This window comes from Pseudonaja textilis, chromosome 2, assembly GCF_049901715.1.
Source record: "Pseudonaja textilis isolate UNSWEBS1 chromosome 2, rPseTex1.2, whole genome shotgun sequence".
NCBI lineage: Eukaryota > Metazoa > Chordata > Lepidosauria > Squamata > Elapidae > Pseudonaja > Pseudonaja textilis.
Window position 1 is genome coordinate 163,536,398 of NC_141991.1, and position 72,089 is coordinate 163,608,486.

Consider the following 72,089-nt stretch of genomic DNA (forward strand, 5'->3'; position numbering starts at 1 on the left):
CACACCATGTCCACCATACCACACTACACCCACCAAGCCCCGCCCACAGAACCGGTAGTAAAAATATTTGAATACCACCACTGATGTAAGTGAAATATACTGAATGTTCCTATAATTTTGCATTTCTTTCTATCCCAGAAGAGACACTCCGAATTGCATGTTATAGAAGAGATACACAAAAGATTTAGTTATTTAATATAAATCATTTAAGAAAACCATTAAAATTCCTCTCCCTAAACAGATGTACATTTTTACATGCCATTTTACATAGGATCAGAACAGTGCATAAGGCTGGCACTATCCTGTTGAATGTGGTTTGTAACTTCACCCCAAAAAAGTTTTTTTTTTCGCTTTTACTTTCCTTTCTCCCCTCTCTTTGCTTTTATGGTGTATCACTGCTGAAGTGGTGGTCATTCTTACTATTACAAACTATAATGAGAAGTTGTCTCATGATAACCCAAAGTTGGAAACGTATGCTTTTGCTGCTTGGTGCAGGACACCCATTGCTTCATAAAAGTAGCAAGCACACGGTGCTGTAAAACAAAATTGTTGTTGTTCAGTCACTAAGTTGTCTCTGACTCTTTGCGCCCCCATGGCACATCAGAAACCCAGGGGCGGGATTCAAATTTTTTAACAACTGGTTCTGTGGGTGTGGCTAGGTGGGTGTGCCCATGACTGGGTGGGTGTGGCTTCTTCTTTTTTGCAGCACAGCCCCCCCCCACCAGTTTTTTTTTTGCCCCCTGGACCTCAGGGAGCTCCTGGGGGGCATTTTTGTTCCCAGAAGGCTTCCCTGGGACCCAGAAAGGCAAGAAATGGAGCATGGGGCGGCGCACAGCACCCCCCCTGCGCTCCATTTTTGGGCCTCCTGGGCTTCTGAGAAGCCTTCTGGGGGATGTTTTTGCTCCCAGGAAGTTTTCCTGGGACCCAAGGAGGCCAAAAACAGAGCACGGGGGGCACACAGCACTCCCCCTGTACGCCTCTTTTTGCCTCCTGACCCTCAGGGAAACCTCCTGGGCAAAGCAGTAAGACAGCGAGGAGGATCCCGGCACAGCTGATCATTGGAACAGCTGATCATCAGGAGTGGGGTGGAAAGAAATACCTGAAGGAGTGACTGGGCGGAGTAGAACACAGTTAGCAATGTCAGGCATGCACACGATGTCACACATATGTGATAAGGACTGACTGAGAAGGGAGGGGTGGGCGGAGAGGGGCAGGGCCAGCCAGGGGTACAATTTGCCAGTTCTCCAAACTGCACAGAATCATAACAACCGGTTCTATAGAACCGGTCCAAACCAGTAGAGTCCCACCGCTGCAGAAACCTCCCCAACCTCCATTGTTCCTCGGACTTTGTCCCAATTCATGTTCAGTGTTGATGACATTGTCTAACCATCTTACCCTAGGCCCTCACACTCTCCTTTTGCCTTCAATCAAACCAGGATAGGGCTGGAGAAATCCCCTTTTGGAAACCTTGCATTGGAGTATATGCAGCTTGCACTCCTCGTGTTTTTGTTGTTGATGATGTTGTTTTACACTGAGCTATGTACATTCCCAAAAGATTTCTGTCCTGGAGCCTAGCTGGATAAAATGAAAAAAAAAATTGCTGTTCCATACTCATTAGATGAAGACGTGTTCTGAGAACAGGATCAGGGAACCTTCAGGCCATGGGCCTGAGTCCTTCCCATCCGGCCTGCTCTGGGAAGGGAGGAAAGCAGAAGAAAATGGCTTGTTTGGGGAAGCATGATCTCAGGCCATCGGAGAAACCTAAAACAATGTTCCCAAAGAAATCTTTCCCTTCAGCGCTGCTCAGCTGGGAAACCACCAAGGAGCTGCGAGAGGAAAGGAGATTGGCAGCGGGGAAAGAGCTGAAACCCTTTCTTTGCAGCACTTTCTCCTGGGCTCCACCCTGACTGTTGCTCAACCAACTTGAAACAGGATGGAAGCAAAGCAGATCCAGACCACTGATTACGCTGGCAAAGCCGGGGGCCCTTGTCCTTCCCAAAGGGATCTCTCAGTTCTGGGTCTGGGAGAGGGGAAAAAATGAACACAGCACTGGGCTGTTTTATTTTCTCACCAAATGGGCCATGGAAGGGGGCTCCTTTGTACCATTCTGCTTTTATTCTCCCTAAAGGCAGCCTAGAAACCTTTAAACAAATAAACCAAGTATTGAGCCATCTTGAAGACTTATACAGGTAGTCGTCGACTTACCGAGCACAGTTCCAGCTCAAAATGTACGTTGCTAAGTGAGTCTTGCCCCATTTTACTACTTTCCCTATCACATTTGTTAACTGAATCACTACAGTTATTAAATGAGTAACACGGTCGTTACTTTGCTTGTCAGAAGGTTGCAAAGGATGACCACGTGACCCCAGGACACTGCCACTGTCATAAACACGAATCCATTGTCAAGCATCCATGTGGCCATGGTGTGCTTCATAATTGTGAAAAATAGCCATAAGTCACTTTTTCAGTGCTGTTTTCTTTCTGATTGAGTAAACATTAGTTAGTAGGTGACTGTCATGCCCTTGTTAGAGTCGGACTCTGAGGGAGAGGAGGAACAGCCAACAGGGAGTGGAGGTGTGGCTCCAGAAGTTGTGGAGGAGGCTGGGGAAAGGCAGAGGTTGGCTGGGCAGTCAGCGGAAGAACCAGGCTCACCCCCTCTTCATCCTAGGACACACAGGGAGGAATGGAGAAGGAAGCAACTTGGCTTATGAGAGAGGAAGCGGCCATGATCCCTCTCATTGGTTGCAACTGGGGAGAAGAGTATATAAGAGAGACGGTTAAAGCACAGCATACAAAGCGTGTTTTATTTTGGGCTGAAGTTATCTTGGTTGGCATCCTTCCAACAGACTGTGCCTTATTATCTCCTTGAAGTTGGTAATTACTTATCCTGGCCCATTGTGGAATTTCCTTCATTGTAGTTTGTTTTGGGTTTTTTATTTCACCTCTATCTGCTCATTAAGTTCGGACTGCATTGCTTTCTTTTGAAGACTATTTTTGAATGAGTTTTATCTCCAGCTGAGTATTATTGAACAGTGGGGCCAAGTTGGAGGCATTAAAGGACATTTATTTACGTTTTGTATTTTGTTAAGTTTGTGTTACACTACGGATCATCACAGTGAATGAATGACTATAACTCCATCCGTTTTAGACTCTGACTCTTCCCACTTTGGGCTTCGGCCATATCCTCGTATGCAGGGGTGGGATTCTCCCGGTTCAGGTGAACTCCTTGCTCCAAAGATCAGCTGTCTCAAAACCAGGTCACTGCAATGAGCATGTGGGCCCACCCGCCCCGGTCTTTCCTGAAATGTACAACAGGGTGCTTGTCATTGCTGATCTTTTCGCATAAAATATAAATCTACAGTTATTATCTACAGTTTTTCCCCCCAAACAATTGGTTTTTACATTTGCTAATCTGATTTTGAGGTATACATTTCAAAATGAAATTATCTTAAGATCACTTATTCCAAGTATGTTGATTTTTCTGGATTTTTCAGTAGTATAATTCTAGAGCAGGGGTGTCAAACTCACGCTGTCACAGCATCGTCACGTGACATATTGCTAAACTGGTTTGGGGCGTGGCCAGCATGTGACACATCCAGCCCACAGGATCAAACCAAGATAGCATTGTTGAGCTGTTTTGAGGTCATTCAATGAAAGTGTCTGAAACAAAATTGGAAGGTTTATACCATATTGCCCTTCCCATGCTGTTGAAAATCTACCTGGAACCAGGTAAATTTGTATTTTTCCTTAGAATATCACCAATATACGTAAAAAAAAAAAAGTCCTGCTAATATGCATAGATGTTATTCCCAGGTTTTCAGTGATAAGACTTTATCTTATACAGTATTTCAAGAGGTAGAATAAGTTTTTCAAATGGTTTTTTTTATATTTTAAATGTTTCCTTTGATAATACATCAAATGTTGGGAATAAAATCTATATTTAATGCCATTGTTGTTTTTATTTTTTCTGCAGTGCCTCTAGTGACCCCCGTTTATTAATGTCCATAGTAGGTATATGACAACCAGCTGTGGCTCTTATTTCCATATTTAATAATGACTAGACAACCTGTGACCCACTGAGTCATTGTTTTAGAGTTACTTCCTTATCCAAACAGAGAAAGAGAATGTCCAAGGGTAAAAAAAAAAAAAAAAGCAGTGGGAGCAACTTCCGGCTTCGTGCCAACTTGATCACAGATGACTGTCCTTCAGCAGCTGATGGTAGGATTGATCTATCCAGCCTCCATCCAGTTGCCCAACATGATTGGGAGTGGATAGTCCATTGAAGAAATATTCACTCCCTTAACAAAGTGTTAATCAGCTCCATGATCCAACTAATAATCCTATTCCCACCAAGACTCATAGGTCTCTACCCTGTGATCTCCGTAATGTCAAACCTGAAATTGACATATGTATAGCCATTTTAGTTAGGCTTATTATTATTTTTTCTCTTTACTTTCTCTTTGGTGGCTATGGGGGAAGGGTTCTGGGTGTGCCACATTCCTAAGGAGGAAAGAGTGGAGATAGAGAGAGTTGTTTAGGCTAGGTGATTCTTCTTCCTGTGGGAACACGAGCTGACCATGCTGAGGCCCCTTGAGGTGGAGATTTATGACATCTAGCAACGATGGATTACTTCTATTGGTGAATATGACTTTGGGGGTTGTTTCTAACTTCTAATATTGTGGAGTAATTCCGGGTTGTGTCAGATCCGGAATTACCACGGACTTTGCCAATTTGATGCTTTCCTAAATAAAATAAATTGTTTTGGAAGATGGGACTTTGCTCTTTTCTTTTTTAAATGGATTTCATCACTTGAAAACCTGACATGTAGATTTTCCCCATGAAAAGACTTAACACAATTTTATCAGTGAAATGTTAGTCCAGATTCTCACAGCAGCCTGTGGGCAGGTTTTGCCAATTCTCATATATACAGTAGGTAGTCCTCACCTTATGACCTGAATTTCCATTACTAAACAAGGCAGTTATTAAATGAGTCCCGGCCAATTTTACATTTTAGCCCTGGCTGATAAGAAAATCGCTGCAGACTTTAAGCATATCCAGCTTTCCACACTGACCATGCTTGTCAGATGTCGGCTGGGAAGGTGGTAAATGGCAATCCCGTCACCCCAGGATGTTGCCACTATCACAAATACATGCCGGTTACCAAGCACCCTAATATTGATGACGTGTAGCATTGCGAACTACCCAAAATTTCCGCTACCAGTTTTCCAGAAGTGGTCAGAACCTGCTGAATACCACCTCTGCGGTCCCTCCTATATTAAGGAAAGTGGTTGGTAATGATTCCATCAGCAGCTGAAAAGGGCAGCAAAGCCAGGAAATTCCAACAGTTTCCTTAACTTGTTCTGATTGGAAACAGAAAAGACACATTAACACACCAACCTTTTTTCTGAGGCAGAATAAGACATGACAGAGCAGTGCCATTGAAACTCATCGTTTTTTTCCCCCCCTAGTTTTAAGATCGGTGGGTGGATTGTCCTTTGACACAGCAATAGATTTGCACCCAAAATAGGACCAGGATGAATCTGGGCAAAACCACAAGTGAAAAAGAAAGGAAAAAAGAGGCAGCGGATATGACTGCAAAGGAGAAGGGGAAAGGCGGGGGGAGAGGGAAGAGAAAGGAAAAAATTGAAGAGGGAGGCAATAGAAAGTTACACTAAAGAAATCTGGAGGAGAGAGTACTTCCCCCATGAGTGGGACAACAGTAAGCATTGTAATGGGTGAAAAAGTGAAAACAAGACTATACAGGTACTCAACTTACAATCATTTGTATAGTGACCGTTTGAAGTTACAGTAGCACTGGAAAAAGTGGTTTATGACCATTTTTCACGTTTACATCCACTGTAGCACCCTTCTGGTCACGTGATCAAAACCCAGACACTTGACAATTTTCATGTATTTATGACAGTTGCAGTGTCTCCTGGTCATGTGATCACCTTTTGTGACCGTCTAACCAGCAAAGTCAATGGAGAAGCCAGATTCATGGCCGTGGTTTCACGTGAAGTGAATCTGGAACCGTCAAGTGAATAACTGCGTTACTCCTTTAAAAACAGCGGCAATTCACTTAACAAGAAAGGTTACAAAATGGGGGCCAAAGTCACTTAACAAATGTGTCACAAAGCAAGGAACAAATGGGGCTCAATTGTGGGCCTAAGTCAGGGGTCCTCAAACTTGGCAACTTTAAGACTTGTGGACTTCAACTCCCAGAATTCCTATGCCAATTGGCGGCAGCGGATCCTGGTGCACCTGAGGCCAGCTATGCAGGCTGAGGGATTCTGGGAGTTGAAGTCCACAAGTCTTAACGTTGCCCATTTGGAGGCCTCTGGCCTAAGTGGAGGACTACCTCTACTGTTAAAGCTGTGATTCTCAAACTCAGTTCCTTGAAGACACGTGGACTTTAACTCCCAGAATTCCCTAGCATGGGGAATTCACTGTTTCCCTAGCATGGGGAATTCTGGGAATTTGAGAACCTGTGCTTTATTTGAAAGAAACAACCGGTCATGGTGCAAAACCGTCCTTAAAACGATCACCGAGAAACCTGGAGGCGACGGGGACGGCTTTCTACCCCTGCCACGAGGGATGCCACTCTCCTGAGTTACCAGCTAACCAGGTGCTTCGCAGGGAAAGCCCAGGCGTGCTTCCTCCGGTGCCGAAGGAGGAGGAGGCGGGGCGGGCAATTGGGGGGGTGGGGGTGGAAGGAGATGGAGGATTCCTTTGGTGCTGCTGCAGCAGGAGGAGGAGCTGCTGGCCAATCTTCCGTGGCTGAGGCGCACAAGCGTACACAGCGCCCCAGGTTGTCCCGCTTCCTAGCCGCTTGCCCGCCGGCAGGGCGCTTGGGGAGGAAGGAAGCCCCGCTTGCCTAGCCGGGCGCCTTGGCTTATGGCGCTGCAGCCGAAGGTCTGGGACGGTAAGTTTTCCTCGGCGCTCTCTCTTCTTCCTAAAGCTGGCCGCGGGTGCACCGGGATCCGCCGCTGCTCGGCAGTGCGAGGAAGGCGAAGTTTCTCCTGCCTGGGTTGGCAAGAGGCAGCTTCCCCCAAATGACGTTTGCGAAGGCAGAGAGACAGGCGCTCATTCATTCTCGGCAGGTCCGGGCAGCCGCCTCGGGTGCCTTCCTTTTCGGAGCGAGATCTTGCTGCAGGAGAGGGCACCGGACCAAACTTCGCGGCCGGAAAGGAGAGCGCCCGCTCGGAGTCCTCGTGGCAGCAACGGTCGAGGGAGCTTGCGTTTTGCACCGCGGGAGAAGCGGGGAAGTGCAGAAGGCGACTTTCCGAAAGATTCTCGTAAGGGGAAGAAGGAAGGCTCTGACCCCGGTCTGGCTTTTGTTTGGGGGCCGGGCTCTTGCTCGGAGCCCTTGCACGTGCGGCGTTGCCTTTCCCCGCTTTGGGGGGAACCGAGGCTTGAAAAGAGCCCAAGGTGTGTGTGTGTGCGGGGGGGGGGGGTTCCGTTTCCAAGGGTTTGCCCCTGCACAGAAAGGAAAGCAATGCTTTTTTGCCCTGCGTTAAAAGACGCCCGCCGGACTGGGCACAAAGTGACAGGGGTCAGCTGTTTCCCTTCGGAATCCTTGCGATGCCTTCGATGAGTTGAGAGATAAGCGCCGTTCCCCCCCCCCCGCCTCCCCCCAAGGCTTCTTATAAAGCCAAAGAAACAGGGCTTAAACGGTGGTCTTTCTAGGGTGTCCTGAGCTTTTAAACCCAGGTTTTCATTAGATGCCCAAATTGAAAAATGGAGAGGAAACATTACTAAAAGCTGTACAGCAAGAAACTGTGGTGGGAACTGGTACTGTAGAACAGGGGCCTCCAACCTTGTCAACTTTAAGCCTGGAGGACTTCAACTCCCAGAATCCCCCAGCCAGCTGGCTGGGGATTCTGGGAGTTGAAGTCCTCCAGGCTTAAAGTTGACAAGGTTGGAGAGCCCTGCTGTAGAACAATCTTCCCCACTCCCCTCTATTTCAAACTCAGCAAACTTGAAACTCTTTTTTTCCCCCCTGAGTATTTCTGGAATGCAGGATTTACAGTCTTTGTTTGGTTTCTTACCTCTGTATTGCTCAACTGTTTTAAAGTTGCCAATTTCCTTTAAAGCTTGCTGGTATTTAAAATACCTTTTAAACTGTCTTTTCAGTTTAGCTGAACCCTCTGACCATTTTTTATTATCTTTAATAGGCCTCTTCACTGACTCATTTCCATGTACTCTCATTTTGGGTTGATCACTTCCCTTTTCTTGAACATCTCTGACATAAAATGTTTCAGAGGGAAATTTTTATTGAAGACATTCTTTTCTGACCATGCCATACAGAAGCAAGCAAATAAGCTAATAATTATTTATTTAGTGTATGGCAGAATAATCTAATAAAAATATTGAATATTGAAATGTAATAATTTGTGTTGACTGATTTGCAAATCAGCCCTAAATTTGCCTTAATTAAGGATTTTTTTCTTCTGTGCAGTTGCCCACTAAAGTGGACTTTTTCAATTTGTGGTTTATAAACTAGAGCAGAGATTTTTTGAATATCAAATCTGAGCAGTGCTTCTCAACCACATCAACATGCTTGGCTGGGGAATTCTGGGAGTTGAAGTCTGCACAGTCCATATAGCTTGAAGTTGCCTAGGTTGTGATAAACACTGTGCTAGAGGCTTGATAAAGCTAATTCTGTTGCCTGCTTGTAACTGCTAAAGGTAGTACAAAGTGTCAAAACACCGGACAGGCGACAGAGCATGGTTAGTCTGGGCTCCTTGTAATATTTTTAGTCACATGCTACAATTTCATTTTTCTCACATTCTGGGGTACTTTCATCTCAGTGAATTTTAAGAACAGTAAATTAGACACATTTATACCTGCACCCAATTTTATCTTTTACCGGTGGGGATGATCCTCTCAAATTTTAGCTCATTTTAGTTCCATTGATTTATTGGGTTTAAATCTCTTCTGCTAAAGTAAATGGAACTCTATTTTGTTTGTTAGTTTGCATTTTCTGTCTTTAGAATTTAGCAGTTTGATTCTGGGGATTAATTATTCCACTAAAATAGGCCTGACATATACTGTATAAGGGGCCATGTGTGGTCTATTCTTGACCTATTATTTTTATTACGTTTTTATCCATTTTAAATCTGTGCTATTCCACGTTTTTATGCTTTTATGATGCTAACTGCATTTGTGGCAAACCGGTAAATTGCAACCATCCTCATTCCTTCCAGAAACCCACTAATCTCTTTGTGCATGAAATTGTCCCTCTTTCGTTGTAGCTGTTGGGCACCCCAAAATAAAACGTGGGTCCCCTGGGCACCAAAATTATGCCAGTCCTTAATACACAGAATCAATAAATTATTTATAGTGACTAAAGCCCAAGCCATTTTTGCTGAATGATCTGCCATAACCGTGAATTATGCCAGATGGCCTGTCATTTTGTAATCACTCTTATATTTCACTGATAGTTATGTGACTTTTCTTACCGCAAGGCTATATAAGTCTTGAATGCAATCTCCTGGGATTTTTGAGTGGGGTCTCATTTGATATGCATAGGAAAGCTCTATAAAAAATGAATGCATCTGTGCATATCCTGTTGATTTGCCATTCCTGTGATAGTTAATGCACCAGCTGATCAGAATAGTAATATTATTGATCCAGCAATGAAGAATGAAGAGACTGAGCTGCCAGTCTAATATCCAGCATTTTCTTTATGCCTCCAAACCTAATACATGTGTACCTACCTCTCAAGCTGTTCCCTTTTAGAAATAGAAGATAGTTCACAGCATTGAAAAAGAGTGAAATAAATTAGAGGCAGAGGATCTCTCTCTCTCTCTCTCTCTCCATATCTTTTTAGTCTTTGCCAAACCATGTTTTCAACGCTTCTGCATTCTGCTTCATGCATCACTTTTTTATTTTGATTTATTATGTCCATCTTTGAGAGGATTGCATTAACTGTATCAGCTATGCCATCCTTGGTTTTTTTTCCCTTTCCTTTCAACCCATTCACTCTTCCCTCATACATTCGTTTTAACATTTGTTCCTCGTTCATTCTTTCTGTATGGCTGGATCATGTCAGCCTTCTTTTATACTGGTCACTCAGTTTGGTTCCTTATCCACATTCCTTCAGCATTTCTTCATTCTTGATCTGAATTCTTCTTTTTTTTATTTGACACATTTCCCTTAGTAACCAACGAAAGGTAAAGTTTTCTTCTTTCCTGTCTTGCCCAACTCTAGGGAGCAGTGCTCATCTCCATTTCTTAGCCAAGGGAACCAGTTATTGTCTGAAAATATTTCCACAGTTATGTGGATAGCATGACTGTACACTGAGGAGCACGGAACCTTCCCATCAAAGTGGTACCTATTTATCTATTCGAAGTTGCATGCTTTTGAACTGTTAGGTGGGGAGGAGCTGCGGCAAGCAACAGGAGCTCACCTTGTTACGCGGCACTCAGTCTTGAATCCGGCCTGTCAGCTTTCCAACTGACAAGCTCAGCATCTTTGACCACTGAGCCATTGGGCCCATCCCTCCACCCACTTTTATGTTTCTCCTTAAGTACTCAAATCTCATTTTCATATAACGAAACCAATAGAAACCCACTATTATACACAGGAAGTTTTGCTTTTTCAGCAGACATTCACACCTGGTTCTTAGCTGATAAAATGTAAGAAAGTTTATGAAAGGATTTAATAAGTACATTTATGAAAAAATAATGATAATAAATTGTATAGCATCTAAAAATCAATTTTTAGATGGGACACAAAATAGTGAGGAATAGAAGGCAGAACAGTTGTTACAAACAGAAAGGGAACAATTAATTCAATCACACTGTAGAAATATGGGCTGCAGTAGAAGGACAGATGTCCTGACTGATTATAGTTGGAAATAGGAGGTTGGATTAGCCAGTCCTTGATTTGAAATGATGCATTGGTTCTTTAGCAGGCTAGCTGGGTTTTCATCATATTGCCCGCAATTAAAATAATTTTATATATCATGTTTAACATCTAGATCAGGGGTCACCAACCTTTCGGACCTCAGGGACCACTAAATTCATAATTTTAAACTCTGCAGACCACTTGCTGAAGCACCTGGACTCCCAATGATGGGATGGGATCCTTCAGGCACTTAGCTTGGCCGCCTTTTCCTGCAACCTTAAACACTCAGAGAGCCATTTGGACCCATTTCCCCCAGAAAACAAAACACCGGGATCTCTCATCTCTTTCTCTCATTTTTCTCTGTATCTCTCTCCTTGCGCTGTCTTTCTCCCTCTCTCTCTCCCTCTCCCCCCCCTCTCTGTATCTATATATCTCTGTATATCTCATTCTGAATCTCTCATCTCCCTCTCTCTAAATCTCTCTCTTTCTCTCTCTGAATCTCTGTTTATCTCTCTCATGTCTTTCTCTCTCTCATCTCTTTGTATCTCTCTCTCTCTCTCTCATCTTTCTTTTTCTTTTTCTCATCTCTCATTCTCTCTGTGTGTATCTCTTTTTCTCATCTCTCTCTCTTTCTCTCTGTCCCCTTTCTCTCTCTGTCGCTCTTTCTCTGTCTCTCTGTGTCTCTTGCTTTCTCTCTCATCTCTCTGTCATTCTGATTCTCTGGTGCTCTCTGGGTCTTGCAGGTCCTTCTTCGGCCTTTGTTGGTGTTGGATGCACCTTGGTCACTCGGGGAGACGCACGACCTGCTCTGTGCCCCAAGACACTCCCCCAACCTGGCTGCAACCATGCTCCATGTCGTAATGGACTCGAGGAGGAGGGAATGCTGTCTCCCCCATTGTGAAGCGCACTAAATTTAACAGTGCTGTAAAAGCAGTGGGGAGGCCATGGAGGCACCAATCACAGTGGCAAAGAGAAAAGGCTGGGTTGGGCCAGTGTCTCAGGGCTGAGAGGAAGTTGCACATCTCCCGTGCAACCGAGGTGCACGGAGCACCAACAAGGGATGGAAGAAACACCCACAAGACCCAGCAAGAGATGAGCTTCACTCCCGCTCTGGAATTCAGAGCGAGTCTCTATTCCCCGCCCTTACCTTATCCTGGAGCAGCTACCCCGGGTGCTCTGCGGATGACCAAAATTTTCTCGCAGACCCCCAGTGGTCCGCGGACCCCCAGTTGGTAGTCCACCAGTGGACCACCTCTGTTCTAGATCCAATCCTGTATTCCTGTGCTTATTGGAGTATTGCTTATTGGAGTATATTTGGAAGAAAACAGATGTGGTCTATTATTTTCTTTCTCTATGATTGTTGCCCCAGAGACTGTATCCTCTTCTTTAAAACTGCCCTCCATCCTTTGTGAGCCATACTGGTTGTATCTGAAAGTTGAGCCAATTTATTTCATGATCAGCTACAAGTTGTTTGGAATCAAAGTAAAACGAACTTTCTTTGAAGTGCTGCAGCTCTGTGTCCCAATTGGCAGGAACATGGTTTTTTTGTTGTTTCAAGGAGAAGGAAAGTTTGTTGGCTCTGCAGTTCTTCTCCTTCATAGGAACTACTAGTATTTAGATGATTTTTGTGTATGACCAAATGTGCGCAATAAGAAATAAGAATATACTGTAATAGTATTAGGTGTGCATACAATTCATTTTATACAAAGCTATAAATTCTGTTTCACCAAGACCTGTGGATATCTCAGGACAGGGCCATGGGGTCATAGAGTGGGGGTGGGAAGCAAATTAATTAAAATATTAATTTAATTAAAATATTAAATATTAATTAAATATTAAATTATTAATTAAAATAATTAAAAATCTAAAAATGTCAAGTTGCTTTTAAAGCCTAACATAGTTATTGCTTGCTTGTCTTGTGGGAGATAATACTGTAATTTCATAAAATATGAAGAGAACTGTATCATGATAGTTTGTGCCATAGGCATTTGTTGGATTTTAATATGATATTACTGCAGTAGGATAATATGGCAACCATCTGGAAACGGTTAACGTAATTAAGAATTTGACTATTGTGTACAATGAGATGTGTACATTGTAAATGGAGATTCCAGAAATAATACTGCATTGCATCTGCTAAATAGAAATGTCTTCAAATCATTATGTTAATTATAACAGAACAGTCTACTCTGACTTAATTTTAATAAGTCTTCAAAGCTTATGTGGAATTTTCTAATTGATGACAAGATGATCCTAGTCATTAAAGATCAGGTAGTCTTACTTCAATCTGGAATGTAGTAATGGAGAAAAATATCTAAAATGGAATTTAACAAATTTATATCATGGGGGTTTAAAAAGAGAAATGTAAACATTTCAGATATCCTGGGGTTGGGCCACTCTGGCTTCTTAGTCAGATAACCTAGAAACACTTAAGAGGCTATGGTGTCTGTATAGCAATAACATCATCACAATGAAGATCAACCTGGTCTCATTCATCACCAGAGATAATTGTGAGCTTGGATCCTTCTGAGGCCAAAATGGTACCACTCTTGTACAGGAGTGAAAGATAGCATAGCCTTGAAAGAATGTCAGTGTTTGCAGAAGGTGCTATAGATCTACTTAAAATAGAACTCCCCCACCCCACTACCCAAAATAGGCCCAAACCCTCTCTTATCACACTTAGCAGCCATAAATGAAGATGGAATGTTGGGAAGTATAGTGGTAGAAATTGATGTATTTCACCAGTGGTAGAAATCCTAAACTGGTGTATTTCACTTTGCAAGTTTTCTGCAGGACTAACTGGTTGCTAATGCAACAATTATCATTATTTATATAGTCGTAATACTTGGATCAATTGAAATGCCACCAGTTGTTCTTGCAAAAACAACCTTGTATAAATAGACTGTTACAGATTGGGAAAAGAATTGCAACTAAAAGAAAAGGCTACGACATGCCTTTTCTTCATGGACTAGATGACATTTTTCAGTTAAAACTCATATCAATGTATGTTATTAAGGAAATTACTATATTTGTGAGCCATAACCCCATAGCTGCCAAGCAGAACACCTTAACCAACCTCACAGGGCGCTCATTACAAATACTAAAGTAATAGGGATGAAGTACATTTTTCATTAAGAATACATTTGACAACGTGATTCTTATGCCAGTACTTAATCTCTTATGACTATTTTTTGTGTGGTGTTTTGAATATTTTTGGTGCATAAAAATATCATGTGATAGTACCACTTTATACTGCATTGGTAAGACCCCACTTGGAATGCCGAGACCAGTTTTGGTTACTAGAATACAAAAAAGATACTGAGAAAGAGTGCAGAGAAGTACGAAAAAGATGCTTAAGATGAATGGTTGTGGAAACTAGGTACTGAATTAGACAAGCTAATGAAGAGAAGGATGACATGATAGCAATCTTCCAATACTTGAGAGGCTGTCACAGAGAAGAGGGAATCAACGCATTCTCCAGAGTACCCAAGGGTACTCTGTAACATACATTACAAGAAGTAATGGGTAGAGAATTATTAAAGAGAGATCCAACTTGGAATTAAGGAGAAATCTCCAAACAGTGAGAACAATTAATGAGTGGAACAGGCTGTCTTCAGAAGTTGTGAATGCTCCTTCACTGGAGGTTTTCAGAAGAGGTTGGACGACTATTTAATTATAGCATCTCCTGGTTGAGCAGAATGGTTGGACTAGAAGATCTCCAAGGTCCCTTCCAATCCTACTTATGTTCTATCTTCGATCATTGAAAAAATGAGAAGTTTTGCCAGTACATTATTAGACAGTATTCCATTATTTATATGTTAGTTTATTTACCAACTTTATAGATTCATCCATCTCACAGTGATTTTGGGTGGCGCACAGAATTAAAATACAACAACAACAAAAACTGAATAAACAAAGCAATTAAAAATAACCATTAAAGTACAATGAAACAGCTAAAATTATAATAAAGTAAAAAACACAGGAGAGTGCATTCTAAACTTATAAACAATATAATCGTTTTGCAGCTTCTGTCCTTCCATGGAATCCCCTAGTCAGCGACAAAATCAGATTTTAAGGGCCTTCTAGAATAGGAGTGTCAAACTCAATTTCATTGAGGGCCGCATCAGGGTTGTGTTTGACCTCGGAGAGCCAGGGAGGTGTCTCTGGAGGTGGGGATGAGGGTGACCATGGTGTGGACAGCTTGATGTCACTCATGTCAGGGGCACTTGTATCAGCCAAGTGCTAAGGCAGGACTTCCCTGAGACCCTCTCACACTCTCATTATAATCTATCTTCCTTCCTTCCTTCCTTCCTTCCTTCCTTCCTTCCTTCCTTCCTTCCTTCCTTCCTTCCTTCCTTCCTTCCTTCCTTCCTTCCTCCCTTTCTCCCTTCATTTTCTTCTTTTTCCTTCCCTCTTCATACTTCTTCCTTCCCCTCTTTCTTTATTTTTCCCTCCTTGCTTTCTTACCATCTTTCCTTCTTTTTCTTCATCTTTCCTCTTTCCTTTTCTCCTTTCTTGTCCCCTTATGCATGCTCAAATGTAAAAGGGGAAACATTTCTCCTTTTGTTTTGTTTTTAGTTTGTTTTGTTTTTAGTTTGCGGGCAAAAACAGAGACACCCCCCCCCACACAACCCATTCTTGGCCGCAATGGCCTCCTGCAGCCCTCTGCCAGCAAAAACAGACCCCGGAGGGACCACATGCTCCCCCCAAGCTCCGCTTTCGCTGGCAGAGGCACCTTTGCTGTTTCCAGGCTGGTCCCGTGGCCAGATCCGGCCCAAGGTTCTTGAGTTTGATACCTAGGAGGTTAACAGAATAGGGACTAATCCCCCTTGGGGTGGGGCAATGATGCTTGGTACCATTCTACATCATGTCAGCATTGCATCAGCACAACAATGATCACAAAATAGATACAAATGTTCAAAATAATTTTGTTAGAAAGTTTTCATTTAATATGCAGCATGTGTGCAGATCCTGGCACCAGAAGCAACAACTGCTGATCCACCTGGGATGGGGGTGTATAACAATTGCTGTCAGGCGACTAGACAATGACCCTTAAAATGTTGGTTCATTTAATTTTCTGTTTCCACTGTACATGATATTAGTTGGCAGGTTTTGTAGATTTCCCTTCCCCCCCAAAAATCACTGCATATGTATAAATTAATTCTAAAAAAATGAGATAAGCATGAAATCAGTTAAAAATATATATGTACAGGAAGTATTATAGTGGGCTTTTAGCAAAGTCTTATCTTTTCACGTCTGTGAACACCTTCAAAAAATAGCTAGTGTTTCAAAATCTGGCAGATACCTGTTATTTATTTAGTTGCTTTCTTGAACTTCCAGATGTTAACCTTCTGTATGTGTTAGATTCACATGATTTTAGCATTGTTGCCATATTTAGTTACCTCAAACAGGAACTGCTGTACTTCACAGGGTGAGCTCAGCTTCCCTCTGATTTTCACTGTAAATGTATGCATCATGGTGATTAATTCTTAGAATTGTTTTCCTTCCCTTCCACTTCATCTCATATGTTTCTGAAACTTAAAGTTCATTATTTAAAGCATAGAAACATGTGGGCAGAATTTGGAAAATCTGAAAGAAGAATTCACTCAGCTTTGTGCAGTCAGCTTCTGCAGCAGATGCATAGAATTATTTCATTTCTTTAAAAGAGATTTTTCTGATGAATGGATTTAACAGAAGTTTCATGATAGTCCGATATTGTGTTTTTGTATCCTTCTCAAACAAGGATGCAAAAATTGTATGTCTATTCTATAAAACGGGCTTCATATTTTTAGCCATTTACAAAAGAGTTGGAAAATCATAATTTCAAGCCATTTTATCCATAATAACTATGCCAACAAATTGGGCTAAGTTGAAATACATTATATCTATATATTACAGTACATTGATAGCTCAGCTGACAATTTCAGATGTCTTTTCTTTTTTCTTTTCTTTTACTCTTCATCCTTTTCCCTTTTCTTTCATTGAATAGTAAAGCAAAAAAAATTGCTTCTTCAACATATGGACTTATGATCAGTAGTATGGATTGTCTTCAGGATGTGAGTTTCTTAAATTTCCATTGTGGCTAGTATTCAGTATGTACATATGCATATTTTTTTCTTTAACACATTTTTGCAAATGAAAAGAGCATTTTTATTCTAGTTGGCCTCCATCATTGAAAACTATTGTTTCAGTAATTAAAATTCAACAGGTACTGTTACAGATTGGGAAAAGAATTGCAGCTAAAAGAAAAGGCTATGATACGCCCTTTCTTCATGGACTAGGTGACATTTTTCAGTGTCATTCAGCTACAGTATAGCTTAACTGAAAGGTAAGAGGATTTGGAGGTAGCAAAAGTAAGCAAGCATATTTTAAAAGAGTTTTATAAAATGCCTTAATTAAATAAAGTTATACCTGTAAAATTTCTTTTGTTGTGCCTAAAGAACATCTCTATGGAAAAAATCATTTTACATGAAAACAGGCGTTTTCCCACAGAGTGTGTAGTATGCTAAGCAATAATTTACTTGAATTTAGAATGATGAAAGTGAAGGAAACAAAAAAAAATATTTTGGCTTGCTCTAGCCACTGTTTAGTTTAGGGTGTATATGACTGAGCTGAATGTTAATCAGTAGTTTCTTTATAGAGTATTTACTGTTATCCCAGTATATGGTACTCAAATGACCCTTCTTTTGTTCAGGTCAAAATCAGAATCAATTCTGATTTTGTAATAGTTATTGAATAATTGTGAATAGTGATTAATTGTATAATAGTTCAGGCAAACAGGCTAAAGAAGAAGGGTTTTAAGGTAGTATCTAGTCAGGATTGCCAACCGAGTTTCTTAACAAACTCAAATAAACCCGGATTCTACACAAAAAATATCTGGATTTTTAACCCCCCCACACAATAAATTAGTTTTAAACTAACATTTTTACCTAATTACTATAAGTAGTGTTAGCTGTCCTGCTGGCATATTGCAGCAAAAGAAACTCCAAGGAGATTGTTTTTCCAATAATATTATTAGTGATTCCATATAGGTGCAGAAGAAGCAAAGCCAGTTCTGAGGTTTTCCTGTAAAAAACACCCTAAGTAAAAACCCCTTTTCCCCTGGGCCACCCACTGTCCATTGTCCACCAATCATATACAGTCAATTTGTTTTGGGAACAGTCTGTGCATATTTGGAGGTTTCTCAGCATTTGACCTTGAGGTGTAGAAATTGCCTCAGGCCACAGACGGTGCTCTTGAATTCCTCAATTCTCTCCCAGCTCCCCATACATTCCAATCACTCCCTTCCCCTCTCCTTCCTAGTTTCTGTTGTTTGGTTGCAAGCAGAGATATATGAGAAGTCAACCAGTCCTCGACTTACGACTACAATTGAGACCAGAATTTGCACTGTTAAGTGAATCACACCTGATTTTATAACCTTTTTTTTTTTTTGCCATGGTTGTGAAGTGAATTGTCATGCCCTTGGTGGAGACTGACTCTAAGGGAGAGGAGGAACAGCCAACAGGGAGTGGAAATGTGGCTCCGGTTGTGGAGGAGGCTGGGGAAGGGCAGAGGCCATCTGAGCAGTCAGAGGAGGACCGAGGCCCATCCCCTATCCATCCTAGGGCACGCAGGGTGGAGAGGATAAGGGAGATATGTGATCTCCTCAGGAGGAGAGAGGGCCTTGATCCTCTACCTGGGCTGCAGGTGTGACAACTGAATAAGAGTTTAGACCTGCATACTGGCAAACGCTGGAAACAAAGCGTGTAAATATCTCTAGTTTATAGTTCCTCTCTGAGTTTGGCGTCCTTCCCAGTGTGTGTTATCTGTGGACATCCCCCAGCTCTTATCTTGTCTGGTTTGTGTTGCTTTTTTCCTTCTTCGTATAACTGTGTGGGAGTTTTTTTGTCTTCCATCGAAGATATTCGGAGCTTGGAAGCAAACTGAAGGAATAAAAGGGGCTTCACCTGTTTTCTGTGACTGTGTTTGTTTTGTATCCCACCCTGGGTCATCACATGAATCGTGTATTTATTAAGCCAATCCGGCTTCCCTCATGGTCTTTGCTTCTGACTGGAAAGATCGCTAATGGCAATAATTTGGCCTCAGAACACTATAACCATCATAAATACATGTTGGTTGCCAAATGCCTGAATTTTGATCACATAACCATAGGGATGCTGCGTCAGTTACAAGCACGAGGACCTGTTGTAAGTTACATTTTCCCATGCCATTGTAACTTTGAATGGTTACTAAATGAATGATTATACATCAAGGACTACCTCTATATACAATGCAACTTAATGTATAGAAGAGATGTAGATTTTAAAGTAAAAAACTAGAAATCCAGACAGGGACCAAAAAACCCAGATCTGTGTTTAAAAACCCCGTTCTGGCCTCCCTGCATCTAGTAACTTCCAAACTTACTTAGAATTCACAGCCATCAAGTTGGGCTTTAAGTGGATTGTGTAAAACGTTTAGTCATGGAGTTCATATCATGTATCACTTCTTTAAAAGTATATACAGTAGAACTTTTAGAATATAAAATAATCCAAAATTATGCATTTAGGTCTGATGAGAACATTTGTGAAATTAATGGGTTTCACTCATAATGACAGCCATAAGAGATTAAGCTTGGTCAATATGCCTTAAATGGGGTAGACTTGCCAATCAGTAGCAAATTCTGCTCAGTCTATCCTGGGCATTATTTATATCTTTTAATTTTATATTTTATAATGGACAGTGCCCAGAATCACTTTGGGATAAATCAGTGATAAATAAAATACTTTAAATTTATTTTACATTCCATCACAAACAATAATAATATTGTTGTCTAATCTATTACATGGCCAGGCTGAGAGAATAAAGGGGCACAAGAATACTACTGTATTCTGAATGCTAGTTTAAAGTTATTGAAAGAAAAATTAGACAGAAATTTTTAAAAAGCCTTAGAAGTGACCTACTGTACAATCAACAGTTCTCAGATTTTTAAAAGGACATATTACTATGAGAAAATAAAATAAATATTAGGACTAATAAGTATAGCTTCAAAATCTGGATATTTACCCCAGTGTTTATTTTTTTCTACAGAAATGTGTATGCCATACTATTGTTTTGACAAACGGTCACACACAGTTTTAACAGATAATAGACATATTTATTTTTCTATATTAATATTTGTAAGTCAAGTCCTTTTAAAAAGAGACATCTCTCTTTTAATTTTTAAAAAATCAAAAGCCTTAAATTTGAAAAACTCATTTTAAATTCATTGATTTTAATCGATTTCAATTTATAACCTGATTCTCTGTGTGTGCAAATATAGATTTACTGTTCATTACTGACTTATCAGCTCTGGTTATTTTAGCTCATAGTAAAATTGACTTCCTGTTCTGAGAACGATACCTATGTTTGATTAAATGTTTGCTTGATTCATGCAAAAAGCATTTCTCCAGGTACTCAACCCATTCTTGCATGTTTTGTTTTTCTAAAAAATCTACTGTACTAAAAATTCAAGGGATATGAAGGGAGGGAATACCCAGTTCCTACAGATATGAAACTTATCTTTATATTGACGATCTGTTTTGCAGGTTTTAATTTCTTATTGCTTAAGGCCAAAAGATTGAGGTATTTATTTATAAAAATTACTTGAATGCTGCAGTTTGAAAGCCCTAAAGTCCCCCAGAGTACCTCAGCATCTATTTAACTGAATTGTTCCATTTTTCAGGGGAAATCTTTTGCTCCAAAAGTCTTAATGGGAACAAAAAATTTTTTCAATATTGCTGCTATGTCTACTTTCCAAACCTTTGAACGCAGTACCATAATGACTTGGTCCTCTTCATCTGAAGCGCTGAGACGTGAAACATCGAAACATTCAGTTTTTCCTCGCAGCTATCCAATAGAATAGAGGACACACTCAGCCTGTGATCTCCCCATCAGTGATTCTGGTTTACGTTGTGTGCATTTGCCTTGTGGTCTTAGAAAAGAAATATAAAAGGGAGATGCAAAGAGATTTTTTTTTCTCCTGTGGCATTAAAGGCATCTGTGGAGGCAATGCCATGTCAGTGATGAGTGATAATGGCTGCCGAATCTGCAAGGTGAATGAGGAAAGGAGAGTTTGGGGCCTAGAAAGGGGGAGTGTAAGCAGGCCAGGTCACTGCAGAAATGGCACACTCTAAAGCAGGGATATCAAACTCTCAGTGTCACATTGCTGTCACGTGACATATTGCAACATTTTCCCCTTTGTAGAGCTGGGGTGGGCATGGCCTGTGTGTGACGCATCCAGCCTACGGGCCACCAGTTTGACACCCCTGCCTTGGAGGCTTTCCTAAGCATCAGTATTGCATAACAAAAGATTCATTTCATTCAGTTTATAGGGTGGCCTAATTAAAACCTAGATAGATAATAGACAGACAGACAGTTTGGATATCCTGCTACAAATAAGTATCCTGCCTCCGGATACTTTCTGATGATAGCCTCATCTAGAGTACATTGCAATAGTCCAAACAGGAGGTGACCAGGCCATGAGTGACCAAGCAGAGAGCTTTTCCCTATCCAGGAAGTTGAGCGAAGGCCCTCTAACCACAACTGCTATAAGTGGGATTAGTTGCCAAATATACACAACCAGGTGGGGTCACACAGGAACAGAGCTTCCTCTGAGTCTTTGTAGAGCAAAGGCTCCCAGGTGGAAATGTGCTGGGTGAGGGCAGTAATGAGAGAGAGAGGTGGGGGGGGGGGAGAAATGGGAAAGATAGTAGTGACATGTGGAAGACAATCTAGTTACTTGTATTTAGACTGTATTTTTATTTTGGGGTAATAGTTGAAGATGTAGAGAATTCCATGTCATGAAAAAGTAGAGCTCTGTGTTATGTGCTCTGGCTTTATAATAGCTATCATGATTTGCCATACAAACTTGCTAAATTGCAGTTGGTGTAACTATAGTCAATGACATGGATGCATATTTGTGTGCTCTACAAAGCGCTGCCATTTGGAGCACAAGCCCTCAATCTTTCTATAATTGTGTTGTACTTTGATCTGTTGGACTGTAACTCCCATAATCACCAGCCTAAACAGTAAGTTAAGTGTTTAACCTTAAAGTAAAGCAGTTACTAAGTGAAGTGCAATTATGCCTATGAACTTACTCTAGCTTTTCTTTGATTTAGACTTGCAAAGATCGTAAATGCAACAGTCGATTGCAAAGTTAATGTTTCATTACAATTGTGACTGTGAATGGTCACTAAATAAGTCAATCACTGAATGAGAACTACCTATACTGGAAGCAGCAGCTTTTTTTAAAAAAAAAACGCTGTTTGTATTTTTTGAATTAATGCATATAGGAAGCATCAACTCTGTTGCATAGCTAAATGTCTGTGGAGATTCTCAGCCATGTGGGTCATGGTTGTCCCAAAGGTGTTTTTTCAGGAGGCAATTGGATTTTTTTGTTTTTCTTTGAAGATGTTTCGCTTCTTATCCAGGAAGCTTCATCAACTCTGTTGCTGGTCAAAAGTGCCAGAAGCTAAGAGAGCAAATGACATTATAGACAACATCGCATTGTTAGGCCAACTGTATAATTTGCAACATGACATGATTGACCCAGATCACAGTATTGGCACCATTTGAGCAATAACATGTGATGGAAACATTCGTGATATAATAATGTGTAATATCTGTTTATCCCGATTGTATAGATTTGCATGACAAAATAACATGAACAAAAGATTACACCACCCCCACTCACCCTGATCAGCTTTACTCCATAGTTTGCGCAATAAATATGCACATTGTTATTTCCTGCAAAACAGCAAGAACTTTTTGTCATGTCTTTTACACAGACACACAATCATAGAATTTCTATGTATGGGACACATTTGGAGCCTAGAAAAGGGCTGGGATGAGCGTTGGCAAACTCTTCTCTGTTCCTTACTTATGATAAACTGGCTGTGGGGAAAAGCACATCACTCTGAGGAGCAAGAACAGCTGACATCATCTTGTGACTAAGAGAGAACAGGTGTATGTGAGGGTGCCCAATAATGGGAGATATTGGAACTTGGGAAACAAGTATTGGAAACAAAGGATATTATTAACATGAATTCTGTGCTCTTTTCTTTGCAGCTTGGTTACAAGTCCAGGATTATTCAATCCAGCCCTAGAGAGGAGAACAAAATGAACCACCCAGCCCAATACAGAAGGTGCAGAGGGCAGTGGAAATGAAGCAAGAGGGCTTGAAAATGTCTGTGTGCAGTGATTTTGTGGAGCACATCTGGAAGCCTGGCTCCTGCAAGAACTGTTTCTGTCCCAGAAGTTTTCACCAACTGCAGGCCCCGTCCTTTGATCAGCAAGGCTGCAGTGAAGCTTTGCAGGATTTGAATGGAATTGGAGCCAAAGTTGAGAATACGCCTTGGGAGGATGACGGTCTAATTTCCTTGTCTTATTCAAAGCCAACTATTGCTGTTAAACCAACTATGATAACCTCGGATGCTGCTGGTGTGTGGGCGGATGGAAACATGAATACAGATGTCTCGCAGGTAATGATTAATAAGGGGTGTGGTGTATTTTACAATGTTGCTTCCGTTGTAAAATTTGTAACTGCCTGGGAGCAGTCTTTGTATTTGTTATGGCAGGACTTGCAGAAATGGATTCTTTCAATTTCTTGAGCAGGGAGGGAGAAATTCAGCAACCAGGAGGCTCCCCCAAATCTATTTCTTAGTAAAGTGGGAGATTTTTCAGACATTTATGATGCTAGTGAGCAAGATGTTTTCGGTTTAAAAGCCAACAGAAGTGCTCAGATACTTCTTGGTACGAAAAGACTGTATCTGTTGCACTTTGATTCTCCAATCTAGCTGAGTTCCCACCACCACTGCACTGACCAATCCAAAGCACCTTTCAGTTGCCCAGGCTTGACTTCCAACCTCCTGAGATTCAAATATTTTCCACCTGGGTCCAGATTCTTTGGGAATCACAGTCCCAACTGCCCTATTCCCAATACATGAATAGAATTCCATTTGAAAAAATACCTCCGTAAAAAGAGAAGTGTTGATTGACACAATCAGCTCATCTCAGTTTTCCACCCTTTTGCTGGCTAATGATGTCAGTTTAATTTTCCTTTGATTGAAATATGAAAATGGTAAGCAAAACAACATGAAACATTTTTTTAAAAAAATTACTCATTACTACTGGAAACAGGAAGATCTCATGTAAGAGGAGCGAGATTCTGTCTCTCACCTGATTGTTGTAAAATAGCTATATCTTTCTGAGGCAATCTCGCCTCGGAATCTGTACGAAAGAAACAAAATCTGTGAACAGTATTATTTTAGCATTTGCATGTCTCTAAAGAGTTTCCCTCCCAAAAAAACTTGTGGGTATTTAATGAACTTGAATGAAAATTTGGGGGATTTGATGGGCAAGTATATGCTGTTAGATGAGCATTGAGCCTAGTACTCTACCTGCCATGTCACCTATCAGTCTAGATTTCAGCAGGACTCCCTCCTGTAGGCAACTGTACTTTGGGAGTGAATGGTTGAGCCTCCCAGATAGAGAAGCGTGAGAAATCAGCTCTTTCTGAACTTCCATACGAATTGGATTTTGGACTAATATGCAGGTTGAAATGTTGTTTTATTGACCTTGATAAATGTTACAACACAACTTTCAAGTTAACAAAACAAATAGGCAAATATATTTTAAAAAGTTTCTTTTTAATTGAAATGTAGAATTTCAGGTGGATTTGAAAACAGGGTTATTATTTTATATATTCACTATTGTATGCATATCTTGCCATTCAATCGTTCTAAAAGAGAGAGCTTACAAGAGTAATAAAATGCAAATTATAAACAAAGCAACATTAATATACACATGAAATCATACACTAACATTAATTAGTTAACAATTAAAAGCTGAGTGATAGAGACCTACTTTTTCAATTTTCTAAATACTGGGAGAATAAAGGCCAAACTCCTATCCATGGAGTGCGTTCCACAGCCTGGAAGCAATGCAGAAGAAGCCCTTTCTCATGTAGCAGATAATTGAACCTTCAGAAGGAGTTTGTTCAAAAGGCCTTTCCTATTGTTTTGAGTACCTGGAAAAGTTTCATTTGGAGATGCAGGTAGTCAGACCATAAATGTTATAGGATGACACCAATATCCCAAATTGTGCCCAGTTGGCAGTTAGCAACCAGTACAGATCTTCTGATACAGAAACTTATCTTCTGATATGTGATCCCTTTGTCTTGCACCTATCAGCAGTCTGGTCATTGCATAGTTATTTTCTTATAGCCACAAGAATGGGAGGAGAATGGGTGAGGGAAGACAGCCAATGACTGCAAGGCTTATTCATAAAATGCTAATATACAGTTTACCATTATGTCCAAATATTTACATATTGCACCCCAGATTTTACTCATTTATTTTAGTTTAATGATTTTGCTCAAGCTTTTGAAGGTCCCATGCTATAAAATTATCTCATTTTATAACTTTAATTTTAAAAAAAGTTATAGCTCACCTTTTTGGAAAGCTAGTTTCCAAATTAGTTAACTGCAAATATTTTAAAACAGTCAATTTTAAACATGCAGCATTAATTAGGCAGCTGTCATGAAAGTGCTTCTTCTGTTATTAAAGTTTTGGAATCAGATTGAGAAGATCCAGGTTGAAAAACCAACACAGTTAAAAGAACAAAACTTCTCTGGAAAACCATGGCAGTATATCTTTCAGCCTGGCCTCTGTAATAAATGTATAGACAGAGGAAATCACGGAGAAGGAATCACGTATGTCATATTCAGCTCCTTAAAAGAGTAACAATGGATAAAAATGCCAAGTATGTTAAAAATATACAAGAAAAAACTAGCAATAAAATTATTGGTATCACCCCTTTACTCTGATAAAAGCAGAATTATCTAAACCAACACACAGGATTGTTTAAAAAATACTTCTACAACTAATGATCAGTGTAATTCAATCATGTGCTATTTTCTAATAAATCCAAAATTTTAATTCAATTTTATTAGAGGGGAGGTTGCGCTTCTACATGGCAGATATAGAAAAGATGTCCTTCAATCATCCCAGAATGCAGAAATACCCAGTTAGATTTTGCTGTCTTTCCTAAGAAATCCACTTTTCCTTGGTCTACTAATGGACATTTCAAATTTGGACTGGATTTATGCACTGCGCTAAAACAGAAATTGAGAGCCAACAGAACCATTGTGAGCTGCTTTACATGTGATCCTTAGTTATAAACAATGCCTTGCAAACTGCAGTTGTGGATATACACATTATGAACCATGGTCAAATAAACAATATGATGGCATAGTACAATACAAAAACCAGTTATTATCACTTAGCTTTACAAAATAAACTTTTTTTCTTGTATCCTATCATTGGGCAACCAACTGCAACCATTCATCTACTTGGTAGTTTCAATTTTTGTCCAAAGGCAACCTTGAAAGTAAAAGTGATGCTGGAATCTGACACTCTTAATGAAAATATTTTTTAATGTTAAAAGTCATGTAGGGAAAGAAACCTGGTGAGACTAAAATGGGTAGAAATTGTGCAGGGGAATTGCATTGGAAGTCTGTAACCTTACTTATTCAACCCAATGTCTCTGTTTTCTTCTAAGCTGCCAAGGAATATATGGGAGGGATATGTTTGTTTGTTTATCAAATTTCTACACCTCCCATTTCACCTATGTGACTCTTGGTGATTTACAAATGAAAAGCATACAATCAAAGACAGAATTTAAAAAGAATGAAAACAAAGTTAAGGAAGTTTTTTAAAATTTAAAAGCAGACAGAGCCCTGGGTTGCATAACCTTGGATTTAACAAACAATTGGAAATAACAAATACTGTATCACCTCCCCACAATTGATCAATTAAACTATGCTAAAATTGCCAACGTTACTATTAGGATGGGTCATGGAACTATCAATATCTATAGTAGACAGATTATCAACATTGTTAAAATTTCTTCTTTTCAGTAAAATTCAGTTCAACTTAAATGTACCAATCTTTGGTTTTAGTATACTCAATAAATCTGTATACGAAAGGAAAGTATAGTAAATCTGTAAGGTAATATAAATTGCTAGCAATTTGATTTGTTTTATTGCTTTATAATAAAAACAATTCACAAACTAAGGTCATAATCCCATTGATTCTAAAAGAGAGTTCATCCACATATTTAAAAACTGTTCAACATTTTAAAAATCATTATATATATATTTTTTGGAAGGTGGATACAGCCAAATTATAGAAGATTCTAATTGAATTGTGTATGAAGTATTTTTTATCTTTTATTTATTTATAACATTTATATGCCATTCATCTCATGGTATGAGGTGACATATAAATCTCCATCCTCATCCTGGAGAAATGTTTATCTTGCTACATTTCATCTTTGATCAATGCAGGGCAACGAGATCAAAAGGAAGCCCCAGAACATCCCCGAAGATCGTCCTTTATTCCTTGGCCCATCTGGTTCTGAAAGGGTAGAAAGAAATATCTCATACAGCAAAGAGGTATGTGTCCTTGGGGACGGGTCAAAGCACCCAGTAAGAGGAACACAGTCATGCCAATTTGGAGTCTCAATTTCATTCCTGTCACTTCTAAGGAAAGTGCTCTTCCGTCCACCCCAGGGAAGCACTAATGTAATTAATTTCCCTGAGCAAAAGAGTGAAGGTTGGGCATATTTCCCTTTTAGTGTAAACCACAAAGCCTTTGAGAAACCCACCACCAGTGTAACATGGCTTGATAATGGAAATTATTTTTCAAAATTGCAGGGCCAGGATTCCATGGCCGGCGCATCCAGGATAACAAATTTCAGCGAAGATAAAAGAAGGGTCTTGAACTCATTCTCCAAGTTTCATGTGCATGATTCTGTGTATAACCCCTTAAACCCAGAAAGAGACTTACTGGCATGTCCACCAGATACTGTGCTAAAAAGCAGCAGTTCTTTCGATTTGTCCCAAGGAAGTCCTTACTGTCTTCTGGTCAGAACCTCAGATCAAATTGAAAACAAGCCTACAGATAGCAGAAGTCATTCCAGAGAACAACAGCCTCCCTTTCAAGGAAAGAGCCAAAATGAACCCATCTATGCCGAGAGTTCAAAGAGGAAAAAGATGCAGCACAATAGCACTAATACATTGAAGAGTGCTGTCTTGACTATTAGCCCAAGTCAGAATCAACATGATGGGATGAAGACCCTCCATTTGAGCTGCGAGAGGAATTTTCAAGATCTTGGTTCACAAAGAGCAGCAACTATTACTATAATGGCTCCACAAACAGAAGATGACCACCGAGCATTTTTTCTTAGCAGCCCAGACTCAGCAGTTGGGGTACAGTGGCCATGTGTTAGTCCCACTATTAGCCCAGATACTGAGAAACCATCCTCCTTCTTTGAGCCTAGAGAGTTGCCGCAAGAAAGATGTGATCTGAATTCAAGAGACAAAAGTCCAGGGGCTGAGTCTCCAATGTCTAGTAAGAATATGATTGATAGGAGTCCTGCTATTCCTCCAAAGATGTCCAAAGGAAGCCCCCCTAGACATGAAGAGTCTCTTCCACAATCAGTCAATTCTTCCATTAAAGCCCCTTCTTCCATTGACGAAACCTGGGATACCAGCATGCCAAGGAATGAGACCGATGGTCCTGTGATTGGGCCTTTGTTGCCCTTGTGTTCCCAGATTAACAACATTTCCCCTGAAGAATCCAGCAGGGGTTCTTTGTCCTCAGGCTCTGAGAGGAGACCAAAATACTGCCATGCATCCTGGCATAGGCCATGTAGGATTGAGGAAGACGAGGAGGAAGAGGAAAGAAATGAAGCGGAAATGGAGAATGAAATCACTATTTCTCCAAGTTTTTCGGTTCAGGTGAAACCGTGCCCTATTCAAGCAATTGAGACCGGAGAAATGAATCAGTCAACGACTTTTGCTTTTGATGAGCCTAGACCTGAAGAAGTTATAACTCCTCGGCTGCCTCCAAAGAAACCACCCAGGTAAACATTTTTTTAAGTTGCTTATCAATAATCAAAGATAGGTAGATAGGATAAATGATGTAATTCAGGATGTTCTAGTGGTGATTCTCTATTTCCCCTAATTCTTGCTTTCCAGTGGAAACATTGGAGTGTTTCCTAGAATAAAACATTTGTATATAAGCTATATGTGTTCTTAAACAGCAGCCTTCTATTTTGTAATCATTTCTAGTTGAAGTAGAGTTTCAGAAAACCACTAGCTGCAACTTAATGGAAGTGAAATTTTGCTAATGTTTTAAATAGCTTCTTTGAAGCATGAGTTGAAATCAACCCTATTTTTTTCTCGCATCAGAGACTTTTTTTAACTATAAGCTGATAGACAAAAATAGCATTTCAGATGATTGAGCAGTGAATCAGTCATTTTTCTGGAACAGTCTCTCATCAAGTGCAAACAAAAGCACATTGCTGGTCAGAGGAAAACAGATGTGCCTGAATTTCTCACCCTTCTGACACTAACTTCATTGTGTCGCTCTGAGTAAGTTCATCCTGCTGAATGAATGTCTGTAAGGACCAAGAAGAAATTGTAAGGAAAGGCCTAGGACTATTTATTTGGAAAATCAGAAATTAATTATTGTGAAGTATTTTTAAGACAGCACCTCCAACTTGAGAGAGTTGTAGTAGTTTCTAGTATTTCTTTTCAAGTTCAGTTAAACTTTAATGACCTAGGTCAGTGGCCAATAAAAATCATCAGGAGGAAAGGTTTATGACTCCTCACCATTAAACATCAATTTCACAGTTGACTCCTGTTGAAGGAATTAAAATTGATCCCATTAGCATTGTATCAGCCCATCTGTAATCTAAGAAGATAGGTTTGAGACATCTTAGAGAAAACACTTTTCCATGATTCTCCTCATGGGAAAAAGATGGGCCCTGCTTTAGATGTTGGCTTGTGAATAGATAGAAGGGACTCATTCAATTAGCCCCATTATGTGTTTCAGGGAAGCTGCTTGGCTGTTTATCTCAAAATTCAATTCAGGGAATGCTTAAATAAAATGGAATTAAAGTTTCTATTTTTAGAGGCTGTGTTACTTCATTTTTAAACTCTTGCACAGAGTGGCAGAAGGAATGAACAGTTCTTTGTTTCAATCATTAGTCAGTGATCAATTAACTTCACAAAACATAGTCATCCTTTATCTGTTATGTAGAAGGAAAATGGATCTTTGTGTATCATTCAAATGTGCTTCAGGCAAGACTAGAAAAGAAGAATAGACAGGAAAATGTAGTAATTTTTAGCACTTAAAGCCAGAACCCTTTCTGAAGAGGGAAATACAGAACGGCCATATAAAATCACATCACTTAGGAGGATGAAGAGAGGCAGAGAGCAGCTTGAAACCTACGTTAAACTCCCGTTCCAATTAGCCTTGCCAGTATGGCCATAGTGAAGGTTGATGGAACATCTGGAGGCATAAAGCTCTGTTAGAAGCCACAATCACATTAAAATGACATCTCACACATTGTCTCATTGCAAAGGTAATGCAATTACATAATTTGCAGCTGGCACATCTGTGGCTGACACAAATTACATGAGTGCATCATTTGGGCAATGATGTCATGAAGTGTTTGCTGTCATTTGCCCTCCAGGATACTCACGTCTGGAGTAATTGTTTATAATGCAGACTTTTTCTCCATCAAAATTAGGATGGAGAAAAAGTCTTAGGAATCAAATTGTGCTGAAATCCTAAATTAACGATATTGAACATTAAGGGTGTAATGTATGAAAATAAATAATAGAACTTGCTTACTTTTTCACATGCATATGGACACAGAATATACATGATTGCATTGTGCTGCTTTTCCTTGTGTACATTCTAATCATCAGTCATTTCTGTATTTTGAAGAAAGCTATTCCAGATGTCCCAAAGGTGCTTTTTTTCAGGAGACAACTGGACTGCCTTGTTTTTCTTTTGAAGATGTTTCGCTTCTCATCCAAGAAGCTTCTTCAGCTCTGACTGGATGGTGGGGAATGGGAGGGTTTATATTCCTTGCAAATCCTTCCATTCCCCACCATCCTGTCAGAGCTGAAGAAGCTTCTTGGATGAGAAGCGAAACATCTTCAAAAGAAAAACAAGGCAGTCCAGTTGTCTCCTGAAAAAAAGCACCTTTGGGACAAGCATGACCTGGATGATTGAGAATCTCCATAGACACTCTTCCAGATGTTATCTCCCTCCTCATTATATCTACAGAATACACATTTTTACTTTTTGAAAAGATGTTTCTTTGTAAAAGGAAGTGCCACCATTCAATTAAACATGGAATCTCCCCCTTCAATTGTAATTAGGGGACTTTGGTTTCCATTTTTATGTGAAGCAATTTAATGTGCCAATGAGAAGCCACCTTTCTTTTGCATCATTCCCTTAAGTTCTGGAACAGTATCCTTGACTCCCTAACCAAATGCATGATGTAGAGAAAGTGAAATTAAATATTTGCACATTCAGATTTTTATATTTCATAAACATGGCCAAACCCCCTACCAATGAGAATACACCCCCACCCAATCAGAACACAGCCAAGCCCCCACCCAATCAAGCCCCCCCCCCACTAGCAGTTAAAAGGAAGAAGCAGCTGCAATCTAACATCACTCTGAGAAGCAAGAGCCGAAGACAGAAGCCTGAAGATGATGAATGAGACTTCATCGAAACGTTGCCTAGATACTTCGAATCTTACACGGGAGAAAACCCGAACAACCAAAGATCCACATACAAATACCCACGAGAACCTCAGAAAATATATATATATATACACACATACATACATACATACATACACACACACACACACACACACACACACACACACACACCCCACTGAGGAAACTGGACAGAACTCATTTATAACTAAATACAGGTAGACCTTGGCTTATGACCGATCACTTAATGACCTCTTGAAGTTTTGATGACCCTCCCCTCCCAAAAGCTCCTTACAACCCAGTTCTGAAGTTCTGGTAGCTGTCCTTTCCCCCATGGTCATGTGGTTGCATTTTGGGTTCTCGGCAACTGGCCTGCATTTATGGCTATTTGTAATGTTCCGCAATCATACAACCATAATTTATGATATTTTTGCTGGAAACTGGTGTTTTGCTTCCAATTTCCAGCAAAAACGGCTCCATAGCAAACAATGGATTTGCTTAATAGCTGCCACCTCACAAAAGGTCATAAAAATCACCAGTCACGTGACCCTCACAACTTACAACCATAATTGCCAGGCTCAATTGCAGTCGTGAGTTGAGGAGTACTTGTAATGCGCAATTGAGTCAGACTGGCTGATCCAACCTAGGTTGACCTGTTCTCAAGATGGAAGGAGAGACCATGGAATGATCATAGAAAAAGCCTTTTCTCTTCTCCTTTGCCTTTAGTCCTGTAGAAGATAACTTCTTATTCTTTAGCAGGTCTCTCAATAGCCCAGGAGATTTTTTTTGGTGAAGAATGGTACATGCTCTTCAATGGGACTGTCAATCTCCTCGAAGTTCTTTTTCAACCACAGCATAATGGACCTCTTTATGGTTTTTTTTGGTGAAACTGATTTTTTTTTAGCTTCAACCGTTACCTTTTTAAATAGGTAAATATTGAAGTTTTCTTTTATAGGTACAGAAAAAGTGGTGCTGAAGAAGGTTATTATTTCACACTTTCAATCCAGTGAACTCAATTGCTATTCTAAGACTAGCACAAGACTATTTTTTGGGTTGTTTACTCATTTGCACCTGCCAAGGACATTACCTCAAAGCTGCCAAATGCCCCACTTCTTTCAAATATTACCTTCGGCTAAAGCCTTTGCAGAAATGTCCCTCTATTCCACTGACTGAGATAGCAAAATGCAGGAACAAAGAAGAAAGAACATATATTTTTTGTTTCAATATTTTTTAATAGAACAATACTTCTGTGAACTGTGACTTCTTCAAAGATCAGTGTTTGCGACTTTTTCAGAATATTTTTTTTACAGGGGCAGGACTTCATTGTTGTAGTGGTACTAGCAGAATAGTATTGGGTTTTCTATTGCATTTATAAGTTTTATGGTCAAGTTCAATCTGAAATTCAGAGAACATGCAAGTAGGATATGCTGCTTATGGCTGGAGACTGGAAAACCAAGCTTAAAAATAGTGAGTTGTAAAGATTATGATCTAGGAATTCCCATGATTTTTTTCATTGCAAATACAATTTTCAGACAACCAGCAAACATCACCAGATAGAGTTCCCAGAAATCTGTTTGACTATATTTTTGGTTTAAAAAAAAAAGGATGGAAGAGCTTGGTTGTAACAGCAAAGATGTAATCGGGCTCACTGTGGGACAGATCAAAAACTGCTTATGTGCGAGTTCCAAGTCAAAAGAACAAAGCCAAATTAGTTTCTGCGGTATGGGAACCAGAGGAACTATGGAATGAAATCAAATAAATTTTAAGGATGAATGTAAAAGGAGACTGCCAAAGATCAAGAAACAAAAGAAAGCAAACTGGATGTCAGAACAGTTGGTAGAGATTGCTGAGAAGAGAAGCCAATAAGAAAACTAGAGTTTAAATTAAGTTCTCAGGAGGAACTTAACCAAGAAGTTTTAAAAGCTGTTAAAAGAGATCAGAAGCAACTTCATAATGGCATCTGTAAAGGCAATGAAGATGAGAACAGAGTTGGAAAAACTCTGAACTAAATTCAAATTATTAAGGAAAAGAATCTGATTTCAAGAAGATCAAACAAATATGGAATATCCTGAAATTAAAAAGTAGAGATGTTTAAATGCAAGCTATCTTAAAAGATATTCCCTATTAACATTCACAAGAGTCTTTGGTGCTAGAAGATTAAGTTATATCAGAATTCCAGTTAGTGCCAAGTCACAAGGCTATGGTGATTGATAAAATATCTATAAAAATATAGCAACCAACAAAAGAAGAAGTGGCATTGTCATTGATGCATTGGACATTGGATAATCAAGAACCAAAAATACCAAAAAAGTCAATATGTGCTTAATTGACTATAGAAAGACCGTTTATAGTGTTGATCACATCCAGTTGTGGATTGTCCTTAGAAAAACAATCATCCTAGAACAGTGGTTCTCAGCCTGTGGGTCGTGACCCCTTTGGGGGTCGAATGACCCTTTCACAGGGGTCGCCTAAGACCATCGTAAAACACATATTTTCGATGGTCTTAGGAACTGAGCCATAATTTTATGGTTGGGGGTCACCACAACATGAGGAAATGTATTAAATGGTTGCGGCATTAGGAAGGTTTAGAAACACTGTCCTAGAACATTTTATTGTCCCTATGCAAAACCTGTAAACAGGGCAATAAGCCACAATCAAACAGAACTAAGCATGGAAAATCCAAAGCACCAGGATGACCATGAATATACAGCCATACAATCTTGTCAAGGTTAAGCCTATTCCTCCCCAACAATCTCCAGGCACTGGGATAAGACTTTGACAGCATCACTGTCAAATGATAGTGATTGATAATACCTGATCTTGCATGGATAACCAGTAGCTTCCTGCAGATATTAAAAAGGAGGGGGCAAGAGCTTCAAACCTGTGTCATCCTATACAAACCAGGGGCTTCTGACTCTCTCCTTCCTTTCCTATGAATTTGACTAGAACCCAATTCACTAGGCATAGCCAAAAGAGTGGTACCACCTATCACCCTGCCTTCCCATCTCAATCTCCACAATCAGAAGAATATTGTTATCAGTGGTACTGAAAGCAACTTAGAGATCTAGGAGAATCAAGATGATTGCATCACCCCATCCTGGATTAACAGTTAATAGTTCTCAGCAAATGTTATCAATGCTATCTATGCCCCAGCCTGAAAGCAACTGAAAAAGATCCAGATAGTCTTCCTCCCAGGCTGTCTGAAGGTGCAGCCTAACTATTGTCTCAAAAATGGGTAGGTTGGAGACCAACCAGAAACTTTCCATAACAGTTTATTTCAAGCAAATTGAACGCCCTCCTCCTCAAATATGAATTCGTTTTTGCTATTGCTTATGTCCAATCATTTATAATCTCTCAGGAGGATTTAACCAGCCAGTAAAACATGCATCAAACAAACATGCTGATTAACACTGTCCATTTCTTTAAGAAGTACAAGATCAAACATAATATCTCTAAAGGTGACTTCCCACCACTGAGAGCTCAGGAGGTCATTAGTTGACAAAAAATATATCTGAGCTGTGTTCCCCAAGCAGCAATGCTTTTACAGTATACATCACTTTCATTCCTATTGAGAAAGTACACTTTATATAAAGCATAACACAATGGGAACAAATAGAACTCTTCCACAATGACTTTCTGTGATCAGTGCTGCAGTGCTTTGCAAAGGCAGCTAACTTGCTTGTGAAAAGAATTTCATCAAAAGAATATCATTATTCAGTGGCTGAAATGATGCCACTGAATAATGATATTCTTTTGATGAAATTAGTGCATTGTCAGATCTTTTTTTTTGAACCGAAGTTATGTCTTCTGATTTCATACCATTTGATGGTATTACTAAGTGCCAAATAAGTGAACTCTGCTGGTTTCTGCTATTCATCCAGCTATTTGGTTTAGTTCTGTAGGGTTTTGTGGGTATTATATTTTTATATTATATTTTCATGTTTATTGTGAGTTTTCAATTAACAACTGTGGATGGAAAGAAGAAGTTAATCATATTGCACAGGTAAACGTTAATAAATTTTAAAAGGTAAAACTCAATAGTCCTTGGCAGTCCAGAAGATTAGCAAACAAAGTAAAATAATTCCTGAATAAACACAAATAGGATTGGATTGTTGCTGTAGCTTTTGAAAAATCAGAATCAGATGGACATGGATTTAAGTTTATGGCATATGTTTAAGGTTTAGTGAAACTAATTATTGTATAACTAAAGTGCATGATGAACTTTATTTTTTAACATAAAATATAAAAACCTTAACAGACCTATACTTATCAAATATGTTAATAACAAAACATCAGAGACCAATGGACCATAACAACATTTAATAAACCAATCCTTTTTTAAAAAAATAAATAATTGTGAAGTTCTTGAGTTTTAGCTTATGTTTGAAATGTCTAAATCAACTTCAAGCAATAAGCTATGTTTATTTTTATTCCAACAGTTCCACGTGAAGCCATGTTTTCAAGCTTGTTTATGTTATAGCCATGGCTTGCAATGACAGACTTTGAATCCACGTGCTGTGTGGGAGGAATTGCCCCTATGCTTACCCATTGAGCTTTATTGCTCTTTAACAGAAGAATTTTTAAGAAACATTTCTATAAAAAGTTTTTTTTAACAACCAGAAAGCCCAACCAAGCCTTTAATATGCTGCCCTTTTTGTAATATGTCTAGGGAGGGTTGATTTCTAAGAAGGAACAAATAATTCCTTATTTATACTAAAGTGTTGCATTCTTAGTGAACAAGACCCTCTCTGGGATTGAGTACATTCCCAAAGGTTTACAGATGAGAATTAGAATGGCAAGAGTTTCAGAAAGTGACCTGGGATCAATCTTTTCTATTGAATGAGACTTTAGGAATACCTGGGGATGCAGGTCTTTGTGTTTAATACATAGTCAAGGTGTTTGGATTGAGAAAACACAAATTTTACTCCTGTACTTTGGGGAAAGAGGAATACTATATATTTTCGCTTTTAGGGAGGGAGGGAGGGAAGGAAGGAAGGAAGGAAGGAAGGAAGGAAGGAAGGGGATGGAGGGAGGGCAGGAGGAAGGAAGGAAGGGAGGGAGGGAGGGAGGGGACGGAGGGAGGGCGGGAGGAAGGAAGGAAGAAGGAAAGGAAGGAAGGAAAGAAGGGGAGTGAGGGAGGAAGGAAGGAAGGAATTCACCACTAATTGTGCCATCCCAACTTCACTCCACTATTTTGTCAAAAAATAAAGTGGGTAGTGAACTTAAGCCAAACATCTTCTTTCAGTTCTAAAAAGAAGGCAATGGCAAACCACTTTTGAGGGGAGGGGGGAACTTGCCAAAAAAATTGCAGGGATTTGCCCAGGCAATCTTCAAAATTCAGACAAAATTGAACAGAAAAGAAAACCCTAGCTCAGAGTTATATCATAGTCCCTAACCTGTCATCTGTCCAGAGACTGACAAATTTAGTACTTGCTTAAGTTTATAAATATGCCACTACACCTTTATCTATCTGTTTCTTTTTGTCTTGTTGTAAGAGGACACTTTGTTTGTATGTACTACATCTTGAACAAAATAGGGACAAGAGAAATAGATACAAACCGAAGCAAATCTAGCAAAATCTAGGGGCTCTCAAACAGACCTACTATAATTTTTCAAATACAACTGATCTACTGCATACAGTTACCATATTTTATGGCATATTTCCCCCCACCCCAATTTCTAGGCGTCATCTACAAACAACCAAAAATGGTGAACTGGAGCAGCTCAACAGTGATTCTACTGAGAGCCTCAAGGGATCAACAGCCAGCTTGAATTTGGATACAAATCCACTCGGCAATGGAGGTAGTTAAATTTTGTGTACTAATGTGGGAGTATGATGATTATGTAAGAAACATATTCTGCAGATGAAATGATTTGTACTTTGCATTTCTTCAGTTGATCCAAAAACAAACTTGTGCTATAAAATCAGCTTGCCACTTTTCCAAAGAATCTTGGGAGCCATCTTCTTGGGTGGACTACATGCTTATGGTAATTTATAAGATTTGTTGATTCACGAGTCGGGGAGGTATTGCAGGGCTACAAGAACACTAGTTAGTAGTGAAGTAATAATACAGCTTATTCATTCATTCATGATCACCCAAATCAAAAAGAAAAAAAATTCTAGGTCTCAAAATCATCTAGCAAAAATATAGAAGGAAATGAATATCTACCACAACAGCAGGCTAAAACAATTAAATGGCAATTGGAACTAAAATATGTTATAACTCACCAATTGGGAATTCTGCTCATCCTGATCTAAGAATCTAGGAAAAGGCCCAGATCTTAACTACCTTTCTAAAGACCTGCAGGATTAGGAGCCAATCCTACATCAAGAGGGACACTAGTTGAAAGGAAGTTATTACCACTCCCTTGAAAAACTACAGAGCTTATTTCTTCCTCAGCTAAATATAAATTCTGTTTTTTGTATTTTTGGTATATATCACTATGAGCTGCAAAAAAAAATTTCTAGGGTGCGTATTTAGAGTGTCAGTAATGTATTTATTCCATTTGTTTGTTACCCTTTGCAAATGAAGAATGCACCATGTGGAGACGTGTTGAAGGAAATATAGGCAAGTAAGGTGTCCTTTCAGAAAAAATTATCCAGCCTTATTTTATTAATTGAAGTATTTATAAAAAGCTTCTGAAGTCCCACTAGCTTATGTAATGACATAGCATGAAAGTCATAAAGAAAAATACATTTTTCCCAACTTAGCAATTGCCTAATTAGGTGGTAGAGCACACTACAGAATTGTATGTCACCATTAGAAATAAAAATTTATTCATTCATTTGTCACAGTTGCTCATCACGCAATCAAGTCACTCTTGATATAACTGTAATTAGCCTTTTCCCCACAGTTTTCCCAAACAGATAAGAAAGCTTGCTGTGTCACTATGTGATTTTCTGCACTGTACTTGCAAATCAGTTATACACAATGCAAAACTAGAAAGAGAAAGCATATTCCTGACCTGTGAATTTAATTTTAGAAAGGGAATGAACCTTAATTCCAGAAATTTAGAGGAAAAAAAGCATATATTAATTGTTTTTTAAAATGCCATGCTTCAGCCAACTTTGGTTTTTCAGCATGTAACGCAAAGCTGACTTTCTGCTTAAATATTTACTCTGTTCCAGCTTCATTTCTGTAGGGCAGTCACCAATGCTCACCTATATGACAAAATGTCGGTGATCTTCAAAACACTATGTGGCATTGATTGACTACCTTTCAGTAGTTTTTCTTTATTATACTTAGTGATTCATTTCCCATATTAGTCAGTTTATTATAGTCTTAGATTGGTATGCCCATATGAATATACAACATGTGTTGTTATACTTAGTTTCCACTACAGAATTAGTTGGAAATCTACTTTGAACTCTACCCTCCACAGAAAAACTCCAATTTTAAGATGGTTGTTGCTACTAGTTTGATTTGAAAATATATAATCTCACTACCTTCTCCAAAACCTTCTCCCCCAAAAATGAAAAGTGAGAGATGAAGCAACCGTTATCCAAAATGACTGAATCAAGAAAGGATCCCGTCAGATGGCACAACCTCCTTCCTCAAAGGAATGTTAACCATTTCCCAGATCTAGTCATGCAGAGTGAGCATAACCACCCTTGCTAACCAGATAGGTCTAGATCCAGCCTATGGGTTGCAGAACTTTGATACACACAAATTCTTGAACAGCCTATCAAACTAAGCGTTCTTGCCTTATTGATCCCATAGACATGTGTTGCACAGATCACATGCTACATCTGTAACATGTGAGAGAAACAATGGTCCAGTTTGTGACCGATTTTGTCATATGTAAAGTGAATTGGGCCCTGGGTCCATTACTGTTGCTGTCTTCTGATAATCCAGTTGGGTGCCCAGAAAAGCTTGGCTGCATCAGGGATCGGTGGTGGTGGTTGCTTCACAGCCATTGTTGCCCATATTGATATATGGGAAATCATTTATTCCCATACCATATTTGGTAATAAAGAGATTATCAGTAACTGATTCTGTTCTTTACTTCTATGTTTCATTTTTAGATAGATCTTTAGAACTCGATACTAGGCTCATGCTGTAAAATGTGTTTATCTATGCTGCCAAGATTCTCTGGCTTATAATTATCTTACTCGTCTGTGTACATTTTAGGAGAATTGTGCAAAATGAGCCTTCATTCCTCCATCCATACTGAGAAACCTGCCTTGCCTTCTGCTCATTTCCCCCCATGTTTGACTGAAAACACGGCTCCGTGCAAAACGGTGGAGCCTCCCCCTCTGCCCCAAAAGAAAACTGTCAGCAGAGCTCTTTCATCACCCGATGGATTTTACTGGGGCTCATCTTCTCCGTCCAAAGCAGCAGTCTTCCCGAACTTCAAGTTGAACTCCAGTCAGTCAGAAAGTAACGTCTGTGTCCAAGAAAAATCTCTCTTTTGCTCTAACTTGGGGATCAACCATCATACAATTTCCTCCTCTGAGTCTCTGGGAAAGAACTTCATAGGGTCCATCGCTACTCCATTCCCAAGTTCTGCTAAGAACAGCAGCCTTTGTGGCTTTCAGGATAGAAATCTTCCATCTCTTTCTTCCTCGCAGCACAGTATATCCACCCAGGCCTCCTCAGGTTCTGGCCTTCAGCTCCATAACCTCTTCGGCAACATCAATAGCAAAGAAGGCATGTATACCAAGTTAGGAGGACTCTATGCAGAATCTTTGCGCCGCCTGGTCTCCAAATGTGAAGAATATTTTATGCGTGATCAAAAAAGTGAACTGCGTTTTAGTGAGAACTACTGGCCTTTCTTCAAACTTACGTGCAACAAACCATGCTGTAACGCGGGAGATGCAGTGTATTTCTGTGCAACGTGTGCCAAGGATCCTTCTAGCACTTATGCAGTGAAAGTAAGTAGTTGAAGAATATCATTGTGTAATGTAGGGGTCGGAAACATTTCTCATGCCTTATACCACCCTCCAGGAATGTATCAAGCCAAGAGTTCATTCAGCTAAAGCCAGAGCCGAGAAGGAGCAAGGGCTCCCATCCTGCAAAGTCCTTTTTTTGTCTTTGTGACACTTCAAATAACTAGAGGAGGAGACAACTCTCCAGAAGCAATGCAAAGGTCCAGAGAGCAGGTAAACCTAGAACTAAGGAGAAATTTCCTAACAGTGAGAACAATTAACCAGTGGAAGGGCTTGCCTTCAGAAGTTGTGGGTGCTCCATCACTGGAGGCCTTTAAGAAGAGATTGGACAGTCGTTTGTCCAGAATGATATAGGGACTCCTACTTGAGCAGGGGATTGGATGAAAAGACCTCCAAGGTCTCTTCCAGTTCTGTTATTCTGTTATCTTGAGGTCTGCATGATGATTTTTAAAAAAAGTTCCATATGATTACCAAAGTGGACATTCTCCTCAGTCGCAGTGGCTTTTAGCTGGTCTCTTGCTGCTAAGAAAAGACATTAGTCTGGAGAACTTCACTAGCTCTTAAATGTATCTCCTAAAGTCATTGTTGAGTGGCTTTGTTTGAGGTGAAATCTAGGCAGATCCCGAGACCTTGAGAATATCACCGGGTTTCTTTGGCTTGGCTTGGCTTTGCCTGTGTAATTAGTCAAAGGATTTTCACTAGTCCGATTTAAATGCTCACCTTAGTTAGTCTTATTCAAAATTCCTGAAATAAATGGCCTGGGGGAAAAAAATCTCCAGGTTTCTGGGATATAGGGCCAAACAAATATACCATCAACTTTTTTTTCTTTTTCTATTCTGATCAAAATACTTTGGACTTCTGTTTGAGATATTTTCGGAGGTTTTACCTGGATTAGACCATTCCTTTCCAATGGCAAAATTCAGGGGTGAATAGCAGCTACAGTAGCAGGATTAAGCCCATTTAGAAACCAATGTAGATTGAAAAGGTGAGCATCAAGAAAAACAGAAATACAGGGAATAATTCACTCCAAAATGCCAAGTCAGAACAAATAGAAATTTGAAAGAAAAAAAAAACAAAAACTCTCAGACACTGTCATCAAAAAGGAGAATGGATTTGGGTCTCTGCTGATGTGCTTGGCACTAACATTCTCCTTCTTTTAACAGGAAAGTGAAGTGTCTGGAGTCAGGCCAGGAGGGTGTGTGGCTGGGATTCTTGTCCTGGCATCCTTTTAGTGCCAGGAGAGTAGAACAATCAGGAAGTGAGTCTTGACCCTTCTAACATTATTTGAGCACGACGTGGTGCCAAGAACTTCATGAGGCCCTGAATTCCTGTGATTCATGAGAACCCTCCATGGGTGCAAATGAGTCATCCATTCCAAGGCATTTGGCCATGTAGGGGCAGATCTTCCAGAATCTTCCTGTGCTCAAACCCATCAGAAAGCCTGGGGGAGTTCCCTGACAGTTGCCACCTTCATTCTGGCTTTGGGTTATGTAAGTTTTTAAAGGGTGCCCTGGCACAATTGCACATCCTTAAGAAAAAAAATACCATCATGCTTGAACTTTCCGAAAGGACAAAAAAAAAAGATATTTTCAAATTATTTCACTCACATAATTTTGATTGTCACTTCCTGATCTTACTTCAAGATATGGCTACATCTTTTCAATCCAAAGAGGCTGGAGATGGTTTTAGTCACGTTATAAAGAAGTCAAGAATCTGCATTACTTTAGTTCCGCTGATCTTGAGTTTGCCTTTTGTGGATTGTGGCCTTAGTTTTCAATGCTGTGCACGAACTGTTGTCTGCATGGATGCCAGTTTCACAAAAGGAAAGGGCTTGCTCTCCTGTCAGTCAAGCAATCACACGGCATGTATGCACAATGGGTGTTTAAAATAGAGTGTGCGATTGCTAGGAAAGGAAATAAGCCTTTTTTGTGTGTTCATTGCAGACCACATGTGTGTATGCCTATGTTACAGAATGTGTCTTTATTGTCTCAGGCCAACATTGTTGCATCATAAGGCCGAGCCAGAAAAACTAAGAACTAAGTGAGACTGCTGTGTGGGAAAATTTAGATAAGCAGTTTGGGACAATCCTTTCATTTTTCACCGCTTAAATATTTGATTGATAGATATATTTCAGGACTTAGTCACTGAGCTAAATAATTTTCCCATGTGCCTTTCTTATGTTGCAAAAAAGAAGGCACAATTCATAAAAGAGGAAAACTACAATATCACCAGTGCTTGAAGTCACCCTCAATTTTAACAGCTGTTTCAGGCCTGTTTGAAATTTTGAGCTAAAATGTGGATCTGGTTATGAAATAACAGATCATTTTGATTTATTTAAATTATTCATTATGTTGCATATCGAAAATCTGGAGCATTTCACATAGTATCCAAACTCCTCTTTTTTTTTTCTTTCTGCTATTTGCAAGAGGTGGATGGGATAGCCTTGTATAATATGGGGCTTTTTGGCACACAATACAAGGAGGTCCATATATCTGTATTTTTTTTAATCCAAGTTAATAATGAGATGGTTCTTTGGGTAAATTGTAATCCAGGAAGAGATATAAAAGAACCCTCCTTTTAAAAACACTGTTGGGAAATCTTGTAGTGTAAGTAGTATAATAGATTATTCATAATTAAACTTCATTTTTTTGTGGAAGCTCTTAAAAGTTTTAGATCCTGAAGTGTGTGTGTCTACTTGAATCAAAACAATAAATCAATTTATTTTTGAAGAAAATGATTAAAAAGCAACAGCAGTGAAAATCATCTTTTTGCTCATGTGAGTCCAATAGAAATAGAGTAATTAACATGGTAATAATTTAAGGAATATCAATTGTTGTAGTAGTAATAACAACAATATAAGAGTGTCAATGTGTATTACATTTTTTTTCCCCTATTCAATTGTGTCAGATTCTTGGAACCTGACTAAACCAGTTCCTGCAGTTTTCTTGGTAAGATTTTTCAGAAGTGGTCTGTCATTGCCTGCTTCTTAGTGACGAGAGAATGTGATTGGCCCAAGGTCACGAGGTGGCTTTGAGCCCAAGGCAGGACTAGAACTCACAGTCTTCCAGTTTTTAGCTGGATGCCATCATCATGACAGAAAACTGTTCTTTACAGTAGCAGCCCCCAACTTTTTAGGCACCAGGGGCTGGTTCTATAGAGAGAGATTTTTCTGCAGATCGGAGGGGGTGTGGTTTTGGGTGTGGATGGGGGTTTGCTTTTTTGTGCAACCCAGTTTCTGGCATGCTGTGGCCCAGTGCTGGTCCATGGACCCGGTTTTTGGAGACCCCTGCTTTACATAGTATCATAAGGGGAGCGGGGGAATAGTCTAGAGACAGGTTGTCTCCATCTAGATTAGATTTACAGAAAGGAAATGGGGATGAGAAAAATCTAAGAGAGTAAGCCAGTACCAATGGGTTCACATCTAAACTACTCAGTAGAGGTCAAGTAATATGAAAACTGGGAGGATTCCTCCAGTTCTGATCCTTCCTCAACCACCTGCTCAATCGTAACTCCCTGTCATCATATTTAGCAGTGATCGGCACCTCATGCTGTACAGGTATTTGGAATTCAATTTATATCAGACCCAGGTAACCATGACACAAAAGCTAAACGCTATCTGGGAACCACAGGTAAAATATCTGAAATTGCTTTTTGGTTCAAAATTTCTCTAGATACCTCTTTCATGACGCGGCTGTTTGGATATCTATTTGCTTGCTAATTGCTTTAGGGAATATCTTGGCCTCTGTATCTACTTCTTTGTTTCCTAATCAGTTTCCAGATGTTAGCGACATTTTAAATATTTGCTTGTACTTTTTCCTCATAGATATGTACCTACCAAGACGTTAAATCTGCAGCATCCTGTATTAGCCCTTCTATTCCCGTTCACTTCAATATCCAGCAGGACTGTGGGCATTTTGTAGCCACTGTGCCCTCCAGCATGGTGAAAAATGCTTCCATGGACAGCCAGTGTCCTTCCCACGCTGCCACGGAGCAAGAGTGTGTGGTTGTCATTACCCGCGAAGTGCCACACCAGACTGCTGCGGACTTTGTGGGAGTTGCTGAAACTTTCCATAAAGATGAGCCAGACCAGTATGAGAGGAGAGTGTGTTTCCTGCTGCTCCAGCTTTGCAATGGGTTGGAGCATCTTAAGGAGCACAATGTCATTCACAGAGATCTCTGCCTGGAAAACTTGCTGCTGGTGCGCTGCAAACCTTTCATAGGCTGCAGCAGGACCAAAAATGACAAGCATCTGCCAAGGCTCCTCATCACCAATTTTTTAAAAGCCATGCAAAAGCCAGGCATCGGTGAATCCAAAGCAAAGAAGAACCAGGCCCGGTTAGCTCCAGAGATTGTATCGGCCTCCCAGTTCAAAAAGTTTGATGAATTCCAAACCGGAATCCTCATCTATGAGCTTCTGCACCAGCCTAACCCATTTGAAGTTCAGACCCGTCTCAGAGAACAAGGATACAACCAGGGTGATCTCCCTGCCCTTCCCAACCTTTCCATTTATTCCAGCGGGCTCCAGAAACTTGCACATTTGCTCCTGGAAGCAGACCCAATCCGACGTATCTCCATCACAGAAGCGAAGCGGATTCTTCAGTGTCTGCTTTGGGGTCCTAGGAAAGACATAGCGGATCAGCCCCTAAAGCACAAGGAGGCCCTTCATGGAGCTCTTCAGAACTGGATTGACATGAAACGGGCTTTGTTAATGATGAAGTTTGCCGAGAGGGCAGTGGACGCGGAGCACAATGTTCAGCTGGAGGACTGGCTTTGTTGCCAGTATCTGGCCTCTGCAGACCCCTCCTCTCTTTTTAAGTCTCTGAAACTTCTTCATCTTCTCTGATCTCTGTAGCGTTTTCAAAGCTGGCATTGGTTCTGGCAGAATCTGCATAAGAGTGCACTTAGTTGGCTCGATTGAAAGTGGGTGCACACATCACATTTTTCCTTTGTTTAACATTAACTGACCAATTTTTTTTTTAAAAAAAAGATAATGCATTTTATGCAGTCATTTTGAATGTTATAAAAATGTAAAACAGTGTTATCTAGATTCCACCTCTAAGGAACTCTTGAAAGTCCCTTTTAAGTGTTTTTTTTCCCCCAATTTGAAGGAGTTCGTTCTTGTAAGATTTTTGTTGTTATTTTCATATGAAATAGATTTAAGTTAAAAGAACATCGGCATTTTGTTTTATTCTTGCGGGTTAAAGAAAAAAAGTTACAGAGAACTGTGCAACCAGGTCCCAACAACGTTGCCTTGAAATTGCAACTTACTAAACCACTGAAACCAGTCCTTTCAGTCTAGTTTACAATTCCATCTTGGTTGTTTGGATTGTGATGTGCTTAGTGCAGTATTGCTCAATTTGATGCTAGCTGTGGGAACTCTGGGAGTTGAAGTCCATACGTTTTAAAGTTGCTAAGGGTTGAGAAAAACTGGCTTAGAGAAGACAGGGCAGGGGATTGATGGGATCTTTCAGAGGAGAGAAAAATGGAAAGTTGAACAATAGGCATATTTCTTTGGAGTAACTTTCAGACCCATATTCAGCAATATTTCAGGCTCTTGTTCAAAAGCAGCCGGTGTACACTGAAATTCAATGATCCCAGTGCAAGGTGACACTATAATGCAGAGGTCTCCAAACTTGGCAACTTTTAAGACTTGTGGACTTCAATTCCTATAATTCTCCAGCCAGGTTTGCTTGCTGGAGAATTCTGGGAGTTGAAGTCCCAAAGTTTTAAAGTTGCCAAGTTTGGGGACCTGCTATAATGGAATTCCTAGGGGGACAATCTCCTGACATCATTATTAACTCCTGTTTAGGCAATGAGTGGAATTGTTGCAAAATGGTCTTATCCCAATATCTGCAAGCAGAAGAACGTTCTGGCAACACAGGACCTTCCCCACAGGTCTGGTTTTATATTCTTTATTACTCCACGTGTATTTCTTTGGGATTGTTCTCTTCTTGTTAAACAAGGTTCTCTTCCTGTGTTTTTCTCGAATATGCAAATAATCTCTTGGCATGGCAACATTTCCCCATCTGACTGAGTTTCTTTTACTGTGATTCTGAACCCAGTAATCATTGCAAGGGCAGAAGAAACCTAATCTGCCTGATTCCCCAACTTCCTTTGAACCAACTCCTTCATTTATGCCTCGTTTGAAACCACATTGTGATTATGTTGGGCTGGCTTAGTAATTTGGGGTTTATATATAGATTATCTATTTCTATTTCTTGAATTGAGATCCTATAAGTTTCAAAGTATAAGGTAGAGAGGGACCATTCAAAACCTAGTGCTGCATATAGCTGCTCAAGCCCATGTTTCAAAACCCCTATGGCCTTCTCATCAACTTCTAGCTACAAATGCTTAAACGATGCATGGCACAGTTTCCCATGTAAATTGTGATGTATTCTCCAGAATCACAGGATAATAAACTGTCTCTATAAATCACCAATTTTTGTGTTCACGTTCATAATGTAGGTCCATCCATGTCATGGAACATAACTTGTGGCCCTTACTGCCACCAGCCAGTGATACATAGAGCCTCTAGTCACCAAATTTTGCTCTTCCCTGGTGTATAGGATGAGTGAAACACCCTCTGGAAAGTTTAACAGTTCTAGCAGGTTTCTTGTTGCATTATGCACAGAAAGTGGAATTCATAAGAGAGATTTTGCAATTATTGAGACTATTCTGTGTAATAGAAAATGCAGATATTTATTACGCAATGTATAATGGTGCACATAGCCTTTGAGCTATGTAAATAGTACAAGCTTGCTGAGTTTCTATCTAGAGTGAATGCCTATGATCTGATACATAACATCTCTACAATATCTGCGCTGAGATCTTTGAGGAAGCGTTGAAACCCCAGCAGCCATATTGTTTACAGAGGGCAGTGAGGAACAATGTAAGGTTTATATCACCAGCTTTGTAATGTAAAGAACAGCAGCGTCTGGTTTCTTAGTCATACTATGATTGGTTTGGATTTCTTCCCATTTTCCTTTACTGATCTCACATAACTCAATATTGGAAGGGATTGAAAAGAAAAGCCATGTTGTAAAGGTTATAAAAGAGACTTATTACAACTCTTATTCCATACGTTTTCTCTCTGGGGCCAAAATTAGAGAGACCAAGTGGCACCAGACAGGGCCTTGAGGGTATTTTTTGTTGACCCCATACATGTTTAAAACTAATACTGTCATTATAACACATTCCCTCTTTTCTATATTTATTTTAAATGAAAAAAAGTTTAACAAGGATAACATTGAGAATCGGAATAAGTTATCCTGTCAATGACAAAACCCAAAATAATAATTTTCTTTCTTGTCCTGTCCATCATCTTTAAATGGTGCAGAAGTGATATTGGAAGGGATAGAAACAACACATTGGTTGTTATGATACAGGGTGAAATTCATACCTAAACCAAAGAGTTTTTTCATCTGACACTTTGTTTTCAAGACAATGGATATTTTTAGATCTGCAAAGTATTTACAGGTAATCCTCAATTAATGACCACAAATGGGATAATTGTTATTTATTTTAATTTTATGTATTTGTATTTATTATTTTTACAAATAACTCAAGGTGGCAAACATACCCAACCCACCTTCCTCCTCCTATTTTCCCCTCAACAACAACCCTGTGAGATGAGTTGGGTTGAGAGAGGGTGACTGGCCCAAAGACCCTGCTGGCTTTCATGGCTAAGGTGAGACTAGAACTCATGATTTCCCACATTCTAGCCTGTCACGTTAACTACTAGAGCATATTGGCTCTCTTGTTTTTCTGTTGCTAAGTTCTGTTCTCTGTTTTTTCTGTTGCTAAGCCAAGTGTTTGTTAAGTATGTTGCACCTGATTTAACAATCTTTTTTGCCATGGTTGTTAATGAATCATTGTAGTTGTTAAATGAATCTGGTTTCCCCTGCTGACTTTTCTGGTCAGAAACTGGCCTGAAGGTTTGCAAGTGGCAATCACATGACCCCAGGATGCTGCAACCATTGCAAGGGTGGGATTATACCAATTTGGACCAGTTCTATAGAACCAGTTATGATTCTATGCAGTTTAGAGAACTGGCAAATCATGCTCCTGGCTGGCCCCGCCCCTCTCCGCCCAACCCGCCCAATCAATCCTTAGCACGCATGCGCAACATTGTGCGCATACCCGACATTGCTGACTGCATTCTTCCCTGCCCAGTCACTCTTTAAGGTATTTCTTTTTTTCCCTCCCGATGATCAGCTGTTCCTATGATCAGCTGTGCCAAGATTCCCCTTGCTTACTTACTGCTTCGCCCAGGAGGAGGAAGAGGAGGAGGAGGAGGAGGAGGAGGAGGAGGAAGAAGAAGAAGAAGAAGAAGAAGAAGAAGAAGAAGAAGAAGAAGAAGAAGAAGAAGAAGAAGAAGAAGAAGAAGAAGAAGAAGAAGAAGAAGAAGAAGAAGAAGAAGCAGCCACGCCTACCCAGTCACATGGCCATGCCCACAGAACCGGTTGTTACAAAATTTGAATCCCACCCCTGAACCATTGTAAATACACGCCAGTTGCCAAGTTATCTGAATTTAGATCCCATTACCACAGAGTTGCCGCAACTATTGGATAAGTGTGAGGAACAGCTGTAAGTCATTTTTTTCAGTACTCTTGTAACTTGAAACAGTTGTAAACAGATGGTTGTAAGTCAAGGTCTACCTTTTATCCTTTATTAGTTTCTCTTGATATGGGGAAACAAGGAGAGAAGAAGGAAAAAAAGTCTTCACATCCAGATGCTCTTAAAGACACAGGAGAAGCACCGGGATAGTGGTGCATTTATTTTTAAGGTCTGTCTGGGTGGATATGAAAAGCCAGTCAAGGAAAGACTGTCTCAGTCCTGACTTGACACAGCTCCTGGTCAGTGGTTGTCACTATTGGCCAGAGAATTATGGAGTTATTATTTCCCCTAACTTTTGCAAAACCATTCCTTTGGATTTTATTTTTGAAAAGAGTCTGTTATAACCTCTTTCTCTCCCATTAGCTACTGCTGACAATGCTCAGAAACTGATATCCACCAAGGTGCCACAACTCCTCTTAACTGTCTACAGTACACGCCATCAGATCTTAGAATGAGGAACACACATATGTTTAAATCTCCTGGCTACATCTCTCTTATTTATTTTAACACATTAATATTTCACTCAACCCCACAATTCTAGATAGCTTTCACACTTCTAAAGGAGTCAAATTCAGCCTCACAAAACCATAAGCCCACCCAACTGTAAAAAATCTAAACATCCTATGCATATCTACAACAAAGAGGGAAAGTCAGCTCCCAAAACGCTGGGTGGCTTACAGTTAAAATTATTGGTATTATTAAATGAATGAATACTTGAAATATTTAATTTACTTAAAATAACCAAGGCATTTAGAGCAGTGTACTTTCTCCCCTTTCCTTGAATGTCCCTTCTTTACATTCTTGTCCTATGAATTTTAATCCTTAAACTTCTAACATTTATTCTGTACTCTGAAATCAAGATCTGCAGGATTGTTGTGCCAGAAACCACAATAAAACTATCTCACTGAAAGAGGTCGATGTTGTGCTTCAGCAACAGATGGTGAGAACTGATGTGCAAAAATATTTTCTTAGGAATTCTCTCGGCAGTGTAGGACTTGGGGTCATAAGGAGAAGAGAATATTGTTCCTGAAGAAAATATTTGAATGAGATCCAACAAGCAAGTATTGTGTTTGCTTAGATACTCGGGCAAAGATCGAACGCTTGCATAACAAGATGACCCATGGCCTTCTGAAGGCAAAAGAGAACAGAGATAGATGGAGTTGGAATACAAAAATATCCTTCCTCGATACTGGTGCTTGTTTGAACCAAACTCATGCCAGGTAGTTGTGTCACAATGTTGTTATTTGCAGTATTTCCGAGCTGCTTGCTTCGTGTTACAGATTCTGTTATGGTGATATAGGACAGATAAATTGCCTCTTCTTGGGCATTTTGATCAATAGTTTGTGGAATCTATCTATCTATCTATCTATCTATCTATCTATCTATCTATCTATCTCTATCTATCTATCTATCTATCTATCTATCTATCTATCTATCTATCTATCTATCATCTAATATATATAGCTGCTCAACTCACACAGGTGACTAGCAGCAATAAAATATCATAAAGTAAGAAGCCACCCACCCACCTTTGTTATTTCATTTATATGGCCACCTACCTCAAATTCATAACTCTGGGCAGCAAACAATATAGTAGTCCTCCTTTTGTGACTGACTTGTTTAGCAACCTTTCACACTTGCAACAGTGATGAAAAAAATACCTTTGCAACCAATCATTGCATTTACAAACTTTGCAGATCTATAAGCAAAAAAAGAAGAAGAAGCTAAAGTCAGATTGTAAAATCATGATGTTTCAATTGCTGTAGGGATAGAAGAAAACTTGTTTATGATCCAACCTTAATTAGCAGTGAATAGTGCATGCAGGAAGAATCCCTGCAGAAACACTTAAAATATTTTAGAATAAACTATAACCTTGGACTGTACTGCCACCTCGTGATTTGTAAAATAAAGTGAAATTTGCTGTTTGCCTGTTTTTAAGTACAGTGTGCTACAGAACATTGGGGATAAATCCAATTCTCTCCTGCATAATGCTGCTAATCATAAGTTTTCAAAATGTATGACACTAAATATTCATATTCAAACATGATAGCAGCTGGGGAATGACAATGAAGGGAGAGATATTGTCCTTCTGACATGTTTGTTAATTCCCTTTGGATGAACTGCTTAGAATGATGAAGCTTTGGGGGTAACACACATCCCTCTTTTGATTCCAGCAGGCCTCTTGATGGCTTTTATACCACCACATGTACTATCCTTCTGGATTATCTGCAGAGTTTGCAGATTGGAAGCTATGAGTCCAGAAGGACATTTAATTTATAGACCTACCTGCTCCTTTAGGGGAAATACCGTCCCTAGAGAAACATTGGAGCTAGCAATGAATTGGCACATTACTTCCAGGGAGGGAAGAAATGTGAAGGGCACATTAATCCAAACTTCAATATCTATATTCTCTTTAGTCTAGAAAAATCTGCTTTATTTGCTAAGCAATGGCATAATTTCTTCTATGTTTGAGAGTGGCGCTTGTGAAAATAAATAAATATGGAATAAAATCGATGACCAAAATATTAAACTTACAGGTTTGCTTGTTGTTTTGTTTAATTAGAATACCTATTTTAATGGTTTTAATGGTTCTTTTCTTAGCAACATTTTATCTTTCTCTCACTCAACCTCTTAAGTCAGTTAATAGTTTTGATTCATTTAAACAAGTTTGTCTTTGTTGTTTTAACTTGTGAGCCACCCAGAGTCATGCAAGTGAGGTGTGGGGAGACTATTTAAATCCAATGAAATAGATAATTTTCATTATAGCAACAACCCATCATTTCATCACAGCTATAGACTATACACAAATATAAAACACACAAACCTTACAGTTCAAACCGATTCTGAGATGCCATATGCAGAAACAAAATCACTCTGAAGTAATTTGTACTGAATCAAGACCATGATAAATAGTGTGAACAATTTCTAGAAGTAGCATATCTGAGCTGCAAAAAAAAACCCCACAACGAATCAATGGCAAAAACAAGATATAGAAAACTCTAATTCTTTGCTGCTGACTAGTGACAATTCATAGCTTTGCAGTCAAGTTACTATATTTTCAGCAATGTGATTCTTTGGAAAACTATACAAAGACAGGCATAAAGTTTTTATAGGAAAGTATAATTATCCTTCTCTAGCCATGATGGAAATGAATAAACGGCTATCTATCTAACAATATGGCAAGCTCATCAATCTCTGTAATTTGAGTGAAATATGTTTACTTTCTTTAAAATGTCCTCTAATTCTATCCAAAAAGGAGAAGGTCTGCTTTTAATCATAGCAAGTAATAAGCTTACAAAACAGTTGAACTGATCCTCAGGCAATTTGGCAGATTTCATAATAATAACAGTAATAAGGCTACAATATTCTTGAGTTCTATAGAAACTGTCTATCTGCCCCCTTCCAAATTTTGAAGACAGCCACATTAATATACCTGTAGTTGTTAAGGCATTAGACTAGAAGCTGGAAGGCTGTGAGTTCTAGTCCTGCCTTAAGCACAAAGCCAGGTGGGTGACTTTCTCAGCCCTAGGAAGCAAGCAGTGGCAAACTACTCCTGAAATCTTGGTGAGAAAACTTCAGGAATTCATCCAGGTGGTCACCAGGAACCAATATTGACACAAAGGACAAAACAAAAACAATTTTTGAAAGATTCCCTTAATAAACATCATAACAAAAATATAGGAGCATATTCTTTTTTTAAAATTAACTTTCACTTTATTTTATTACAAGTTTTTAAAATACAAAACCATATTTTTAAAACCCCAATTAATTACCAAAAAAAATCAAGGCCCCTAAACTATTTAACATTTTTTTTAAAAAAAATACATAATTAGTAATAATTTAAAAATGGGGAAAACAGAATGATATTACTAATCTAAATGTATACCTACAATTCAAGTGTTAAACAAAATATTAAAAATCTCTTCCTCAACAAGAGTATCCTGACTGCCAATTTCTTCCCTTCTCTTGGAAAAAAAAGTTTTGGGTGCTTCCCTGCTAAGCCAATGGGAGACAGGAAGCATCTGTTTCCTGTAACTTCTGCCTTGGGGAGAAATCCAGTTGGGCTACTTAGCAATGTCCAAATCAGCTCATAAATCCATAAATAAATAAGCACCAGCAGCTTTTATTTAAAAAAAGAAAAGAAGACGTATGCTGTCTGCATGAAAGTAGGAGGAAAATGAATAACTACATCACATTTAGATTTCATTTAAAACTAGACTTTTAAAAGAATTTTTCATGTCTCTATAGGGACAATTATATCTTCTCCTCTGCTTTGGAATAATGGAAAAAACATAAGGTGGTGTTTCTAACTGTAGGGACTATATATAAGATCAATGCTTCGTCTTCTTTTACTAATAGTAAAAACAAAAAGACATACACTAAGAGAAAGAAAATGTACAGGAGGAAGACAGGAGGAAGACAGTCAACAAAGCATTGGGCTATTCTTTATTTCAATATCAATCATATAACACATGCCATGGTTAGCTCAAGCATCTCTATAGTTGGAGATCTGCAAGTTAACCAAAAAAGTGTTGAAAATATAAATATAAATATACCATAAGGCTCAACATAGAAACCCAAAGACTCAACCCAAACACAAAGACCTGGACAGAGTGAAGGCCACAGCACCAGGTTAAGAAGTCAAAGAAGTTCAGCAGAAGATATTAATTATTCCAATGAACTGCAGTCTGTTTTCTAAGCTACCAAGTCCAACTTTTGTTCCATGTCTAAGTAACAATAGCAATTGTAAGCTGTTTCTAGAGTCCAAATGTCTCTATCCATAAGTATCAACATCCTGGATAGGACCAACACAGCTCCAAATGAGCTGCAAGGAAGAGAGACTCATTGGGTGTCTAATGAGAATAACAATTCAGCTAGAGGAACAAGTTTATTCATGTCTGAAACCAACTGAAAGAACAGAGGTCTTCCAGGCAGGATAAGAAGGGTAAGTACAATATGGTAATGTCTGGAATAAGATCATCCAAGGAAACCCCTCTTTTGGACCTTTCATTTTTGCCTTTTTGTGACATGGATATCCAAACTCTGTGAGGTAACTTTCTGAGTCTTCGCTATGAGGGTAAAAAATCTGATACAAAGCCCAAAACAGAATAGAGGTGCAATACTATGACAGAAGATTTACTTTATAGTAATTTAGAAGCAGCCCTGTTTTAAATGTGCTGTCTCCTACCATTTATTATAGCTATCTGAGAAAACATCTAAAGAGGCCAGAGTGACTTCCTGCTTGAAGTAAAAATGAAAATAAATTAGACATATGAAATGTACTGCTTGGAATCATGGGATTTAAAAAATAAAAATAAAAAATGTATTCTGGTCTGAATTATAATAAAATGATGCCTGTAATAGAAATGTCTTGATTTTAATGTACCTTCAAACTCATCTGCTATTACTGTTGCTAATTTCAAGTGACCTAGTTAATGCCATGACTATTGTCATGTCTATTTTGCTCCTGTGTATGCAAACTGAAATGCATCAAAAGAGGCAGTTGTGTACTTCTGTCATACACAAAGAAACAAACATCCAAACAAAATTATAACAAAAAAACTAATACAAATGCCTATAGTCACTTCAGGAGTTGGGTAGACGGCATACAACAGAAACAAAGAAACCTTCCTTTATCCTGTCTTTTTATTTAATATGCGGCTTGATAGTGTTCTTTAAAATGCAAATAATCATTTTGTCACCTAGAGATGGCTAGTTTGCTCTAACATAAAGGCACTATCTCTCTTTATATTTGAAAATAACTTTTTGAAAATAACATTTTTTATAATGGAGCCAAAGAGGACACATTAATTGCCAAGCCATCTGGAAAAAGAATGCCCATTTATGAAGTAACTGGTGCTGGCTGACTGAATAGATTATACAATAGAGCCCAAAGTAGATACGGATAGTTGAGGTATGACCCTTTTATCACAAGCCATGAAGAAACCACTAGATAAACTACTAGAATTTAGCTTTAAAATGTTTTTTGGGGAGGCTTCCCCATTTCACAGAGACTATACTTTTCAAATGCTGCTTTGTTCGTGATCTTCCAGCCTTGATCTCACTTAAGTCAAATGCTCATCATACAGCAATGAACTTTTCCTATATGGGATGAGCTAATAGTAGGAGTTGTAAGACAACGGCCAATTCAATCTGCTTAAGAAATCTAAGTCTCTGCCCTAGATTTCCTGAATACTTCTGTATTAAGAAAAAAAAAGGAAATGTGATTTGCTTGCCAAAACAGCATTTTCATTTTGCTTTCATGTCATGAAGTTTGAATTGACAGATTGTGCCTGCCTGATCTGTGGGGCTCTTTCTGGACACTGTTTACAAGAATCACTGGAAGCAGATGAGAGCCTCAGTACTGAACTGTTTTAACTTTCCCATTATATATGACATGTTTAAGAAGAATGAGAGAAACACATGTGTGTGTTGCTATTTTTCCCATCATAAGCATGTCAGTTAAGCAGTATCGTCAATGGGGGAAAAAAAGACAAGGCAGTTGTGATGATAATGAGAATCACTAAGATTTTAGTTGTTGGACTAATAAGAGACAGTTATATACATAATGACAGCTAATTTGATGTAGTGATTAAGACATGAGCTTAGAAACTGGGACACTGTGAGTTATACTCCACAAAGCCAGCAAAGTTACCTGTGGGCCAATCACTTTCTCTCAGCCATAGGAAGGAGGCAACGGCAAGGCTGTTTGCTCAGGCAGTCTCTTGAGAATCAGATATGACTGAAAGAAAGAGAAGAAATATACATAATGCTATATAGTTATCCTGTACATTGGGACTTGAAAACTATTTATTTTTAAATAACTTTTCAAGTTGGTCTTAAATTGGAATTATTTTTCATTACATTATTTTATGTATTTTTACTGAAGTGGTCTTAGATTAAATGCAAATAAAAAGAGAGACAACCAACCACATAACAAACTGCTCCACTGACATATTTACTAAAGCTAAACACCAATGTGGCATATGCAAAAGGCATTTTCTCTGATGTTTGCAACACCAGGGCTTCTCCTAGCTCTGTAATGGCGAACCTATGGTAGGCATGCTGGAAGTGGCATGCAGAGCCATTACTGCTGGCACGAGAGCCCTCGCCCAGAGCAGGTCTACTGCACGTGTGCATGCCGCCCGCTTGACAGCTGATTGTTGACTATCTGGTGCGCATGCACGGGGAGCAGGGTGATGCATGGGAGACGTGCAAGCATGCACAGAAACATGTGATGCACAGGGGGGATCGCGCAGAGATGTGCAGCGTGCACAGGAGTCGCATGTGCATGCACAAGGGGCGTGGGGGGTGCATACATTGCCTTCTGGGTGCTGGCATGCAAGCGCACACAGGCGAGCATGAGCGCAATTTTCGCCATGGGAGCCCAAAAAGATTAGCCACCACCAATCACCACATTGATTAATATCTTATTTTTCAGAAACCTAACTAGAAGAACAAAGCAACCTCTCTTATTTTTCCAACAAACGTGAAACAGGGGGTCCAGCTTTACAATGAAGTTTTTTTTTTACCGAGATATAAAGAAGCAACCCATTCAGTCTTGGTTGAGAAAGTAAGAAGATACCCAGTCTAAGAAAGGGTCTTTCTGGTGCCTCCCACCCAGGAACAGACTACCGCCCACAATTTAAACTCAGTAGTAAACCCAACCTAGTAGTAAATTGCTATCTTTCCACAAAGCAGTCAAAATGGAATTATTTGTATTGCAGGGTGATAAACACTGTAAAAAAATAATTTTATCCAGTTTGGAACAGACGTTTAATTTAATAATTTAATAATTAATAATTTCTGTATTTATTAATTTAGTAAAGTTATTGTATAAACACATATACAATAAATAAAATAACAATAAATAGTATTACATAATCATATATTTATATATATATACACACACACAATCTCTTAGAGAGAGGGCTGTAAAGCACTGTGGAGCGGTATTTAAGTCTAAGTGCTACGGCTATTGCTATGATGCGTTGGGGCCTGGTCACTGTTCTTCATCCCCCGCTCCTTCCGCGGCTTGCAAAGCGAGCACGCGCCTCCAGCGCCTCCTGCTGCTCGGGCGACCGAGTTGCAAGGCTGACGAGTTGATTGCCAGCCTCGCCACCTCTGCAAGGGAGCCTCGTCGCAGGTCGAGTGATGGATGGGTGAAAGGAAAGATGGCGGAGAAGACGCAGAAGAGGTAAGGGGGCTGGGCGGCCAAGGCTCTGGGCGCAGTTAATCTCTGGATCCTTCCCCCGCCCCAAAACCCCCATTGGAGTGATTTTTCTTTAGACGCTCCTTGAGTCCGTTTTTTTCAAGGCTACGTTGTCTGTGAGGATACAAAAAAGGACGCCCGGTTCCTTGCAATGGATCGTTGTTGCTACTAAGCAGCTGCTACCAAGCTGCTGCCCTAAGGGTAGCCTCCCAAAGGGAAAGAGGAGATCGGATCTGCCGGTCAATGTCCATTTTCAGCAAGCCCGCCAACAATTCAGCCCAATCGGAGAGAGCCGGTTTGAGGAACGAAAGCGGGCCATTGCTACTCCCGATGCCTTGCCTACACCAAAGGGTGAAATCCAGCTGTTCATTCCGTGGTTTTATTTTTCAGTTTCGGATGTCACTGTGTACAGGAGCATTGATGATTTCTGGAAGATTTCCACAGTTTGCGGAATATCTTGAATGAGGACTTGCATTGATTTTGTTTATTATTGTTGTCGTTATTGTTATTTACATTTCACTGAGGTCCTTCATATTAGAAGAAGCCAAACCACCTTATGGATATTCCTAAATCGTGGAAAATAATGAATGAGAATCCAAAATACTTGACTGTGAAAATGTGTTGTCATTTTCCTACTACTTAATATTATTTCACATTTTTCCTAAGAATTTTAAGTACATTGCATTCATCAGCTTAGAAATTCTTTAAACAACTATTAGGCTTGAGTGTTAACATTACAGGTGGCAGGTGGAGGCTGTGGAGGTGAGCTAAAGCTTCCCATTGATTTTGCAGCTGTTAACACTGATAGTATGAGACTAGGAGCTGTTTTGTCAATAACAATGTATTTCCATGTCTTCTTAAATCTCTGGTCCAGTGTTTGGACTAGAACTACAGTTAAGGCAGTATTATGGTTTCTCAAAAGTGACATAACGATGTTTTATTACTGACAAAACAGCTCTCTGCCCTCAAACCGTCTAATTAAACTTAAACTGTCGTTGCAGGCAGTTATTGGTTAATAGCTGTGATATGAAATCTCAAGTTACAGAATTTCTCCATTTGGGGTCTTTTAAACTTTTACTGAACACTACTGTGACTCATGATTGAGTCTTCTAATTTTTGCTTTGTACACTTTCCCCCCACCCTCCCAGGTTCAGTCAGATAGGTAGAGAGCTTTTTAAAATGCATTTCCAAGGATCTGGGACTATCTGACAGTCATGAGCAAATGCATGAGAAAAATGCCAAATCACTGCTATTTGTATATGTCTTTTCTAGCGTGAAGATTGCGCCTGGAGCTGTTGTTTGTGTGGAAAGCGAAATTAAAGGAGATGTGACTATTGGTAAGAGAAAATAATTTTATAGAATGATACAGTTGGGTTAGCCCAACACACTTAACTTGATCATTGAATTAACTTAGGTATCACAATATCATTGAATTATTAACAAATCATCTATAGTTATATAGTGTGCTAAGCCACAAAAACTAACCAAAGTTAAAACTAGCAAAGCTTAGAAAGTTAGTACTCATTTTAGGTATGTAAATAGCTAATGGTGCTCTAATAGTTCATTCAGTTGTTCAAGAATGCGGATGATCCCTTGTTATTGTAGTGAAAGATAATGCTTGTATCTGCACTTTTCCCCATCTTTGCTTAATGCTGCTGCCATAATCCTAGTTCTAAACCCTGTTTATCATTCATGTTGCCCTTTGAACAAATGGAGATAACTATATAAAGTAAAAAAAAGTATTTTTGGTTCAAATGTAGGACAACAAAAATGTTGATGAAGTAACAAATGATTGTATAATAATGATTGTGATTCTTTCAATGTGTAAATATTACACCCATTTAAAACGGATAAAGAGGGCTGGCAGCAGTCCTGTGTTGATTGAAGCAAATTGTTATTTTCAGATAAATTTGTGCTCAGGATAATACATTCCCTTGAAATATTTTGATGATATATAAGCATTACAGCAATAAGTTTTTTTTAATAGGACCTAGGACAGTGGTTCACCCCAAAGCTCGAATCATTGCAGAAGCTGGACCAATCGTGATTGGGGAAGGTAATCTCATAGAAGAACAGGCAATTATAATTAATGGGTTAGTATAATTTAATCAACTTAAGATATTTATTCATTCATTCCACTTGCATGGCCACTCAACCTATAGCAATTCTGGGCAGTATACAAACAAAAACAATCATTAAAAAATTAAAAGTAGAACAAATTGGCAATAGAGATACGAATCAGTCTAACACCACATTTCCTAGGACTCACTCAATACTCTGGCCAAATGCTTGAGCATTGCCAAGTCTTAAGAATCTTATGAAACTTCCGTTGGGTCAGGGCTATCTGGCTGTTGAGAAGTAGTCTGTTCCACAGGGTTGGCACTGCGACATAGAAAGTATACTGCCTTAGTCACAACAGATAGCATTGCTTGATAGAAGGGATCAGGAACATGCCACCTCTGTTGGAACTAATAATGTGTTCCTGTGGCATCATACATTGCTTGTATTCAGTCAGGTAGAAATTAGCAACATGCAGCCATTGAAATAATTTCATATTACCTCCAGTGTAAATTTTTTATTTCTATTTTGTTCAATAGATGGTCAGATCTGTCATCTTAACAGAGAAATTGGGAAATATTAATTGTAATAAATACCAATTCAGTGAAATTGTAAATGCTAAGTATAATAAGTATAATGAATTCAGTGAATTTGTAATGCAGAAATTGATTGCTGAAAATTTAATATGCTTTTTCTATTCATTTGATGACCAGCCATTTTTAATAATGTCATCATGTGTTGCATGCAAAAGGAAAAACATATTTGAAAGATTTGAAGCTTTCTTGATTAGTATAGTGAATATTAATGCGTTGATGTACTTGTAGTTTAGTTTATTGTCATTGCATCTCCTACAATGAAATTAAATACCATCTTCAGTGTACATTATAACTATAAAAATAAAACAAACAGATCCTTCACATTCTACACAATTGAATTGAAAACCCCTGATATTGCATTAATATTGCACTATACAGTAGAATTCAATATAGTTACTGCTCTGGGATAGAAGCTGTTTTTCAGTCTATTTGTCCTTGTTTTTTATTATCCTTACTGTCTGCCAGATGGTAATAGTTCAAAAAAAGGATGCCCAGGATGAGATGGATCTTTAAGAATGTTTTGAATTTTCTTAAGGCAGCAGGAGCTATAAAGCTCTTCCAAAGAGGGAAGAGGGCAACCAATGATCCTCTGGACAATTACGTTAACCCTCTGGAGCACTGTCCTATCTGCAACTGTGCAATTGGCAAACTGTACACAGGTGCAGTAAGTTAAAATACTCTTATGGTGCAATGGTAGAAGGTCACCAGCAGGTTTTCATTTAGTTGTTGTTTTCTGAGAAGTCCCAAGTAGTATAATCTCTGCTGGGCCCTTCTGACCAGTGCTACTTAGCCAGGTCCCGCTGCCAAAGCAGAATCAAGGCCATTATAGAAGACACCTCACACCCTGGCAATTATCTTTTTGACCTTCTGCCCTCTGGATGCTGTTTTAGGTCAATAAAATCCTACACCACTAGACTAACAAATTGTTTCTTTCCTTGGGCCATCTGAACTGCAAATAAACACCAAATCACTACCTCATTAAGATGTGAAAAGATGTGAAATCTCAATACCTCATTCAGATGTATAATAGCATATTACAGTACATTCCATCTCTTGTGTATTATACTCGGCTAAGGGTTACAGTCAGTGTTGGATGTATATTTTGTGTATATTCATAGATATTGTACTCTCAAATTGCAACTGGTGACGTGGGTACTCTGTCTTTCTTATCTTCATTTTTAAGTGCTTTGGTTTTATTGTATTGCGAACAGTTGCTGGGGTGCATCCACAGTTTCGTTGTACTTGTACAATGACAATAAAGTTCTTCTAATTCTAATACAGTGTGAGCGCCCCAGGTCATATCCTCTTTTATGGTGACACCCAGAAACTTAAAACTGGCCACTTTCTCCACTCCATCTCAATTGATAAGCAAAGTCTGGATGTCTGATCTGTTCCTTCTATAGTCCACTACAAGCTCCTTGATCTTATTGGTATTAAGGACCAAGTTATTATCTCCACACCATGAAAGCAACCGGTCCACCTCATCTCAAGAGGTAGACTCTCCCCCCTGGAGATTTTTCCCACTACTTCATATCATCTGCAAATTTAACAATAGTATTGCTGGTATGAGTGAGAATGTAGCCATGCACATAAGGAGTACAGAGTAATGGACTCAAGGTGCAACTCTGTGGTGTACCAGTGTTAAGAATATTCCTGTGCTCTCCTGTCATCAATTTATATAAAATATGTAAACATTATTCATTCTAGAGAAGCATTTTGAATCAGTCTGTTGAATGGGGGTTCATAAAATTGAGGTTTTGTTGTATTTCAGATTTAAATTTTCCTGTAAACCTATTCTTAGTTCAGTTTTCCATAGCATATCTTTGAATATTTTATCAAAACATTCTTACAAAATGATCTCTGTATTATGGAAGAAACTTGATTGACAGTTGGTGAGTCTGTTTGATATAGAATAACAGCTTAATGAAAAGGTTCAAGTTAGTATTAAATTTTAAAGGTAAAATTCTTGGTTTTAAGAGCATGACATGCCTGTTTTCCATCTCTACAGCTATCCTGAAAACATGATTCCTAATACAGAGGAAGTAGGAACCAAACCGATGGTCATTGGCACTAATAATGTGTTTGAAGTTGGCTGTTGTATCCTTTTGAAGAATAAATTAAAAGATTAGAAAGATACATGTTTGCATCAGACATTAAGTATCCATGATGTAATTTTAGATCCCTAATTTGTGGCTAAAGGGATTGGTTGGGGTGTATGTTGTTTGCTATTAAGGACTTATTAATTGTATTTAGTGGCTTCAGTAAAACAGATAAAATATAATTTGTTTAATTGCAATTATTTTCCACACTTTGTTAATTTAGTAGAGAAAAAAAATCTCATTGATTCATTGCTGCTGCATAAAATTCAGTTTGTAACAATTGTAATGTCATAGCATAGGATGCCTTTTAAGTATCGTATTTTTTGCTCTATAAGATGCACTCCCCCCCCTCCCCCAAAAAGTGGATGGAAATATCTGTGTGTCTTATAAAGCAAATATTGCGGTGGGGGAGAGGGGAGTTCTCTGCCGTGGCCTTTCACTGCTGCCACTGTTCGCCACCACCAGGGAACGCTGGAGCCTTCGCTACCAAGCAGTTGATTGGCAGTTGGATCGGCCTCCTTGAATACCGCCAATCAGCTGTTCTAGGTGGCAGGGCTCATCGCCGCTGCCACCAATCACAGCCGCCTAGAGCAGCTGATCAGCAATATTCCGGGAGGCCAATGCAACCACCAATCAGCTGCTTGGCAGCAAAGGCTTCAGTGTTCCCCAGTAGCGGCAGCAGTTCAGTTCCGTTGACCGGTGTTGGGTGCAACAGAGCGGAGCCCTGACGAGCCACGTGCTGGGGCTGCGATAACGTGCTGAAGCTGTTTTCTGTTTGCTGCAAGGACGCTAGCCAGGTGAATACCGAGTGGATGTTGGGAGGCAGAGGCAGATTTTTTTTTCTTGTTTTGCTTCCCAAAAGCTAGGTGTGCCTTATGTTCTGGAGCATCTTATAGTGCAAAATATACAGCATATTATCTAAGGTCCATGGTAGCTTTGGGTCAAATGAAAAAAATAGGGGATGTTATTTCAGCTTTTTTTAAATAACATATTATGGTGTTTATTAGAATATTTTGCTAAAGAGAGACTTTTCACTAGTTTACTGTACTTTCTTTTTAACTTTATTGCATGGGATCTAATTCACTTGTCTGAAATGATAAGAATCTCCTGCTTGTGCAGGGGGTTGCAGTAGAAGGCCTCTAAGACCTCCCGTCCAACTCTGTTATTCTGTTATTCTTCTGTATCCAAAGCTATAAAGTTAGGATAATGGTCTCCTAGGATCTTTCCTGAAGGCGGTGGAGCTGTAAAGAGATCTCTTGCTATATCAGGGAGAACTGAGGATATGGGAAACATGCAGACAAATATTCTTAACTATGGCTTACAGATTCTCAAGCCATGAAAATAGGAGATAACAATGTAATTGAGTCAAAAGGTAAGTATGTGGGGATTATTTTGTACAACTTAAAAGTAAGTAGGAAAACACCAATCCTTTCTTCAGTTATATGAAATTTAAACATAATCACAAAGGAGTATAAATAATATTATTATGATATAGCAATATCAGTAAAACCCTAGAAAATATTCTTGCCTCAGTGGTTGAATACAGCCAATCTTCAAAGCCTTTCAAAAAAAATAAATACGGCACTCGTTTCATTTGCAGGCCTGTACGAATAGCCCCCACCATGCACCTCATTTTGAGGGTGGGCAATAGTTAATTGTGGAGTAGTGCAGCAGAAGAAAGATATAGAAAAATTACCTGCTTTGCACTGGCAATATATTGGGAGATCCAAACTGGGTATACTGTAAAATGATTCCGGGCAGTCCATAATAACAAAGACTACTGCAAATGGTACCATCTTGGCACCTTTCCCAGAACAAAGGTCATTATTAATTTATTTAATTTGCTGCCCGTTTATCTCACTACTGAAATGAAGGTAGGTATGCTTCCTGGAGACCACTTTAATCATCTAATTAGTAGTCTGCCAGGAAATACATATGATTACATAGGGAAAGGATGATCGACCACTGCAAAATGGTTCTCTTGCAGGCTGGCAATGAGGTGATTGATAAATTTCTAAAGAGCCCACAGCTTCCACGGCAGATCCAGCCATAACCAAAACAATTCTTACGCTGACAGGCCTGTTCCCTTCAAGGTGGGGCGGTGGGAGCACCAATGCAGAGGGTGAGCCACATGGTTTCTGGACAAATAGTATCTCCATCTCGTTAGGAGGATTTTATCTTACGTGGACCTACAGCCTCTAGTGGAGGGTCACCACATTTCTGGTCAGTCTCAGGATGGAGATACATAATTAAGTATTTTCTGTATATATTATGCTGTCTGCTATCATGATGTGGAAACATTATTCTTCTCAACTAAACAACGCATCAGCTAACTGCCTGAATTCTAGGAGAGGAAGAGGGCTCCTTGTGCCATTCTTTCTTAGCACAGTGGCCAATCAATATGAAATGATAAGGGTCTAGCACTTAGACTTATATACTGCTTCACAATGCTTTACAACTCTCTGAGCAGTTTTACAGAGTCAGCCTATTGCCCCCAACAGTCTGGGTCCTTATTTTACCCACCTTGGAAGGATGGAAGGCTGAGTCAACCTTGAGCCTGGTGAGATTCATACTGCCAAATTGCAGGCAGCCAGCAATCAGCAGAAGTAGCCTGCAGTACTGCATTCTAACCACTGCGCCACCACAGTGCCTTAGCACTTAGATTTATATGCCTTTAGATTTATATAGTGCTTTACAGCCCACTCTCTGGGGTTTGCAGAGTCAGCATATTGCCCCCAACATTTTGGGTCCCTTACCCCACCATTTAGAAAAGCATTGCCTCAACACAGAGAAGACTGTAGACATAAAAGATGTTTCTTTCACTCATACACACGCCTCTTTGCTCTGGCTCTTGCATTTCTCTGTCAAGATCACCTTTCTTACTCTCTACATCTACAGCATTTGTTGGTAAAAATGTGATCCTAACCAGTGGCTGCATCATCGGTGCCTGCTGCAATGTCAACACGTACGAAGTCATCCCTGAGAACACTGTCATCTACGGAGCAGACTGTCTCCGTCGAGTGCAAACTGAACGGCCACAGGTGAGTAGGTGACAAGCGTGCAAGGCAGCTTGAAATCTTCAGTCATCAGATTGCCTGATTTGTGGGGTGCGAGTTTTCCAATCCAGTCAGTGAGCAGAGCCCTGAAATATGTGCACTTTGTGATTTGTATGCCATTAATATTCTGTTGATAAAGTTTTCCTACTTTGATATCAGATTTAACCAAATTTGTGGGGGGAGGAGAGTCAAAATCTTTGCAATAGAAGTAGCATTGGATAGAGAAGATTGTGTCCAGATAGTTTGGTCTGAGGGTCCAGTTGAGATAGGACAGAGGCGCATTTCTCTTCCTTGCCTTTTCCTTTACAGATCATTGTGTCTTTTGTGGATGATCAATCTCTATTTCTCCAAGGATAAGGGACACACTGTTTGATAAAAGAGTTTTGTGACTTTTGTTAATGACCTATGATTTCAGATAAACAGGCAAACTGAGGTTAAGTCAGCTTATGCTGTTGGATTTATTTTTATAGTGCTACTATTATGACAATAGTTTGTAAATTCACATGTAATATAAAAACAGAAACCTGCTTTAAAATAATGATTCTGGTTTCCTAGCTGGTTGAAGAAGGAGCCAGAGTAGCCAAGGATCAGATGATGAATGACAACTGACACTCATGTCCATATTCAGACCTAGCTAAGTAGCTTTTCAGTCCGGTCTTCCTCAGCGTGAAACAATGGAGAAGGGCTTCAACATTTCCTCAATTACTGCACAAGGTGTGGAGAACTGAAGTAATTTTGGGAATATTGCTGAAGCTTTCATTGCTTCATGCAAAAAGAGTGGTTTAAAATACGTTTGCCTTCTATTTGTGAGGAAGACATTTGTGATGTGTCATTTGAGAGAAGGGGAAATTGGGAAACAAATTTTCTTCATAGGAATTATCTTAAACCAAGTCAGTCCTTTGATCCATCTAACCTAATGATTTCAACACTGATTGGTGACAGTAGTCATACATTTCAGGCAGGAGTTTTCCAATTAGAAAAACTGAATCTTCGGTGTGACATTGTCCATGAAAGAGGCTATCACATCTTGTACTGCTGAGTTAAAGCCTTCCCTTCAAGTCATCAGAGAGCTAGATATGTTGCATTTCTGCACCAAAGTAAACAACTGAGTCTTCCTCAAATCTTCTGGATCACAATTTCTATAGTCTGTGAGCATTGGCCATGCTGATGAGGATATATGGAAGTTGTGGTCCAGTTGCTTCTTTTAAGCAGATGTGTTTAGATTTATGTATATTTTTCTAACATTGTGCTTTTCATTTTAGCCACAAACATTACAGCTGGACTTTCTCATGAAAATCCTCCCAAACTATCATCATCTCAAAAAGATGATGAAAGCAACATCAACACCTGTGAAGAGCTGAAAGCTTTCCTGGATCATGGTCAAAATTATATCGGAGATGTACTACTTGCTTTTTGGACTTTGTGTTTGCAAGAGCTTTTTTTTTTTTTTTTGCTTAGTCTGGAAATCTTGTCATGCAGCTTAATTTTATTTATTAAAATATAAAAAATAAAAAATGCGCCATTGTCACATTCCCCTTGATAGTGTATATTTTTAGTGGACTTCATTATCTCTATTGCTTCTTGTTTTTTTCTCTGTTAATGAAGTCAGGGAACTGTCAAACTCATCTTTCATACTGATGCTATCTTGGATGTCACCTCATTTTCCCAGTAAACCTGACTTCTAGTTCTGTTGATTGGAGACGGTGGGAATGGTCCAGTTCATTTGGAAGGCAGCAACCACAGTACTGCACAAAAAGAAGAGTTTAAAAAAAAAGACTTGTTAATTTCAATAGATACATTTTAGATTATTGCATATCCTTAGTGCTTTCCTTTAATAATTGAAACTGCACATGTAACTTCAGACAAGGTCAAACAAATACCATGTTTCTCACATAATAAGGCCGGGCCTTATTTTTTTTTGAGCCCCGAAAAAACGGCTAGGCCGTCTTTTCGGGGGTGACTTAATTCCCCCCCTTTCATCCTCATCTAGAGCGCCCCGTGGGCAGCCTTGCCACCAGCCGCTCCTAACGGGTGATCATGGTGAAGTGCAGAGAGCTCCCTACTCCCACCAAACACCTTTGCTGCAGATCCAAGACCTTTGGCACCTGCCGCTGTTGCTTTCCCTTCTGCCCATTCCGCCGTCACGTTTGCAGCTGCCGCTTCTGTGTTTGGAGCTGCCGCCGCCGTTTGGAGTGCCGTTGGAGCTGCCACCGCTGTTTGGAGTTGCTGCCACCGCTGTTTGGAGCTGCTGCCACCGCTGTTTGGAGTACCATTGGAGCTGCCACCGCCCTTTGGAGTACCGCCGCCACGTTTGGAGCTGCCGCCGACGTTTTGAGTGCCGTTGGAGCTGCCACTGCCGTTTGGAGCTGCTGCCGCTATCGTTTGGAGTGCCATTGGAGCTGCTGCTGCCATTTGGAGTGCCGCCGCCACGTTTGGAGCTGCCGCTTCCACGTTTGGAGCACTGCCGCTGTTTGGAGCACCACCGCTGTTTGGAGCACCACCGCCATTTGGAGCGCCGCCACCACTCCAAACAAGGCGGCAGCTCCAATGACACTCCAAACGGCGGTGGCAGCTCCAACAGCACTCCAAACACGGCGGCAGTTTCAATGGCACTCCAAACGGCGGCAGCTCCAACGGCACTCAAAACAGCAGCGGCAGCTCCAATGGCACTCCAAATGGCAAGTCCCCCCACCCTTCCCCCCATTTTGCATGTTTTAAACTAGGCCTAAATTTGGGGGGAGGGGCTTAATTTGATTTTATGCCTAGAAAACATGCTGGGTCTTCCTATTGATGGAGGCCGTATTGTTGGAGAAACACGGTATGTAGCTCAATAACTCATCTGGAGTTGATATCCTGAAGGCTTCATGTTGTGGCCTCAATCCAGACTTGTTTTTATACATGCTGCATGTAACAGTGAAAAAAGATTCTGCTGTCAGAAATACAACATGTGTGTTCTCCTGTGCATAACATTGCAGACAGTCCTACATTCCCTTGAGAATAAGCCTCCAAACATAGTTGGGACTTCTCTTTTGTATAACCTCTAGAGGTAAAACTTTGTTAATCATTTTAAACAATATCATAGTCTTCATAAGCCTCTTATTATGATTACTGTCCCTGCGACTGCTCATACAATGTATTAAACCATGAAATAATACAGAAAAAAAATTAGGCATTTATAACCAAGATAAAAACTTTGTTAGCATTTCCTCTAAACATACCGTGTGTGCAAACAAAGCTGTCTGTTCCCCTTTTGACATGTAAATGTATGGAGCTACTGGAGCTAGATTTTTCCTACAGTATATTCAGTAGTGTAAGAAAGCCCAGGCGATTAGCACTTCTCAAAGATGTTGAATGCCTTGTTTTTACACTTCCCAATCCTTTTCCCAAAAGCTTTTATAAACAGAGTTGTAAACAGTGTTTACATTTTTCAGTGCCATTTCTGAAGCTAAAAGTCCCCTTCTGTGATTCATTTTCTTTTGGGAACAACTTGGAAGCATTTCTTTAAAGCCAATGTTTTCAACATGCAAAATGCATCTGAAGATTTCTAGTCAAATCACATCTGGATAATGGTCAATTAAAAACCATAAAAGGTATATGAGTCTAAAATTTTCTAAAAGCTAAAAAAGTATTAAAGGTATATAAAAACTAGTCTAAAAAATAAAAGGAAGGTTTAAGAACATTAGATGGACGTAATGGGAGCATAAAGATTAGTATATGGCACATTACAAAGTACTAGTATCAGGGGTGGGTTTCTACCAGTTCTGTCCACCTCTGTAGAACCGGTAGCTCTGAAGAGCAGCAGACATAGAACCGGTTCTGTGTCTGTTGATGTTTTTGCCCACCCGCCCACCTGGCCACAGCTGCAGTTAAAAAAACAAGAAAAGAGGGCTGTTTCAAAGGCTGCTTCTGATTTATGATGATGATTTATGACGATTTACAGGCGTGCGGGCAGGGAAACTCGTAAATCCCGAACCAGTAGTTAACCCTTTCTTATCCCACCTCTGACTAGTATGATGAACTAGGTGCTCATCTAGTCTTAATTTATGGCACCAGTCATCATCTGATATATTTTAAATGCTGCACAGAACCTGACAACTATATGTTGGGGTAGGATTGGTATCTGAAAGCAGCAGAGAGGTAATAGATTTGCCCTCTACACTTGTGGTATTTGTGTAGTAATGGTGAAATGAGGCTAGTACAGTCTCTGTAATACAGACACTGGAGAAGCACATGCTTTGTTGCTTCTGACTTCTGTCCAGAGTCACAGGGGCATTGTCTCGCTTCCTGTCTGAGTTTTCAAGGACAGCTGAGGGAAGGGTATGACATAAGGCCAGAGTAAAGGCCCTCTGGTGTTAGTTAAGTATATCATAGAGGAGGCTTCAGTGGCAATAAAGATGGAGGACCTGACTAGATCCAATTGGCTCTGGGTACTTGTAATATGCTATGTGCTCACAAAAGGTGAGAGGCTGAGTCTATAGGAATGGCAAGGTTAAGTTCCAGAGTCCATGGTTCTTTTCCTATGAACACTTCTTCACATAACCCTCATCTGCATAATGTTCTTTCTCACTGGCTTATAGCAGATCTTGGTAGGGCACTGCAGTTACAAGATTCAGTGTAGTTTCCTTGTATAATCCTCAACTGAACAAGAATATACACAAAAAATACAGGGAAAAAGCAGAATGAACATATTCAGATACCAAAAGACTTAAAAGCTGATATTAACATCGGTGACAGAGATGAGCTTGTTACTTTTTAAAAAAAGAAATGGCATTTCAGAAACTAAATAGTTACAACATGATGATCTCACAAAGTTTTTTAAAATTATTTTTTTTCAACATTGTAGATTTTTGTTAAGCATTGTTAATAAACAGAAGGGGTTATGTTATTTTGTTTTGTGGACAAATGGAGATAATGATGGGAGATTGAGAAAAGGATATTTGGATAAAACCCCCGAATTTAACAGTTTATCTCAGAAAAGTACCTGATAGTTGGTAGTATCATCAAATACCTACATATTCCAAACAGGAAATACCCTTCTGATAGTCCCACACCATGAAATTCTTAGACGCTTGTCTATGTCACTACTGTTTTAGGGACTAATTGAAAGCTGCACTTGGGACCGCCAGTCTCGTGTAATCCGGCTGGGATGAGCTCTGAAATTTTATAATGGAATTTCCTTGATCAGTAATAGGGGGTTGCCCACCAAACACTCTTTCAAGTGACAATGGAGGAGTCTCTTGATCACACCTTTGCTACCTAAAGTCTACTCCCAACCATCGGAGCCAGCCATGAACAGCCAGAGGCATGTTTAAGACATCATATCTTGCCACTGGCCTACTGGCACTAGCATCGAGTGGGGACTTCAGATCCTCCTACCTTATGCTTGTTCTGTTTACAGGCTACTCAAAGCCTCAGCATCTAGGAGCACAATCAGAAGCCAATCAATCACCGAGACCTGGAAAGCCAAGCAGAGTGCAAAGTCAGATTTAACAGATAATCAGAGTTGAAAGGGACCTTGTAGGTCATCTAGTCCAACCTCCCACCCAAGCAGGAGACCCTACACCATTTCTGACAAATGGCAGTCCAATCTCTTCTTGAAAGTCTCAACTGATGGCGCTCCCACAACTTCCGAGGGCAAGCTGTTCCATTGGTTGATTTTTCTCACTGTCAGAAAGTTTCTCCTTGTTTTCAGGTTAAATCTCTCCTTGTTCAGTTTCCATCCGTTATTCCTTGTCTGGCCTACAGGTGCTTTGGAAAATAGCCTGACCCCTTCCTCCCTGTGGCAGCCTCTCAAATATTAGAAGACCGCTATCATATCTCCCCTGGTCCTTCTCTTTACTAGACTAGCCAAGCCCAGTTCCTGCAACTGTTCGTTGTATGTTTTAGCCTCCAGTCCAGCACTAGCCATGTGAATCCACTAACTCCCTCCATCATTAGCCAACCACTTGGTTCAAAGGAGAAGGATAGCTGCTTGAGAAAGCCAAGGGGAGTCACACAACTGGACTGATATAAGGAGATGCTTCACAACCAATCAAAGAAAAGCAGAAGCAAACAATCCAACTCTTAAAAAAAATAGCACTAAACTTTATATGTGTCAAAAGTCTATCTGGTATTTGTACAAATGTGAAGTGGTAAAAAAAAAGGGGGCCAAACTTTGCTCAGGCAAAATCTTTAGGCATATACAGCAGCTTGTTCTGTATTAGTTACAGATATGTGAAACCCCAGATTATTTTCAAATCTCTGATACTTATGGCAATTTCCGCCCCCCCAAACTGAATCTTTTGATTCTCAGTTAATGTAACTTATGCAGATACTATTCAATAGTTTTGTGTCTTCTTAAAATTGATTGCCATCTCATGTTACTACATACTTGATCTTTTCTTTGATTAGTATTTGTTGGGTTCCAATTAAGGTGGTAAGTTGCTTTGTTTCCTTAATTCACGAATACATAAAATGGACAGTGTGCTAGAGAGGAAGAGAAGATGGAAGGCAGTGGCAAACTTGGAGACATTCATAAAGAATAACAGTACTTTTGTGTCAACAAAAATCTTTCTTGTGCTATGCTAACATCCAGATTGAAAGGTGGACCCTGAAAAAGAGTGAAGAAAAGGATAACTGCTTTCAATATATGGATCTGGAAATAGTTTTTAAGAGTGGCATGGATAAATCAATCAGTCCTGGGCTAAGAAAATGCTACAGAGAATAGGGAAGATGACCTTGATGGAGATATGTAAGAACCGTTACTCAGACCAAAAAAGGTTGAAGCAACTTTTAAGCGCAGAGCTGTGAGATGACATCTGGAAATGCCTCAGGCAGGCACCTCTCTAATTCACTCACTTATAAGAAGAGGAATAGATACAGCACAATCAGACATTCAAGAAGCTGTTATTTTAGTCAATCACAATGAAAGTAATTTTAGCCTCCCTGTGAAGCTAATTTCATGGTGTTATATACTTAGTGAGGGTTGAAGCAACAGCAACAAGCAGAAATTCACATACTTTTGGCTTGTGATGGCCTATTAGTTGTTGGACTCAGCGGTGGGCTGCTGGGGGTTTGCAGGGGTTCGGGAGAGCCCCCTAGCTAAGATTCTGTGCAATTCGGAAAAC

General features: G+C 39.6%; 2 protein-coding genes across 3 annotated transcripts; both read left to right on the top strand.

The window, feature by feature from the left end:
• Positions 1-6,703: 6,703 nt before the first annotated feature.
• Positions 6,704-45,497, top strand: PRAG1 (PEAK1 related, kinase-activating pseudokinase 1). 2 transcript variants are annotated; one of them, XM_087926295.1, is made up of 7 exons: positions 6,704-6,922; positions 22,936-23,348; positions 27,215-27,322; positions 27,584-28,794; positions 37,140-37,258; positions 39,589-40,331; positions 44,170-45,497. In XM_087926295.1, the coding sequence occupies exons 2-7, from the start codon at positions 23,031-23,033 to the stop codon at positions 45,187-45,189; spliced, it is 3,519 nt and encodes a 1,172-aa protein (XP_087782421.1). In that variant the 5' UTR covers positions 6,704-6,922; positions 22,936-23,030; the 3' UTR covers positions 45,190-45,497. The 2 variants fall into 2 exon arrangements, with proteins under 2 accessions (XP_087782421.1, XP_087782422.1); XM_087926296.1 differs by lacking the exon at positions 6,704-6,922 and adding an exon at positions 7,154-7,295.
• Positions 45,498-56,970: 11,473 nt separating this feature from the next.
• DCTN6 (dynactin subunit 6) lies at positions 56,971-66,516 on the top strand. The gene is made up of 7 exons (XM_026712731.2): positions 56,971-57,159; positions 58,447-58,511; positions 59,162-59,267; positions 61,837-61,925; positions 63,252-63,299; positions 64,826-64,968; positions 66,246-66,516. Exons 1-7 carry the CDS (start codon positions 57,137-57,139, stop codon positions 66,342-66,344), a joined length of 573 nt encoding a protein of 190 aa, XP_026568516.1. The 5' UTR covers positions 56,971-57,136; the 3' UTR covers positions 66,345-66,516.
• Positions 66,517-72,089: the final 5,573 nt, after the last annotated feature.

Excerpts from the sequence above, each read along its gene's own strand:
- PRAG1 (XM_087926295.1), top strand. The coding sequence starts at position 23,031 with ATGAAGCAAGAGGGCTTGAAAATGTCTGTGTGCAGTGATTTTGTGGAG. Across the intron at positions 23,349-27,214 it reads TGAATACAGATGTCTCGCAG|GGCAACGAGATCAAAAGGAA; the intron begins GTAATGATTAAT and ends TGATCAATGCAG. Across the intron at positions 28,795-37,139 it reads CCTCCAAAGAAACCACCCAG|GCGTCATCTACAAACAACCA; the intron begins GTAAACATTTTT and ends CCCAATTTCTAG.
- DCTN6 (XM_026712731.2), top strand. The coding sequence starts at position 57,137 with ATGGCGGAGAAGACGCAGAAGAG. Across the intron at positions 57,160-58,446 it reads GCGGAGAAGACGCAGAAGAG|CGTGAAGATTGCGCCTGGAG; the intron begins GTAAGGGGGCTG and ends TGTCTTTTCTAG. Across the intron at positions 58,512-59,161 it reads TAAAGGAGATGTGACTATTG|GACCTAGGACAGTGGTTCAC; the intron begins GTAAGAGAAAAT and ends TTTTTTTAATAG.